The sequence below is a fragment of the Haliotis rufescens genome, unplaced genomic scaffold, assembly GCF_023055435.1.
Source record: "Haliotis rufescens isolate VD_foot unplaced genomic scaffold, xgHalRufe1.0.p SCAF_1, whole genome shotgun sequence".
NCBI classification, from domain to species: Eukaryota; Metazoa; Mollusca; class Gastropoda; order Lepetellida; family Haliotidae; genus Haliotis; species Haliotis rufescens.
In genome coordinates this window covers 70,035,623-70,107,711 of record NW_025963779.1, presented here as the reverse complement: position 1 = coordinate 70,107,711, position 72,089 = coordinate 70,035,623, and the positions used below count along the sequence as shown (strand labels likewise).

At 39.1% G+C, this 72,089-nt stretch overlaps 1 protein-coding gene across 3 annotated transcripts; it reads right to left on the bottom strand.

Annotated features, from left to right (window-relative positions):
* Positions 1-21,241: 21,241 nt before the first annotated feature.
* On the bottom strand, positions 21,242-64,120 carry LOC124134049 (semaphorin-1A-like). Of its 3 annotated transcripts, XM_046498667.2 has the most exons (19): positions 63,983-64,120; positions 53,250-53,371; positions 37,581-37,680; positions 37,228-37,273; positions 36,953-37,015; positions 34,052-34,162; positions 33,767-33,854; positions 31,799-31,909; positions 31,373-31,461; positions 31,010-31,151; positions 30,778-30,871; positions 30,404-30,551; positions 29,509-29,630; positions 28,817-28,896; positions 28,369-28,654; positions 27,927-27,982; positions 27,588-27,701; positions 27,020-27,085; positions 21,242-25,008 (listed from the first exon to the last, which is right to left on the bottom strand). In XM_046498667.2, the coding sequence occupies exons 2-19, from the start codon at positions 53,347-53,349 to the stop codon at positions 24,659-24,661; spliced, it is 2,166 nt and encodes a 721-aa protein (XP_046354623.1). In that variant the 5' UTR covers positions 53,350-53,371; positions 63,983-64,120; the 3' UTR covers positions 21,242-24,658. The 3 variants fall into 3 exon arrangements, with proteins under 3 accessions (XP_046354623.1, XP_046354625.1, XP_046354626.1); XM_046498669.2 differs by lacking the exons at positions 27,588-27,701; positions 63,983-64,120 and having other exon boundaries at positions 53,250-53,654; XM_046498670.2 differs by lacking the exons at positions 27,020-27,085; positions 27,588-27,701; positions 63,983-64,120 and having other exon boundaries at positions 53,250-53,654.
* Between the last annotated feature and the right edge of the window lie 7,969 nt (positions 64,121-72,089).

Sequence of the window (72,089 nt, the reverse complement as noted above, 5' to 3'; positions counted from 1 at the left end):
TGTGTTTGTGTGGCTGCTTGTACTAGTTCGGACTGATGCCGATTTATAGTGCTCGCCCACTGAGATACCATGCCGCAGTTTAACATGAATACCCCACTCAGACACAGTACACTGACTCCGAGCCGACCAGTCCTTGTTTTAGCCCCTTAATGCCGAGCGCCAGACAGGGTAACAACAAGTACCATCTTTTAACGACTTTTGGTATGACGCGGCCTGGGATTGAACCCCGGACCTTCCGCTCTCCGGGCGAACGCTCTACCACTAGACCACGGAGGCGGTTGTGTGGAAAGAGATTGTGTCATAGTGAAATATTTGTAATAGACTGAGATTGTGTTTACTCTCTCATGTTAATGGGATCCTGCTACATAAGGGTGAAGCTTCTCAAGGATTGGTTGGTGAATTTGCAGCCATATTAGTTCATACTTCACTATAATCACTAGTTTAATATCCTTAGAATCCTTAGGTTTTGAAATCAAGAAATATGGATATTGGCTAAATGAGGGAGATATGTATGATTATTCTTATTATGAAATCTTTATTCAAAATCGACCATATTTTAACTTGTTTAAATAAAAATTCAAAACCAAAAATGTGGAGTGAGAGTGAATATGGTTTTATGCCATTTTTAGCAATATTCCAGCTCGGCGTGGACACCTGAAATGGGCTTCATATTGTACCCATTTGGGGAATCGTACCTGGGTCTTTGGCATGACGGGCAAATGCTTTAACTACTACACTATCCAATCGCCCTTTAAATAACTATAGAACATGATATGATTTTTTCTGATTTAACACTTTTAAAAGCAATTTAGTAATGGTTAGGTGTATCAGAGACCCTATAACAGATTATATGGTCTCTGGGTGTATTGATGAACTTTAACCCCATGACATGCATTTTTATTCAAACTTAAAAACACTCCTGGTATCATGGCCTTTAAATATGAAGATGATATTTTCCGAATGTTGGAATAAATAATTCCAAATTCTCAAAACACTCACCAATATGAATAAGTAATAGACAATTTGATGGAGGTGTCGTTAATACCCAGCCTTGTCCTGGAAGCTGGAAGAGCACTTAGCCAGCAGTATACAGATGAAGGTGTTTCCATGGTAAGGCAAAAGTCTGTCTGGCATCCACAGAGGAGGACCCACACAATGACAGCTGTCTCTGCCTGTCTAGTCTACCCTAGACTTGCACATAGTCTCTAGGGTAGTAATTATTAGTTTAAATGATCATTTCTCTATTATGTAAATAATAAGAACAAGTTGTCCCTATAAGAGACTGGAGACTAGCCTAGAAGGATAGAATTATTTCACATCCATGGACTTCTTTCAGTACAGCCTTGGAGCAAGGCTAAGTCTACCCATGAAGTGGTGGCTCCATCCCTCAACACCCACGACCTCTTGACCAGTGTGTGGACCAGCCTGTCCAGTCAACATGACAGTTGTATCCTGTTTGTCCTTTCTAATGCCTTCTTCTGTTACAGTGATAGCCTGATCATAAGATCTTAGGACTACATGATGAGAATAGGAGCTTTACAAGATTACCTTGTATTCTATTCTATATTTGTTGAAATGATTTGGTCTGATTTTCCTCTTACGTACAGGAAGTGAGGCAGTATTTAAGTACTACCAGATCAGTTTGTCTCTAGACACACTTATTTACATGGTGATTTTCAGACTACATGCAAAGCCATAGTGACAAACATTCAATATTGCCTACAGGGGTTGAATGACAACATTTAATAACTGTCTGATATTTCAATTTTATCTTTTAGGCCAGAACAATTTAATTTCTTGTTTTATGCAAACACTTTTTTTTCCAAACATGCCTGAAGCTGGGAGAAAAAAAGGAAATTAAAATCAAAACCACTTTTTATAATAATTTCTTTTTTTTAATTTAGTACTGCATTGTGCCTAATACCCTATTTTCCTGAGTTCCCACACATTTGATAACATCAAAACAATAGGCTGATTTCCCTGAAGTTGCTGATATTTCATAATTCTTTTTTTATCCATGTGTTTCAAGATAACAGAGTTATTGATAAAAAGCCAGGTCTATCACATGTGTAGTAAGGATTCCACATGCTTGATGGTATTGTTGATGCACAGAGCATCACTGCATCACTGATGTAGTAAAGACATCACTGTTGATGAAATGTTTAATGATGTCACAACACATGTCATTTGATCCTGGACACCATTCTGTCCAACTGATGTTACTTAACTTGGGGCAATCTTTTTTAAAGCAGTGCAAGACTCAAACTCATGTTATCTCTATCTTCATTATCTTTTTTAAATTATTAATAATAATAATAATAATCATCAGAATATCCTACTCAATATGTGGATTATCTGTCTCTTGTCAAAAGATTGGGATTTTAATTTAAAATTTCTTAAAACTCTGATCTTGCACATTTATGGTTTATACTGGCTATCATAGCTGACCAGATGTCTACAAACTGTGTCCCTGACCACAGACACTATGGTGTTTCCTGTAAGACTTACTGGCTATCATAGCTGACCAGACGCCTACAAACTGTGTCCCTGACCACAGACACTATGGTGTTTCCTTTAAGACTTACTGGCTATCATAGCTGACCAGACGCCTACAAACTGTGTCCCTGTCCACAGAGACTATGGTGTTTCCTGTAAGACTTACTGGCTATCATAGCTGACAAGACGCCTACAAACTGTGTCCCTGACCACAGACCATATGGTGTTTCCTTTAAGACTTACTGGCTATCATAGCTGACTAGACGCCTACAAACTGTGTCCCTGACCACAGACACTATGGTGTTTTCCTTTAAGACTTACTGGCTATCATAGCTGACTAGACGCCGACAAACTGTGTCCCTGACCACAGACCATATGGTGTTTCCTTTAAGACTTACTGGCTATCATAGCTGACTAGACGCCTACAAACTGTGTCCCTGACCACAGACACTATGGTGTTTCCTTTAAGACTTACTGGCTATCATAGCTGACCAGACGCCTACAAACGGTTTCCCTGACCACAGACACTATGGTGTTTCCTGTAAGACTTACTGGCTATCATAGCTGACAAGACGCCTACAAACTGTGTCCCTGACCACAGACCATATGGTGTTTCCTTTAAGACTTACTGGCTATCATAGCTGACTAGACGCCTACAAACTGTGTCCCTGACCACAGACACTATGGTGTTTTCCTTTAAGACTTACTGGCTATCATAGCTGACCAGACGCCTACAAACTGTTTCCCTGACCACAGACCATATGGTGTTTTCCTTTAAGACTTACTGGCTATCATAGCTGACCAGACGCCTACAAACTGTTTCCCTGACCACAGACCATATGGTGTTTCCTGTAAGACTTACTGGCTATCATAGCTGACTAGATGCCGACAAACTGTGTCCCTGACCACAGACCATATGGTGTTTCCTTTAAGACTTACTGGCTATCATAGCTCACTAGACGCCTACAAACTGTTTCCCTGACCACAGACCATATGGTGTTTCCTTTAAGACTTACTGGCTATCATAGCTCACTAGACGCCTACAAACTGTTTCCCTGACCACAGACCATATGGTGTTTCCTTTAAGACTTACTGGCTATCATAGCTGACTAGACGCCTACAAACTGTTTCCCTGACCACAGACACTATGGTGTTTCATGTAAGACTTACTGGCTATCATAGCTGACCAGACGCCTACAAACTGTGTCCCTGACCACAGACCATATGGTGTTTCCTGTAAGACTTACTGGCTATCATAGCTGACCAGACGCCTACAAACTGTGTCCCTGACCACAGACACTATGGTGTTTCCTGTAAGACTTACTGGCTATCATAGCTGACTAGATGCCTACAAACTGTGTCCCTGACCACAGACACTATGGTGTTTTCCTTTAAGACTTACTGGCTATCATAGCTGACCAGACGCCTACAAACTGTGTCCCTGACCACAGACACTATGGTGTTTCCTTTAAGACTTACTGGCTATCATAGCTGACCAGACGCCTACAAACTGTGTCCCTGACCACAGACACTATGGTGTTTCCTTTAAGACTTACTGGCTATCATAGCTGACTAGATGCCTACAAACTGTTTCCCTGACCACAGACATATGGTGTTTCCTTTAAGACTTACTGGCTATCATAGCTGACCAGATGCCTACAAACTGTGTCCCTGACCACAGACCATATGGTGTTTCCTTTAAGACTTACTGGCTATCATAGCTGACTAGACACCTACAAACGGTTTCCCTGACCACAGACACTATGGTGTTTCCTGTAAGACTTACTGGCTATCATAGCTGACTAGACGCCGACAAACTGTGTCCCTGACCACAGACACTATGGTGTTTCCTGTAAGACTTACTGGCTATCATAGCTGACCAGATGCCTACAAACTGTGTCCCTGACCACAGACCATATGGTGTTTCCTTTAAGACTTACTGGCTATCATAGCTCACTAGACGCCTACAAACTGTTTCCCTGACCACAGACACTATGGTGTTTCCTGTAAGACTTACTGGCTATCATAGCTGACCAGACGCCTACAAACTGTTTCCGTAACCACAGACACTATAATGTGTCCAGATGGAGAATGACCAAATGCCTGATAGTTTGAGAACCTATAGTGCCCACTTATTTAATGCCGACTAATCCCCTCCAGAGCACCCAGAGGAGATATATAGCCATGTAATGACCACTAAGCCCGATGAGCATACATCTTGTGGTGACTGGCAGCTTGCAGTGTGTCCCTGGATCCATGATTCTATTACCAGGTAATGTGTTGAATGTCTGCAGGGAAATCACAGCTGACCACCTCTTGTCTCAGGAACAACCTCGCTCCTGGAGTTGATGGGAAGCTGGTGATCCGTGTCATTAAATTATCACAGTGTTGTTCCTTCGGAAATAAATGAGGGCTGGACACAGATTCCTCCACAGAAATGTGGTTATCTGTGGAAAAACAGGGCAGGAGGAATGTCACGAATCTTGTGGAAGTGGGAAAGAGCTGTCACAGCTGCTCACACAGACTATTTAATGTATATCCTCTGTTGGGGTAGCTGGGGGAATAATAGACTATCATCTAGTCTCTGAAATAAACATATCTTACAGAAAAAAAACAGTTGTTAAATTATCTTAATAAAAATATAATAAAAAGGAGCACAGAGGACTTGCCATTCATTATAGACTTGCATGGGCTGTATTGGATATATTTGTATCAGGGTCTGTATGACAGACTAGGGGAATAAGTAAATCAATCTTATATGTACAATAAGGCATAACTAGGGATGAATCAGATGTGGGAGTCAAACCCATGACAAGTGGATTCTGGCCCAAGTGAGACATGCAACTGTGCAGTGAATTGCTTAGTAACACCCCAAACCACATGGCCACCCTTACCTCTATACAAGTATATATCATGGGATTCTAACAACAGGCAGTCATGTAGGATAGATTTAGCAGTCCGATGTCATGGCATATAGATATTTTAGCATTGCTTAACAAAACTGTCTTTGATAATTCTGTGAATCTCTCACTTTGAATCATCTGCCTTTGCCCGATGCACTCATTCCTCATTAGAGTCGTCAGCTGTGGGCACACATTTCAATGACTGCCAATTAGATCGAGCATTCAATTTTTAAAGTTTTTTAGTCGAAAAATATTTTCATTTTTATACTCATGAGAATTTGGGAAAAATAGCAGTGTCTGGTCAAATTAGCCTAATTCTGGCCTTGGCAAGGGGACGGATCTTTTGAAGTAAACCTCATGACTAATAACCTGTTTCAAGAAAAAGACAGAAAGATGAAAGATACTTGATCACAATCACATTGCTTTCAATCCCGCCGATGGCCAACTCATCATATTAAAGGAATTGATCTGTGTCATGTTCGGGATGTTTGGACAACAATGACCCTGTACTTGGAAGCAGACCTCATTTCATTAGAAACCGCCCAGTCCTTGGTATGTTCACACTGAAATAGTATGCTGTGGGGTTTTGGCCTGACATCGATAGCATATTATAGGCGGATTGCTCCAAGGATATCACTTTGTGAGAGGCTAATATACTGCAATGACCAGTGATCCCTTGAGCAATGATTTTTGCGACTGGGTCATTTTCTGCAAATACTTGTTTGATGGAGTGCGTGCTTACTTCGGCTGACTGTTGACTTGGCAAATCTGGTGATGGGTGTTGGTGTTTGGGAAACTAGCATGCTAATTAGTCCCTGTCTCCTACCAGTTGGTCATCAGCCTATGACACAGCACGCAAATTGTTTACCAGTTTAATTGCAGATTATTCAGTTTGTCAGTGTCTGTACATATAGACAGTCTGTCTGCTCAAACTAAGGGGAGATCACTCACAGGGCAAGTGTTTAATTTCTCACGCCATGGTGTATATTTACTGTATCACTGGTGTAATGGGTGATGAATAACAATGAGATTTGCCTGGGAAACATTGTAGATGGCTTCCTGTTCTCCAGAACTTCATGGGTTTACTCGGAATACTGACTGCAGCCACCATAGTCAGGAAGTATATGGTAGAAATGAGAAAAAGGGGACGGTCACCTTAGAACGTGTAGGGCACAGGTCTGCAAAGAAACGGTACACGTTAAATTAACTGACTTGTTTGTTACTGTTAGGGCAAGTGAATAAGATTTGCTCAGCGCTGCTTTGAACAGTTTTTAAATTCTATGTGCTATGGCCCTTCTGGTATTTTTAGCTCACCTGACTGAACTTAGGTCAAGGGAATTTATCCCTTGTCCGTCCATCGTTCACTTTAGCCAAACATCTTTTGCACCAATTTTTCTTCAACTCAGCTAGGTAATTGTGCCATAATATCTAAAGTGTCATCCAAATATTACGGTGTCAGGTGAGCTACAAAGCCTTGATGGTTGGTTGCTCAATTAAATGGGTACAAGCACAAATGGCTGGAACAGGAGTGGTGATAGAGGTCTTCAATCAATAAGGACAAGCATAGAGGAAGGTTTCTCATAGAGTGAGTGAGTGAGTTGGGTTTAACGCCGCTTTTAACAGTATTCCAGTTATATCGCGGTGAGTCAGCTTAATGTGGGAGGGAAGCCCGAAGTGATGCAGGTCTCAGACGCTTACCACTTTGGTGAAACCCACGAGCACGGGTTTGGTGCTGACAAACCTAGAAACATAATTGGGGCGAACCGGGATTCGAACCCACAATCATAGGTTTCTGGCATGCCTAAGGGACGCAACTCTGCACAGCGAATCGCGGCGCCTTAGACGACTGGGCCACCCATGCCCCCTTCTCATAGAGGGATAGGGACCATATTATTTACTTTGCTCATACATGATAGGCCAAATATCAACACCAAATGAACAATTCAAGTAAAAGGCATAGTTTCCAAAACAAATAAACTCTAAAATGTTCTGTGTGTATTATCCACACAAAAGTATGGAACTAGTTACAATGCAGGATAAAAAATAATATATTTTAATTTTAGAAAGTATTTTTTTGTGTTTTGACATTGATGATGATGCATGTAAGGTTTACTTCCTCTCAGCTCGACGTCGTACAGGGCAACTAAGTACTTGCATTTGTCATTTCAGAACACAAAACATATTTGAAACGCCACAAAATTTTGTGAAGTAAAGTATATCGGCCAAATATACATAAAATAAAGTGAAGTCAGCTTGAACGACCAATCAGTTTCATGAGGACCTAGAGTCCAGCACCTCAGTCTGACACACTGTTCAAGTGTATTATGGTTAAACATATCACATGATAATTTATTCAGATTATTCTATACGGCATCACGGTGATGTTCATGATATATACTCCATGTATTCCAAGTCATCCTCGCTTATCCAGGGTATTATATTGCTATTATCATGGTTAAGTACCCTGTACAAAACTCACCACCAAAGCTTTGTTTCGAAAGGGACAATGTCTACAGCTCCCTTATCACAAACTTAGCACAGAATTTCTCTCTCATGCCCTTACCATATTTCCTCGAATAAATGCCCTGGTGTGTAATTCTTTCAGGCCCTAGTACTATTTCCCTCGCATTTATTTGCAAAGGTAATAATTGGTAGAATTCTGTGTATGAAAACTACATGACGCTAATTTGCTGCCAAGCGTTTAATCAAGGTAATATGGTTCTTTGATTGGATGGTGATGGTGCACATGTATTTCGAATCAGATGAAAACAAACTTATGGTGGTGAATGAGTCCAGGGTGGTGTTGTACAAAACAACCTAAGCGCTACGACTGTCGTAAGTCTATGTTAAGGTATGGGAGTTACGATCACCTTAGCGCTAAGTTCGCTTTGTACAACGGCACCCAGGATATATATCATAATATATTAGCATTTGGTGCTGAGAACTAATTGCCTTTATATCAGGCTATATACCACACTCACTTTACCCCTTAAATCTTTACTTTTAATACAAATATATCCCACCCACCGTTAATCATTTACTCCATTTCTACTCCATCCAACATGTCCTTGACTCCCCTTTCTCACGGAGACCTACCCCAACACAGTTTACATTGAAGGTTCTTCCTCAGGTTCACCAGACCGTCCTCCAGACTGTAACGAGGCCACCTCAGGTCTCCTTCCAGTACACAGCTCCAGCAACATCTACCCCACTGTTTACACTGCCTGAACATGGACCCTCAGCACAGGTTCAAATTGTATACGTGCTGAATACAAACTACAATTTTAAAGTCAAATTGCTGATGTAATCTCACCGAAGCAAGCCCTGTTAATCCCTGTGCTAACATGCCCTGGGGATACCGGAGCCATGCTCATTTTGAATTCCCCCCATGGATAAATGTATGTTCCTCGTGGGCTTTTTGTTGCTCACAACTCCAGTTTTCTAAAGTAAACTGAATCAGCTGAAGCAATTGGAAACACTTTTTTTGAGGAAATTGAATTTGCACCCCATGTCTTTTAACTGACCTCTGACCTGTCAAGGTCATGCTAATTGAACTGCATGGTATAAATAATTGATGGTGCCTGTATCTCCATGTCACTGACTCGAGGTTATCGTGGGATTATTGACGCTATGAAATAGCCTGTTACGTAACTGACTCATGGTTAAAAGGACATATAATTTGAAATTGTGTAAACTCCCTGTTTTATAATGATCGTTTTGATTATTCATATGAAGTGAGTTTTAACTCAGCTGACTGAAAGTCATATGAGCTCCTTTAGTGGTATGGTGTCCGTCATCTATATTTCTTGCCTGTTGTGAACTGACAGCTCTGAAGGTCTATCAATGTAGCTGAAACTTTGTGTTAATGACCCCAGCTATTGTGTCACTAAAACATTCTCACAGAATTCCAAGCCAATTTAAATCATGGGTGCCATGGCAGCCATATTGAAAATATCATTTTTGCCCAGTGTATTGTTTGTAATACCGGTATGTTTTTTGGCACATTTGATTTTGAATCAGTCTATGACCTCAGACATTTCCCCATGCTGGCTACCTTTGTTCATGTTGGGAGGTTATATTTCTTTTTTCATTTAAAGTAAAGAAATATGAAATTGTCCAGATTAATAAATTTACACATCAATGATCCAGAGTGACGTCCTTTGTATAGTTTTCTGAGTAAGAGTTTATATCTGTTTAACATGTAGTTGAAGGGGGCGGTCGGGTAGCCTAGTGGTAATTGCGTTCGGTTGTCACGTTGAAGACCTGGGTTTGATTCCCAACATGGGTACAATGTGTGAAGCCCATTTCTGGTGTCCCCAACCGTGATATTGCTGTAATATTGCTGGAATATTGCTAAGAGCGGTGTAGAACCATACTCACACACTACATAGAGTTGATGGGGAAATTGCTTTGTGATGTATAGTCCACATAAATGATACACAAAGTAATACTGGGATCTTTGAGACCTTTTGCGTCATTTCACCAAAATATGTTCCTGGATCTTCCTTATCCCTTCTTCGATTGGTTGGAAATTTGTTTCTTCAAGACTGAATTTTTGCTAACAAGGTGAACAGCGTACATGCAGAAAACCAATTAACTTGACAGTCTAAAACTAGGGTCATTGATTTATGTTTTTTACAGAAAGCCCTATTGATAATTCAAAGTGTAATTTAAATTATTTCACTTGCTCTTTTGGTTCAATACTTTAATTTCCAAATGTTCCGCAGTGACAAATTACGGCAACCCTGTTGCATTAATATACAGGAAATGATGTGTTAAAAATAAATAGCCGAATTGCAATTCCAACAGCTATGAAATGAATTGCTTGCTGTGAGATTACGAAGATGGGAAAGTGCGACCAGAGGAGAAATTTCACTGACAATTACCCATAATACATTTATAGGCACTGAAGAAATGACCAGTTGACACTATGTTTCAGAAATAATCTATTGATGGCTGCCTTGGGAGATATTTTCACCACCACTGATTATGGAAGACAGTAATATTAGGTTATGGTTTCCGCCAGGGGGATCTACAACAAACTCTCAGCTGTGCGTGTGATATGAAATCTTAACCACTAAAGTGCTGAAAGCTCCTATGTCCAATCATTGCTGGAATGTAAGAGATGACGTAACTTGTACAATGATCATGTAGCTTTGTGTTAACAATAATCCCGTGAGAAGTCTTCCACGAAATTATCCAATTTGTTCAGTTTGGTTCATTAGGTCAAATTGTTATGTTTATCTTGAGTTGCAGGGTGTTTTTTAGTCCTGCACCATGACCGTGGAATATATTTATTTTATGAAAAAACAAAATCTAGAAATGCATTCAAAAGCAAGTCTAGCCAGCTCAAGCTAGCTCTATTCCACATGAAATCAGCATAGGGATTTTTTATATTTTTTTTAGAGTAAGGATATTGTGTAATATAAGATTTCAGAGACTAAATGTTAGTCTAGGTGTTTTTTATCATGGATAAATGAGTAATAGGTTGCAGTGACGGAAACATGCTTTATGTTTGCATAGGGACATCTTTAGTTGAACTTTCAGTGCAATATGCCATTTTACCTGACAGTAGGGATCCATGCTGGATTGCTGGAATAGTGGAGATTGCTGAGCGATTGCTGAAAGATTGTTTTGATGTGGCTGACTGATAGGTGGCCGTGATGTTGGTGTTACGTGGATGAGTGATTACACTGATCTAAATAAGTGATTGCAGTATGTGGCTGAGTGATTGGTGTGACATGGCTGAGAGATTTGTGTGATGTGGCTGAGAGATTTGTGTGATGTGGCTGAGAGATTGGTGTGATGTGGCTGTGAGATTGGTGTGATGTGGCTGAGAGATTGGTGTGATGTGGCTGAGAGATTGGTGTGATGTGGCTGAGAGATTTGTGTGATGTGGCTGAGAGATTGGTGTGATGTGGCTGAGAGATTGGTGTGATGTGGCTGAGAGATTTGTGTGATGTGGCTGAGAGATTGGTGTGATGTGGCTGAGAGATTGGTGTGATGTGGCTGAGTGATTACTGTGACATGGCTGAGAGATTGCTGTGACATGGCTGAGAGATTGGTGTAACATGGCTGAGAGATTGCTGTGACAGGGCTGAGTGATTGGTGTGATGTGGCTGAGTGATTACTGTGACATGGCTGAGAGATTGCTGTGACATGACTGAGAGATTGGTGTAACATGGCTGAGAGATTGCTGTGACAGGGCTGAGAGATTGGTGTGATGTGGCTGAGTGATTGCTGTGACATGACTGAGAGATTGGTGTAACATGGCTGAGAGATTGCTGTGACAGGGCTGAGAGATTGGTGTGATGTGGCTGAGTGATTGCTGTGACATGGCTGAGAGATTGGTGTGATGTGGCTGAGAGATTGATGTGATGTAGCTGAGAGATTGGTGTAACATGGCTGAGAGATTGCTGTGACATGGCTGAGAGATTGCTGTGACATGGCTGAGAGATTGGTGTAACATGGCTGAGAGATTGCTGTGAGATTGGTGTGATGTAGCTGAGAGATTGGTGTAACATGGCTGAGAGATTGCTGTGACATGGCTGAGAGATTGGTGTGACATGGCTGAGAGATTGGTGTGACATGGCTGAGAGATTGCTGTAACATGGCTGAGAGATTGATGTGACATGGCTGAGAGATTGGTGTGACATGGCTGAGAGATTGCTGTGACATGGCTGAGAGATTGCTGTGACATGGCTGAGAGATTGCTGTAACATGGCTGAGAGATTGCTGTGACATGGCTGAGAGATTGCTGTGACATGGCTGAGAGATTGGTGTAACATGGCTGAGAGATTGCTGTGACATGGCTAAGAGATTTGTGTGATGTGGCTGAGAGATTGCTGTGACATGGCTGAGTGATTGGTGTGATGTGGCTGAGAGATTGGTGTGACATGGCTGAGAGATTGGTGTGATGTGGCTGAGAGATTTGTGTGATGTGGCTGAGAGATTGGTGTGATGTGGCTGAGTGATTGGTGTGATGTGGCTGAGTGATTGGTGTGATGTGGCTGAGAGATTGGTGTGATGTGGCTGAGAGATTGGTGTGATGTGGCTGAGTGATTGGTGTGATGTGGCTGAGTGATTGGTGTGACATTGCTGAGAGATTGGTGTGATGTGGCTGAGAGATTGGTGTGACATGGCTGAGAGATTGGTGTGACATGGCTGAGAGATTGCTGTGACATGGCTGAGAGATTGGTGTGATGTGGCTGAGAGATTGGTGTGATGTGGCTGAGAGATTGCAGTGATGTGGCTGAGAGATTGGTGTAACATGGCTGAGAGATTGCTGTGACATGGCTGAGAGATTGGTGTGATGTCGCTGAGAGAATTGGTGTGACATGGCTGAGAGATTGGTGTAACATGGCTGAGAGATTGGTGTGACATGGCTGAGAGATTGCTGTGATATGGCTGAGAGATTGCTGTGACAGGGCTGAGTGATTGGTGTAACATGGCTGAGAGATTGGTGTGATGTGGCTGAGAGATTGGTGTGACATGGCTGAGAGATTGGTGTGATATGGCTGAGAGATTGCTGTGACAGGGCTTAGTGATTGGTGTAACATGGCTGAGAGATTGGTGTGATGTGGCTGAGAGATTGGTGTGATGTGGCTGAGAGATTGATGTGATGTGGCTGAGAGATTGGTGTGACGTGGCTGAGAGATTGGTGTGATGTGGCTGAGAGATTGCAGTGATGTGGCTGAGTGATTGGTGTAACATGGCTGAGAGATTGGTGTGATGTGGCTGAGAGATTGGTGTGACATGGCTGAGAGATTGGTGTGATATGGCTGAGCGATTGGTTTGATATGGCTGAGAGATTGGTGTGATGTGGCTGAGAGATTGGTGTGATGTGGCTGAGAGATTGGTGTGACATGGCTGAGAGATTGGTGTGATATGGCTGAGAGATTGGTGTGATGTGGCTGAGAGATTGGTGTGATGTGGCTGAGAGATTGGTGTGATATGGCTGAGAGATTGGTGTGATGTGGCTGAGAGATTGGTGTGATATGGCTGAGAGAATTGGTGTGATATGGCTGAGAGATTGGTGTGATATGGCTGAGAGATTGGTGTGACATGGCTGAGAGAATTGGTGTGATATGGCTGAGAGATTGGTGTGATATGGCTGAGAGATTGGTGTGATGTGGCTGAGAGATTGGTGTGATGTGGCTGAGATATTGTTGTGATGTGGCTGAGAGATTGCAGTGATGTGGCTGAGAGATTGCTGTGACATGGCTGAGTGTTTGTGTGATGTGGCTGAGAGATTGGTGTGATGTGGCTGAGTGATTGCTGTAACATGGCTGAGTGATTGCTATGATATGGCTGAGAGATTGCTAGGATATGGCCGAGAGATTGCTGTGATATGGCTGAGAAAATTTTACAAATTTGCTACAAAATGAAAAACTGAACCAAGAGAAGTCATATAACAAATATACCTTATCATTAATAAAGGAAGTCATATTAAGGTTGTTTTATACTTGGGTTAGATTTTTGAGGACCATGAATGAGAACAGATCATCAGCAGACGTTAGCCACTAGTTATCTCAGTCAGTGTGTCATATGCAGCCAAACTGATTAGTATTAAATGGGGCCCATCAACAGCTTGGTGGCAAATTTACCCTTGTACTGTAAGTCGGATATAGCCACTGAGGGATAATGATCTGGGCAGTGGAATTAGGTAATTGACCTGTCGGCCAATTAGAGCGGTTCTAAGACGGTGTGGTGCTATTTGAAAGAGCTCGCAACATGGAAGACTTCTCCTTTCAAGTTGTGAAATGATGCATCAATAAATGTTGTATTGAAATGGGATGAACTTTGTAGGAAGTGATGAGCGAATGAATGTGATTAATAGCTGAGTCAGCTATTTATGGCTGTTTAAATTTTATCGATTCAGCAATATGTTTGCGACCTATAGCATTCATAATAAATTGTACTTGGTTCATGGACCATTATCGTGATATGAACAACAGATACACTGTTATGTAGTGAAAACATTTATCTGTTCTTGTATTAAGTCGAAAACATCTGTTAGCTAAAGCATTGGCTTGTTATGTGTAATGTGTTGGATTGTTGCTCATAATATCAATCACTGGTTGTCTGGTCCAGACTCAATTATTTACAGGCTGCCATCACATGGGTCTATTGCTGAGTGCAGCATAAAACAACTAATAAACACTTCATAGGGGACCTACAGCCAACCCTGATCATGAAGCAAGCATATATATAATTACAGTATTACGGAGACATTTGAGACAAGTTACATGTATTGCCCCTAGCATACATAAGGTTAACGCATCCTAATTAGCTTACCCCTCAGTGTTCAGAGGTATGCCTGCCCATTTGGTAGTGCCATGGCTGGGGGCTGGGGGAGATGAAGCTAACATGATTCTATCTGACGATTCTGCACATGAATAATTCATCTGTCCATCCCGCTGGCATCCTAACTCACGTTCGATTCAGAAAATGTTGCTTTGATCGCTCTCAATACTCCAGATTCACCAAGATTTCGGATGTAATTTTTCCGTTTTTTGAAAGTTGATGTTTTGGGTCAGTGGGAGTGTTTGATCCTGGTCTCTGTCCCCGAGTCAGCCTCTGGTGATAAGGTCATTGATGGCCACCATGTAAACAGAAAATAGCGAATCTGAAAACGGAAACAGGATTTCTGAACTTGAGGGAGGAAATGATCCCAAGAAGAATCTACTTAGTTTTTTTCATTGAAATCAGACTGGAGGAGGAAAGCTCCGTTTTATTACATTTAAGCAAGACCTGCCTTTGGCTTTCGAGCTAAGCAAGTGCGTGAATCGGACAACAGATGAAGCTGATTGAGATGTACATTGTAGAGTTTAAGTTCAGTAACATGATATTTCTTTATGTGTTCATAAGCAGTTCCCAGTTGTCTCAGGTGCCACAATTCATTGTGCAGAGTTGTATTGCATGCCAGATCCAATGATTATGGACCGCCTCCGTGGTCTAGTGGTAGAGCGTCCGCCCGGAGAGTGGAAGGTCCGGAGTTCGATCCCCGGCCGCGTCATACCAAAAGTCGTTAAAAGATGGTACTTGTTGTTACCCTGTCTGGCGCTCGGCATTAAGGGGCTAAAACAAGGACTGGTCGGCTCGAAGTCAGTATACTGTGTCTGGGTGGGGTATTCATGTTAAACTGCGGCATGGTATCTCAGTGTGCTAGCACTATAAATCGGCATCAGTCCGGACTAGTACAAGCAGCCACACAGACACACACGTGCATGCACGTCGCTATATAAGTGCAATAATCTTGGACGCGATGTTGAGCCCAATTTCACCTCACCTCACCTCAAATGATTATGGGTTCAAATCCTGGTTCACCCTGATTATGTTTCTAGGTTTGTCAGCACCATACCGGTGCTTGTGGGTTTACCAAAGTGGTAAACGTCTGGGACCTGCATCACACTAGGCTTTCCTCCCACATAAAGCTGACATGGTGTGATTTACCTGGGTAAAGACATATCTATATACATCTTTGACCTGGATTACTGTTCAAGGCAACGTTAAACCCAACGCACTCACTCACTCACTCCCTCATTAGCAGGTCCTTTTACAGGTCCACTATATTGTAGGTACTGAAGACAATCTGAACACATACCTGACTGTATGAAGACATAATTTATTTCTTTAAGTGGCATTTTACTTGATAAGACCTGTGAAGATCCGGGGTAGACTAGGTCTTCAGCAACCCATGCTACCGTAAAAGGCGACTATGCTTGTCGTAAGAGGTGACTAACGGGATTGGGTGATCATGCCCGCTGACTTGGTTGATGCATGTCATCGTATCCCAATTGCGTGGATCGATGATCATGATATCAATCACTGGATTGTCACTGGTCCAGACTCGATTATTTACAGACCCCCATCATGGTTGGAATATTGCTGAATGCGGCATTAAACAACAAACAAACAAAATTGGTAAACATACTACCATCTGTCCTGAAACGTTGCACTGAAAAAATAAGGAAATGAAATCCATAAGTGAACTCTGTCTTCAAGACATAAACTGTACATGCTACTTTCACACAATGTGTTTGGTACAACCTGACAGTCTAATGCATTACCCATTCCATGGAGAATATTTTGTTTAGGCCAATAATTCCTCACTCATTTTCAAAAGAACTACAACTGACAACCTTATCATTGAACAGGTCCTGCCGATACAGATTAATTATTGAGCAGGGACTGGTCTAAATCCCTATTGTCACACCATCTAGATTGTCTCTCTGGACTTAACTGACAGTGACATCTCACCAAAGAACCCTACAATACCAGTACTCTGAAACTGATAAGGTGTGACGTTTTTCTGGTGAAGCCAAATCTATTACCTGTCCTCACTTTGAACAGGTCCCAGATTAAAGTGATCACAACAGACAGGCTACACTCTGTGGACATTGCCTATGTAGCAGCCTAATTCCAGTCTTAGCCATCGTGTCACTGTATCCGTCTGTCCAGTGCAAACATATATATGTGTATAGTGCAAAGTATTCAGGTACAGATCCAACCTTGCTATCTTCAAAACCCTACAACCTATACTCAGCTTCCTAGATGGCTGTGTTGCGGTAACTCGAGGTGAGGAGATTATTGCATCAGTTGAGCGGCAATAGCACGAAGGTACTGTAATCAAGGGATCTGAGTGTGCGTTTCCCAGGAGCCAGGGAAGCTAGTGAGCAGGGAAGTGTCACTGACAGGCAGGCCTGGATCAAAGTGGCTGCTACAGACTGGTGGTGCTGGAGGGCAGAGGACACACTCCGCCACAGCACATCATCAGCTGTGCAGCCTTCTGCAACACTGGCTGTACTCAAGGGCCACAGCAATTGGTTTCCTTTGCCCGTGGGGTCTTCGTCTTTTTCTGTTGGGATCTAAGTAAGACTGTCTTGCCGGTGGTGGGATGGTGGACTTTTTCAGTCAGGATCTAAGCTGCCCCTTGATGAGGATCTTTGTCCTTTTTACTTAGGATATGAGTGAGACTGGTGTCCCTGGCCTAGGGGATCTTTGACTTTTTAAGTTAGGCTTTTTATGTTAGATTGGTGGTTGCTGGATTTTCCTGTTCCATTCGATCTTAATCATTATAAGTTAGATTCTAAGCAAGATTAGTGTTCCTTGCTTATGGGATCTTAATCGTTTTGATTCAGGATCTAAGCTAGACTAGTGTCATTTGTATATGGGATCTTAATCGTTTTAATTCAGGATCTAAGCTAGACTAGTGTCGTTTGTATATGGGATCTTAATCGTTTTAAGTCAGGGTCTAAGCTAGACTAGTATTGTTTGTATATGGGATCTTAATCGTTTTAATTCAGGATCTAAGCTAGACTAGTGTCGTTTGTATATGGGATCTTAATCGTTTTAAGTCAGGGTCTAAGCTAGACTAGTATTGTTTGTCTATGGGAACTTAATCATTTTAAGTTAAGATCTATGGGTGCCCAACTGAGAGCTGAGAATGTTTTGAATGTACAGTGAACCTTGGACTTGGGTTAGATGTACGAAGGTTTCCGACTGATAATGAGGTAGTAAGACCTGATGGGGGATTGGTGAAAAAGTAAGACATCATGGAATTTTCATGTGAACCAATAAAGGCTTTTAACCAGTCAAAAATCAACATTAGATGCGAATTAATTAATATTGTTCAAAAGTGAAACCTCAAGCAGGTCTTACTTATGACTTGTGAGAAATAAAAGCTCAAAGCAGGTCTTGCTTGTGAAAAATAAAACCTCAAAGCAGATCTTACTTTAGAGAAATAAAACCTTAAAGCTGATCTTACTTTAGAGAAATAAAACCTTAAAGCAGGTCTCACTTGAGAGAAATAAAACCTCAAAGCGCATCTTACTTGAGAGAAATAAAACCTCAAGGCGGATCTTACTATAGAGAAATAAAACCTCAAAGCGGATCTTACTTTAGAGAAATAAAACCTTAAAGCAGGTCTCACTTGAGAGAAATAAAACCTCAAAGCGGATCTTACTTGAGAGAAATAAAACCTCAAAGCGGATCTTACTTGTGAGAAATATAACCTCAAAGTGGGTCTTGCATGCGAAAAATAAAACCTCAAAGCGGATCTTCGGGGATGTCAGCAGGTTTTCCCGAAGAAAGAGGAAACGTCTAGCGGGGTCTGGGGCATGCCCCCTCAGAAATTTTTTAATACATTTGATTGCATTTTAAGCAATTTCATGCAGTTTGGACAACATTCACACCCAGAAATGTAATAAGTCAATGGCAAAAGTCAATAAGTCAAATACACAGAGATGCCGGATGCAGTAAAATTTCAAAGTTCAATCAGTATTTTTTAAAAATTGGGCATAGCTTCCGTGCACCCGGCTACCTGCCGGGTCTGGGAGCAATACTGCCATAAACTTCATCCCCCATCCCCCATCCCCCATCCCCCAGACACAAGGACAACTGTCACAAGCATGCAATGTCAGACCCTTTCCTCATGTTGACGCATACTGACAAAAAACTCACCTGGTACTTACTTGCCTTTTGTTGAAAAAAACCCCCCAAAAAACTCCATCGCAAACATAAGACATTAATACAACATGTATCCCTGTGTTATGGGTTTTCAGATGCTGAAGAAACATTCATAGTTCTTTTTCTAATCACATGAACAACTGTAAAAAGTCTCCTTCACTTATTGGCTAAAAGACAACTTTATTTTAAAAACAAGCCATCATCTGAGTATTTACAATTTCTGTGTGACGCCACACCCCATGTTATAGTGCAAGTATTCGTGATAGAAAACGTATGATGTCCGAAAACCTATGATGCTGCTGAAAGCTCTGATCAAAAACAGGACAATCCGCAACAGTTGTCCGGTTTTTGATAACATTTTTCAGAGTGTTTTCTTTGATTATATTTTTACGCAGAAGATGATTTTTTCCGAGGACTACTGTTTTAAAAACACAATTTTCCGTGTTTCCGCGGAGATTTCACATCCCTGGATCTTACTTGAGAGAAATAAAACCTTAAAGCAGGTCTTCTGAGAATTAAAACCTTAAAATGGATCTTACTTGAGAGAAATTTAACCTTAAAGCAGGTTTTACTTGTGAGAAATAAAACCTCAACATGGGTTTTGTGAGAAGCAAAGCCTCAAAACAGACCTTACTCGAAAGTAAAACCTCCCTATGTATATTTATAGTCCCACCCCGCCCCGGCTTTCAACTTGACTGATGCCAAGTACCTGCTGAAAGGAGAACACCCTATATAGAACAATAGGATGATGCCACTGGAGCTCTGAGTACGCTTGTCTAAAGTCATGCACTACATATGACCATACCGAAGTGAAACCTCATTAATCTGGAAGACTCCTTCCCAGTGAAATCAGCTGAATCAGTATAAACAACTCGAAAGAAGTTAGGAACACTTGATTCTTTCACATGAGTATAGTCAATCTGTCATGCCATGAGTAGCATATTTCCAGGTTTAACCATCACTGATTGTTGTAATTTTGGATTAGTTATGTTTAGACGATCTCATAAGTTGTTGCCCAGAAGATAGTTTTTCAGATTAACAGGGTCCAGACTAATGACATTTCACTGTAAATTGGTACTATTTGGATTATTTGATGACCTCCCTATGAGGCTGAGTGTATGCTATGGCTGAATGATCATGAACATGCTTTAAACTTCCATGTTCAGCTGAAGTGGTGCTTGAATATCTACCATCATAGGCTACACAAAATCTCTGTGTCTATGTGAGTGTGCATGTTGAATGTTAAATACTGCACTCAGCTGTATTCCAGCCCTATGATGGCGGCCTCTAAATAATCCAGTCCAGACAATCCAGTGATTGATATTGAGAACATCGATCTATACCAGTGGGGTACAATGATGCACCATCAACCAAGTCCTCGAGCCTGAACATCTGATGCACTACGTCGCCTCTTACTCCCAGCATCGATTGCTGGGGACCAATTCTAAAGCATAATCCTCACAGGGACATCCAAATTTGAGGTCAATCAAAACTTTCATACTCCCTAACCAACCCTGAGGTATTCTTGGCCAAATAGATACCCAGTAACCATGGAAATGACAACTGTACTGGGAATAGGGCATTTGACCAGGGTAAAATGACATCTTGGTGTTGTTTGACATGGGTGCATGACATCTCAGTTAGTTTGACCTGGGATGCATGACATTTCAATGTTGTTTGACCTGGGATGCATGACATTTCAATGTTGTTTGACCTGGGATGCATGACATTTCAATGTTGTTTGACCTGGGATGCATGACATTTCAGTGTTGTTTGACCTGGGATGCATGACATTTCAATGTTGTTTGACCTGGAATGCATGACATTTCAATGTTGTTTGACAAGGGATGCATGACATTTCAATGTTGTTTGACCTGGAATGCATGACATTTCAATGTTGTTTGACCTGGGATGCATGACATTTCAATGTTGTTTGACCTGGAATGCATGACATTTCAATGTTGTTTGACCTGGAATGCATGACATTTCAATGTTTTTTGACCTGAAAAGCATGACATCTTGGTTTTGTTTGACCAGGGATGCATGAAATCTCAGTGTTGTTTGACCCAGACAACTCATGCTATAGAAACCTAAAACTGCCCATCTTAAGTGAAGTTTTTATTGGGAGTTAACAACCAGACAAATATAAGAGATAAGGTCTTACATAGCTCATATATTCAGGTGATATCCACACAAAGAATCGACTTTACCACCCATCATGGGGAATCAAACCCAGTACTTAGGCCTAACAAAAAAACGCCACAGGGCTTCTCGGACACCGCCACTCTGATGAAGTGGACTTCCACTTACCGGTACCTCCTTACACGAGGATTAGGTGTTAACACAGATAACACAGATAACAAAAACGAACATTATATTAATTATTTTTTGTTTTATTTAGTTCGTTAGTGTCATTCCATTGCATTTTACTATGCACATGACACTGGACAAATATACATATATACACACACTGGCAGTGCAGCTATATCACATTACAGAATACACTTTATACATCAACACCAAGCTCAAGTACAAGTACAACCTCATTCACTGTTAAAGCTCCTTTAAAACTAAAAACACGAATTCTAGTCTCCTTATGGTCTATTTCTGTAAAATTATACAGTTTCTCTCAAAAAGCGGAAGTAAAGTCTAAAATCAAGTTAAAAGCGTCATGAAAATTCGAATTTTCTGTGTCTCTTGTTCTATCTATTCATTTTCTCATTAGTCGTCTTTCCATCATAATGTTATGGAATGGTTTGTCATAAATACTGTTGAGCACCTTCTACATTAGCGCAGCTCAAGTCAGCCTTACTCTCCCCCTTACACCCTATCACAATCCTACCATTTTAGTATCAAATTTCAAAATTAACATTTTCAGATATTTTTCAAATTTATATCATATATTGCGAACAATGAATTCTTAAGAAAAAATAATCTAAATTTAGAAGTCAACAATACTGCCAATCTCACAGTTACATTCAATAACTACAATTATCCAATTTAGCCAACCGAAGGTTCCCTTTCAAAGACAGATATTTACATTCCCCAATAGTGCATCCAAAAACTCCTAAAGTACAACCATGTCCTCTCCCTACGGAACCACCCCCACCGCCCCACCCCCAACCCCTGACCTACTGAGCTGCTCCAGCTGTTCTAACCTCACTGTCAACACTGCAATCTGCATTCAATACCATTATTAACAGACATGAAGCGGTAAAAAAATAATATTTGTTAGCATTTATACAAGACAACATGGCATAATGATGTTCTGTACACTATTTACAATGAAATAAAATGACACAATATTTCATGGAAGAAAAGATGGAAGATTAAATGTGACAACTATACAACTGATTCTTAAAATCTTTGGCAATCCATCACAGTTGCTGTAATATCATACAGAAGCATAGTAGGCTCCCTTTAACTTAGCCCATAACATCAGGCCTCAACCCTTGTGTGTACACAAGAATGAGGTATGATGTTTCAGGCTGTACATACATTTGTACACAAAACAACCACAGCATTGCCCTATAAATATTCTGATTAAAAACATAAAAATGTCGCCCAATTATTATGTAATTTTGATTATTCAGCTAAACTTCTGAGCTCTTCCCTTCTTTTATTATGTCTTGTCAAGCATGGTTTTCTTGGTTGAGAGATCTTGTAATAAACATACTTTGGTATGCTTCATTGATTTTTATATCAATTTTGAAGAAATTAAATTAATAATTCTAATTTTAGATCATAAAATTCTTTCACACCTCTTTCTTAACAAAAATATGAATATTCATGAATTAAATACATTAAAAAACACATTCTAATCCAGATCAGGAGAAATGATATCAGTATGCCTCGTTGTATAAAACGTGTATAATGCATTGACCCAGATATGAATATAACAGTATAATGATTCCATTCATTCTCTCACACTAGTGTCACTTGGGACTGACTACAATTTGCAGGTGGAAATGTGGGCAATCCTCTTTGAAAGCCAAATGTAAGTGCTCAGAGGCCTATTTGGTAAACTGTGACTCGCTTTGGGGAGCTACCCATAGTGTCAACATAGCCGTCAATATGGGAGCGTCGCTACGGTGACGCAATGTTTACCTTAGTCAGGTGCTCCCAGAACATGTGAGAAAACAAATGAAATATATACCTATACCTTGTGACCAAAAATTTGTTTGTTTTTAAAGATACTATTTAAAATAAATAAAACATTTTTTTTAAATAATATATTTTTTTTTAATAAAAATTGTTTTATATTAAAATTCGACAAATGGTCCCAAGGGGGTGTTGGAAAACATAAACTCCTAGAATATTATCAAGCAAAAAGATGACATCTGTGGAAGAATAATGCCTCTAAGGCTAACAACTATCACTGGCCTTGCTAAACTCACGATGTAGTCCTTTTATGTACAGTCAATACTTGTAGGTTGTAGGAACACTTACACTGAATATATAAGTATTGGTTTCATCAACATGATTCAAACAGTCTTTATCAAGCAACAATGCTAAAACATCATTGATAACAATTCAGGAACAAATGACTTATGTGATTAATTAATAAAATGTGATTTTGAAGAATGTAGATCCAAAAAAATATTTGAAGCTTGTTGTTGAACCAACTGTTATAAACATGTGATTGTATATTTTTTTTATATACATAGATAATTTGAGTACTGTACAGAACAGGTAACAACCATTGAGATTTAAGTGATATGCTCCAAGAGTTTGATGTCACATGATTATTCAAGATGGATAACTGCTAAATGCACCTCATTGTTGAAGTGTTCACTTTGAAAATGGCATGAGAAACATGTGCTGGAATCAGGGTTAATTAATTCCATGATACCAATAAGATGCAGGGATGACTACTACTACAAGCACTGTAATACTAAGACTTGTCTTATCGTTTCACAGAAAAACACTTAGCTCTGCATTCATAACTAAAGCTATATCCCTGCTTCTTGATGAAAATTTGGTAACTTGTGACCTTCCTTGCCATGGTAACCACTGGTTACCTTGACGACATCAGCACCGTATGACAATTTTGAGCACATAATTGAGTATCGTCCACAAATACTTTCGCATTGTATCAATTTAGATGCTTTAATTTGAATGTTTGTGAGATCACTATCTCCCTCAGTGCAAGCCGACATCTCATGGAACATTCGATGTTTGACTCACACAGAGAAGTTCTGTTTCTGATAACCACAGTGAACCAAATGTCTGATAACATGGTATCAATATAGCATGTCTTGACTTCTTTCTGATTTACACATAAATATATTTCAGAATATTGGTCCATTTTCCCATAATGTATTGCACAGTGCTTGGAATGTATGCAAACAGTTTGATTGCAGATACAACACAAGTCGCCATTCTGTCTCTTGGTTTCACCAGACACGAGTTAAAGTTTCAGCACAACACTGTAGGTGTTCCTGGAAGATAGCATGATTGCATAGCCAAAATACACAGTTACTAGACCAGCAATGAACTAAGCATAACGTTGGCTATTAGGAATACACCTGAAGGAAATTAAAAGTTTGTCCAGGACACAGGACCTGCCCATGAGGTTGCCATGGGGCTGTTAGCACTATTTCTTGATGGCCTGTAGCCCAGCTACCGCATCAGTAGAGGTCACCACGTCGCCTCATCAGGTGTGTGGGCATCTCAAACTTGCTGGTTGGTCAAAGTTTTCACTCAGAACCATATGCTTTTCTAGCTGACCTAGGCCAGCACAAGCCCAGCACCACAGAAAACATGAGTCAATGTTTGTTTCCCGCTTGCTATAAGTAAACCTTGTTGGATTTAGTCACTGGTTTGGTTTCCACACTTGTATTTAATTTCCCAGGTGTTTTAACGTTCACAACGTAACTAAAACTTTTGTTGTATGGATTTTCTGGTGTGAAATACGTATGGTCCCCTGAAGAAAGTCTGTTGGATCTCTTGCTCAGAGAGATGTTGCGCTCATGATATGGAGAGTCTATGTCACGTGATGCTCTGCACGAGCTTACTTTATAACCGATGAGGAATCCGACGAGCATTGAAAGGACGATGGAGACAACGATTGCGATAGCAAGGGTTTCCGCTGTATTAACTCCTGATGGATCTTGATGAGTGGCATCAATACGACCTCCTGGAAAAAGAAAAGAAGAACATTGTTGTCATATGTTACAGGACTGAGCCGACACTGAGTCTCCATCTGCAGAAAGAAAACATGGTTATTCAAGTCCATATCCAAGGCATCAGACAACCATGTACACTACTCTCCAAAACAAACCCCCCTTTCATCTTGATCTCAACTGGGACAGAACAATTCATGTCACTGTTCTAGTCATGGGGATGTTTGTACAGTACTGGTAAAAATGTGTCTGATATCGATAGGGCTGGTTAAAAAGATCATTAATTGGAATTATTGTCAATGTGAAGAACTATTAATTCTGATCAATATGAAAATGTTGTCATTAAAAATGACATAAACTATTGTGATGAAATAAAGTTTAGATTTACTGAGACAGATGTGTTACTGTCAATAATGTCAATTGTCGAAGACGGAAACTATTTTTGTTACATCTCAAATGTCCACAAAATTATGAATAAACATGTCATTGCTCACAAGTTCTGGAAATATGTTGGTTTCTTTTGGGACTTTCTCGCATATTTATTTAACGTTACTTATCGATAATTGATCGATATTAAGTTATTATTAATCTCAATAATCTATATCAATGGCCAGAACTAGATATAGAACACTGTGTTCCACTGATGTAATCTTGGGGATGTTTGTACAGTACTAGTCAAATTGTGTCGGATATAGAACACTATGTTCCACTGTATAGTGTGTACATATTTGTATATGGATATTTTGTACCTCTATGCTGCTGATAGCGGAGAGTGATTAAAGTTCAGTTCAGATCATAGGGATGTTTGTACAGTACTAGCCAAAACAAAGCTCCATGATTGAGATGAGTTCAGTGCTCAGTTGCAATTGAAGATTTGGTTCAACAGAGTGTACTCCTAAATGCAATATTTCTTGCTTGTGACTTGATTTTGATCCTGTCTGTATGATACACAGACTTGATAAACAGGTATACAATTTGTGAATGCATGAAGGAACTCATCTGTTTTGCCAGTTTTAGACATTGAGACATGTTTTGGATTATAAATCATCTGCCACACAAAGATGGAGTTCTCTATCTAACACAAATGCAAGTACCACATGCAATAGCTATCCAACATTCACTAGACTAATCTATAACATTCATGTTAGTTGTCCATGGCATGGTTAAGACAGACTGCATCGTCAAGTAGTCTTTTCACAATGGCACAATGTTAGTCAGCTACCAAGTTAAGAATGAAGACCAAACTGAACAAACCAAATAGGATACAAATAATATTATTAGCAGATTCTTTGAAAGAGAAATGAAGAAAGATGTAGAGAATGAAGAACTGTGCTTCACATCTTGGATTCTGGAGAGGAAGAGACAGCAGAGTCAAAAGCTCCTTGAGGAGAATAGAACCTATGTCTTATGTGTGATGAGTGATCACATTAACTACTGGGCTACCCAAAAACTGCTAGAGAAAAAGAAAGAGAACGTGTTGGTTTTTCACCTCTTTGAAAATCATTTCAGCTATCACAGCATGATGTGAGAGGAAAGCCCAAAGTGATGCAGGTCATTTACCATTGTGGAGAACCCATGAGGCCGGGTTTGGAGCTGACAAACCCAGAATCATAATCAAACCAAATCTGGGATTCGAACCCATGATTATAGGATGGCAGCTCGCCTAAGTGACACAACTGTGAGCATTGAAATTGTGGCACCTTAGACGACCGGAACATCCAGGCCCCTAGAGAAAGAACTAACTATGGTCAACTAAAGACAGACATGTAGGTAATACAAAGAGTTGAAAGATGTGAATCACCACAGCAATGCATATGCACACACACAAACATAGACAAGCACAAGAGTCTGGAGGCAGGACGAGCAGTCTATGCAAGGTAAACTAGCTACTTGAGGATGAATACCCCTAACCAAGCAGTGAGAGACTAGGTAAGCAAGCGGTTAGAAGCAAACTAAGCAAGCAGAACTACATGAGGATTGCCTCGCCATCGTGAAGAGCTATCAGACAGATGCAGTGTGCCTTACCGTCATATTTAGCTTCAGGGTAGGTTGTCTTGGGAGCGGGTTGTTTTGTAGAAGCCATATTGGGTCCTGATGAGACAAACACAGGGAGAATGAGATGACAGGTTAACCTGGGATATTTCTCACCTCTTGTTATGATGATATTTAGGATGAAATTTCAAATGACAATTAACAGAAGAAAATGAAAATTGAAATAACATTTAAAAAGCAACTGAGGCATGAAAACAGCAAACATCAAAAAGAAAGTTATAATCGAATACAAGTATTTTCTCCAGCGTGTTACAGTGGTGGCCTTAAGAAGGGGAGGCATGCGTGTGTTAGTGTAATAGATTGCAGCACACTTCAGGTCATAAAATTACATTCCATTATGTTACAGTATCTAAATTTCTATTTCAACACATGCTTTTACACTCTGAAATATGGACAAATCTCAAATTATTTGATTATATTGTAGGTTCATGCCACATTTTCTTTTGTAACTTTATGTTTGAGCAGCCAGTGATATTTATTTCTTATTTCATTTTTTTAAGCAATTGTTGATATGTTGTTGATGCCTTGGACATAAACTAACCAATATTGTCAATGACTTCTTCCACCCCAGGTTTAATGGGATCCGTGACCTGGGGACAAACACACTTTTGTGGCACAGTGGCCGTGGCCGGAGTTGTTGTAGTGCTGGTTGATTCTTATAAAATAAGACAAATCAAAACCGTAAAGCAAAGCAGAAAAAAGACATAGGTAAAGAAATGCTTCAAAATATTCATAAGAATTCTTACCAACTGGAACTTAATAAAATCATATTACTTCACATCGAACTATAACTCACATCAAACAAAAATGCTACATAATATTTACAACACCACAACAATAAATAAAGTAGACTACACAGTACGAACAGAACAAAACTCACCGTCAAGGATCTCCACGCCGCAGCCGGAAGATTTGCCAGTTGTGACACTCTGAAGTCTGAACAGCCAAATTGTGTCATTAACACCAATCATACAACAAATGTGAAGAAAAAATAATCAACATGAAAGATTTGACCATATGTACAGACCAAAACACACTTTGCACTACAATCATGGACTTAGGTAGTAACAAAGTAATATACAAACTTGAAACTGACTAAATATTTTGAAAAAAATGATATTAACATTACTGAGCTTTAAATATTTAACTTCTTCCAATACATGGCCAACTAGTGGTCTTAACACTATTGTTACTTCCATACTTCAACATACAACTCCACATTACAATAGTCTCAGCACTACAATCGCTTTGTAGAAGTGGGCTCAGAATAAAGATTATGGCATAGGTTCAAAATCTGCTGAATATGCATTTTGATGCCTTACCCTCTGTTGGTGTTGGAGCACCGGCCATCAACCCAGGAACAATAAGGGTCCTGAAGGCCGACACATGAGTGACACGTGCTTTTGTGGCTGCAGCGATGGAGAGGGATGCTGACCACATTGTCCTTGGAGACGACCACCAACTTTTCATTACCATCACGGCGGTACACCTTGAGGTTGACAATCGTTTCATTCTTCTTCAAGACCTGGATCTCCTCGATAACAACGGTGTGGATCTTGTCTTTCGGACCCTTTTGGGTATTTACAGCTTTAATGACTCTTCCATCATCTGTAATATCAAAATTAAATAAATTACACTGAAAAGGGGCATAAGTATTCTTGTTTTATATGTCAGTACAAACTATCATTAAGTTTATCATTGATGATAACTTATCGCAAAACAAATCGTAATAACATGATAATATTAAGGAGAAACCACTGCTCAACTTACCTGTTCCGATAAACATGATGTCATGGTATTTATCAACTCCACGGATTTGCCAGTCAATTGCGATCTGAGTGAAGCGGGACCTGTAAGAAAACATACATATAAAAACCATGCCACAACAAAAACGATTTTTTTTTAACCAAACATAAACATATGGATAATACAGAGTAAAGGTTAAGTCTAATTTGGTCTCCGCTAGCATATTATTTCCCAGACCACCCACTCTTTAACCAACCATCTTCAAGAAACCACCAAAATGTTGCATCCCATAAACAAAGATGGCTGCCCCAGGGGACATGTCAGTCTGAAATTCACCCCAAGATTCACAGATAAGTAAAGAAAACTGGGAGCTGCCAGGCGCCATGCACAGCCAGCCATTGTTTTCATACAAAATACTCATGGTCTATTGGTAATCGTTGAAGCAAGAGGGGGCATAGATGGTCTGGGACACAACTAGAGGCTATTTAGCCGCAGCACACTAAAGGTGGGGACAATCATGTTGTGACAGTGCTAGATTTCAAATTGTAACAAACTGCTCTGTATCAAAGAATTGGCTGGAAAGACGATCCATTGATAACTAGCTGGATTTTTCACTTGCACTGCGGGACAAAATTACTGGAATTGTGTCTATGCCTTTCTAGTTAGCTTCAAAGACTGGCTCTGTGGTGATAATAAACAGCATAAAGGGGACTTACGTGAAACTTGTCTGAATGAAGAGTGGAGCGCCACCTAGGGCAGGGACAGAACTGTCCATCAATGGGTGGGTCTTGATGAAGTTAAGGGTTGTATCCTCAAGCCTCTGACTACTATTGGAGCACTGGAAATAAAAGGTCTATTGTAACAACCAACCTAGAGTTGCATGGATAAACATACAGATCAGTATGTAGGCAAAACTATTTGTGGTAATATCATAATTCAAAATAGGTTCACTTGACAACTAGTTACAGAGTTGACAAAAACATAGGTGTGGCATGTACAATCATAGGTGGGTGATGTCACCAGAAACGTTTCATTTTGGCTTCATGGTATCATATTGGAATTATTTGAAATACAGTAAAATACGTATGTACTGAACACGCTTACAACAAACTGACCGATATAATGAACTTAATACTTAGTCCAGGCCATATGCTGTATATATGCTTATAACGAACTACGGTTATTACGAACTAATATTAGTGGTCCCTTTGAGTTCATTATAACTGTAGTTTAAATTAGAATAGACAGTGGATGGAATAGGTGACAGTGGATGGAACAAGATGACAGTGGATGGAATAGGTGACAGTGGATGGAACAAGATGACAGTGGATGGAACAAGGTGACAGTGGATGGAACAAGATGACAGTGGATGGAACAAGGTGACAGTGGATGGAACAAGATGACAGTGGATGGAACAAGGTGACAGTGGATGGAACAAGATGACAGTGGATGGAATAGGTGACAGTGGATGGAACAAGATGACAGTGGATGAAACAAGGTGACAGTGGATGGAACAAGATGACAGTGGATGGAACAAGGTGACAGTGGATGGAACAAGATGACAGTGGATGGAATAGGTGACAGTGGATGAAACAAGGTTAAGAGTCTTACCATCTGAGGATGGGGAGCAGGCGTCTCCTCCCTGGGCACGGCCAGCCAGTTGTGCCAGGCAGACTCCTGACCCTTGAACCGGCCTTCAAATGTCTGGACAATGTCAGTGTATCTAAATGCACAGATGGCAGATCCACGGATGGAGTTGCTGCAAGACACAGAGAGATGGTTATTGTGTGTATTCATTTGACAGGAAGTCTTCAATATCACAGACAATATAACAATGATGAACATGATAATAATATGGACTATTTGAATGACTAATATTGCTCCCTCTTTTCTCTTTCTTTCATCATAAGGAGTTATTCTATGTTAATAATACTAAAGCTGCTGATGACAATGACAATAATATGTTGACTAGCTAGGAAACTTACTGTGGTGTGTTGAAGACAGCATAAACCATGTCATATCTACTACCGGAGGAAATCACTGGTCTGAAGTTTCCCTCTCCAAAATCGGATGTTGATTCTAAAAGAACAATTATGAAATACTGTATTAGCAATGGACAAGGTTTCTGAAACATACAATCATATATTCTATCATCTGTTAAAACAATCCCATTTCAGTGTTAAAAGAAACAATGACAAATGACAATTGAAAACTCACGTATTTCATTAAAATAGAATGGGAAATCCCCTGGGATGGAGCAGTTGAGTCGGGCTTTGAAGAAGGACGTCCAAGTGTTGTACAGCAACATCTGGCCTCCCTCGTCACTCTTACAGATGCGAGCGACCCGAGAAAACACAGCCTGAAGGAAACAACAAAGAGATAAATATAAATATATTTTTTTACGTTTCATTTGTATGTATGTTAAAGTGTGCTTATAATGACAGAAAGGTTCATATATATACTTTAGTTACACATAAAATTTGTATATATTGTTTCAGTGGAACTTGTTTCTGTTTTGTAGCCTTTTAAAACAAAATTATCAATCTCAATTATCATTTTTTTTTCAATTATTTTTCTCACCTTGCCACAGTTGATATGTTCAACAGCAGTCTCACGGAAGAAGAAATATATCTTGTCTTGTTTCTCAAAGGAACTTACAAAATTGGGCTCTGGAAACAGAGATAATATACATCATTTTTTAACTGAACATAAATCCTGTTCACTGTTGGTGTCAAGCCAGAATATGTTGTAACTCCTGCACTGGCGCTATCTTATCACCTGATCAACATAACCCTTTCACTCCTCATAAGATAGAAGCAATGAAATGATCAGACTTGAGATATTTCTCAACACGTTCTTATTTCATTTCTAACCATTCTAGTGGTTACATTGCCATGATAAATAAAGTAAATTACCCCATTAACAGATTTGACAGTGTAATTATTTATCATTATCTGATGTACAGATGAGGTAATGGTGATAGCAGGCAAATTGTACCCAACCTACCATTGAGCCACTTAGAGTCGTACTGCTCTGTTCGGATCATCTTGTTGGTCTCCAGGATCAAAGGATCACGTGAGGAGAAGTCAGACACTGTAGCTGAGTACAGCTTGCCACCTGGAATAAATAAAGGAAAATTAAATCTTTCATGTTACAGTCCTCATTGAATTATTGATCAAGAGCAGAATACTCCTGTAAAAGAATGTAAAATGATAAGGTCAATATTATTTAATCTGTTTCCTGGCTAACACTGTCTGATGTATCGAGGTTTCATTGTAGAAAATGCTACTGTCAGCTGCAAATTGTGGTCTGAATATATATTTAGAGGTTTATTGACTGAAAGGAAATATTTTTGCTGAATTTGTATTTTTCAAAAATTATCCAACACTGTAAGTGCAGCAAGCAGACGTCCAAATCTTGACTAATTCTGGCCCATTTTCTCCAAGCATGACCCCTGGGACAGAGTGCAGCGACAGGACACAGTTAAATGCTTCCTCACAAAGACTTTATCACTGGCGTTTAATTATTTTCCATGTCTCTCGAGACGCGAGCTAGTTAAGTTCAGGAAGTCACCAAACCTGATCTGTCATAAAGTTACACTTCGACACACCAATGTGGAGCAGAGTAGAAATACATGTAATAGAGGACAAGAAAGTAGTTCCTCACTTGGCCACCTAGTGGCAGCAGCACTGACATCTTAATAGCTGCCATATTGGATGGCATGTTTTTTCTAGGTCAGTTTTGAGTTTTGGCAAGGCCTGGAAGAACATGTATGGCGATTTATGGTTTATTTGTTCTAAATGTTGATAGCTGTGGTTGAGAGCAACATGGGTGTTGGCTGTCTGCGGTTGCAGAACCCATATCTTGATGTTTTATCTCTTTACCATGTTTATCTCATCCTCTTTGACACCACTGAAAGTATCCTTGAGCATTTATAGATACAATGTTATCCCTCACTCCACAATAAATCACATGTAGAACCTTTCCTGACTGACTTCCAAACCTCACTCAAATCTCCATAAAACTAACATATATATTCAATAGGTCAACGTAGTCTAAACCATTCACAAAAGTCACCCTTATGTACATGATGAATTGAACTTGTAATCTTCAGGGGGAGATAATGTACTTTTCTGCAACCCATCAGGCCATAATCAAGATCTCTGTTGACAGGCACATAATTCATATCTGGCTCCAATCATCAGTTTTCCTTCCCCACACCCAAGGGGGAAGGATGGGGCAAGATGTCCTCCCCCTCCCCCTACCCCATGAACCCTCAGTGATGGTTCGCCATGCAGACAGAAGCTATTATTCCAACTATCCACACAACGGTTCCCTCTAAGCTCCACACACTGCACCAGAGGGAATCGGATGTGTGTGATTCCTACCACATCATTAGCAGAATTCCTGGAACTCTACTGCTGTGCCTTTGTGTGAAAGCAGTTTATTATTCCCGAGTGTCGCCAATGGCAAGCAAATTGATCACTTTCACTGTCTTAACAATTCCGTGATTCACATCTTAACATTCAAGCTGAGGGCTTTCAAATTTTCATCATTCACAGATTTTCTTGAAATTACTTGGAATAATTATGGACTAAATTAGAATTTTGTAAAGCGACTCAATATAATATTTCAACTATCTCCCAATGTTGATAATTTAGTGGACCATAATTGCCACTTGCTGATGAGGGTCGCTTCAAGCATGTCCTATTTCCAATGATGCTTTTGGAACTGACCCTGTTGTGCTTAATGAGCGGTCAGCTGCCCTCAAAGGTAATCTCCCGGTCAAACTGGTCTGACCACACCAGGATATTACCAAACACAGGCTCGGCCATCAATCATGGAACACTGATTTATGTGGACAAAATTGTCACAAATTAAATAATCAATCAAAATTGTGCATCATAAATATTCCTCAGATTTCAGAGAAATATTTCACTAATTTAAAATCTATGCCATGCTAAATGTACTTGCCTGCATAAATGGCTGTGCTGTTTTGTTCAGGATCATAAGGGCACTGGGCTACACCATCTCGCTCCTCAATTCGTTCATATCCACTGAGCTGTAGGATAATAACAAGCATATGTTAGACGCATGACTCACAAAATAATTGACCATTTTCATATGGTTATCATGACTGAGCAATCTTAAGATATTACTTTGAGTATTCATTTGAAAGATAATTTTACAATTATTATGACTGTTCAATCTTGTGTCTTGAAATCGTAAAAAACATAACTTTTTCATGAAGACACTTACCCCATTCTGCTTGTATGTTCGACATTTGGGACGGAAGGCATTTGTTCCACAGGTGTATAACCTGTTGTTATCTTTCTTCACAATGACACGAATGTAATTCTGACATTGTTCCTGAAAAATAAATCATTTATATTTAAAATATTCAGTGCAGCCTAAAAAATATTTATGTGATGTACAACATACAAAATTTTACAAAGTATCAGACATTTTCATTTTATGTTTGGGGTGAGTACATAATAAGCATATTTTTATAGTTGACATGTATTAAAATGTATATGCCTGATTCATTTTGTATTACAAGAAAGGCAGGACCTCAGCAGCTGACAATGGTGCTGCGCCCACACTGAGGTCAGCCACCCATGCCACCTCTACATCTACATGGACCTTGGGCTTTCCTGGACTCAGTCAACACAAACGCTCCATGTTCTGTTTGTTTCTGCCTATGTACAGTCCATGTTTATTTTTGTCTATATACGTGAAAAGCAAACAAACCGAGCAGGGAATTAACAAGTCCGTATTTGAACTTTTCCATTGCGTGTTTGACTCAACTCTAATTTGATGCAAAGTAAATACTGTGTGACCTCATTGATATAAGCATATGCCTCACATTTTGACATGTTTTTATGCTTAATCTAAGACTCCCTTTAAGTAAATTCTTATTTTGAACAAATAATTTGATGCAAGGTAAATACTGTGTGACCTCATTGATGTAAGCATATGCCTAACATATTGATGTTTTTTAATGCTTAACATACATGTAAATCAAAGACTCCCTTCAAGTAAATTCTTAATTTAAGGAAATCTCAGGCAGATGTGCACAATTACATTTTACAAAATTAAAATACACTTTATGTTATCTTCATACTCATATCGTCTCCTTCAGAGCATCAAAACTTAAACATGATAAGGACAGTTGATATATCTGTCTGGTAAGGGACAAGTGGTCCAAAATACGTGATTTTATGTTTTTATGACAATAAATATTCCAGCATGATGTGTTTGTGATACGAAATCCCGTAACAGATTGAAAGGTCACAGCGCTTATCCGGAGTTGAGAAGGACGAGGGCTACTCTCTATTTTCGAAGTCACAAACGTGCTGGAGACCACGGAGCCGCAGTACACAGAGGACAAACGCAACAGGTAGCTGTGAATTGTGGCATAGATTGTGTCAAGAGGAGATAGAGGGAGAACCATGTACAGGTGTGGCGACCAGGTAGATACCTCGTTATCTCACTTGGTCTCTGTGTCAACACTGACGTGACTTAACTCATCAACAAGCAACACTGACAAATCTATTGCCACGAAATCACCTAATTCTTCCATGACATGTTCAATTGTTACCGACGTCAAACTGTCGCCAACATCACATGATGTATTTTCAAAACTGTCAGTTGATAATTACTCTGTTAACCAACACAGCACTCAGCATGATTTTGGACAGATTTCATAGTTTAATTTCAAAACCTATCCAGGATGTTGCTTCATACTTTGTTATTCCATTGTATCTATTCCATACAGTGACATTCATGTAAAGATGGGAGTGGAATATCTTTTCACTTTGATAGGAGCATGTCATAATAGAATTCCTTCTGCCTGACATGCTTGTTTACCAAGGCATCGGATACCAGCTTAGATACTGTATGTTTGACAACTAGTTTATGGGTAACACATATTCTTTTATCAATCTTGTCACTAAGATCTAAATTGCTTTTCCCTTCAACAAACCTAAAGAAAACTGGACTCCTTTCAATAACAATACAAACCACCTTTCAAATCTAATTTCAAGTTTTCTTAACAGTAAAATTCATGGGCCTAGTTAGAATTTCAAATTAGGAAAGGAGCATTTAGAATATAGTGAAAACACTTTTGCTGATATCATTCCTAGCATACTGTACACTACAGTGAGTCTCCGACTGATTTATGCATGAGTTTGTGACACAGAAGACAGCATGATCCACGAAGCCGATCAGTTCCCTTTGACCTGTGACCTTGACCTGAGTATTGTGTGGCAAACAATTCTTGATGCACAATGGTAAGTATTTGCTCTACAAGATCTCATCCACTCATACAAGCATGCACAGCTCAGTCTCATTTCCGTGTATCTAATTGAATTGTTTACTTTATCAATTGTGTTCTCCAATCCTTCCTGTCCAGCCAACCATCTTTATTATCAGCCATCGGTGACAATGGAAGCAAGTTTAGTTTTGTCAGCTTCTTTATTATAAGACATCCCATTCATTGATGCAGCCATACACAATCCCTTTGTCAAATAGATTTCCTCACTAATCAGAATCTTATACAGTGTGCAGTAGCAAGTCAAACACTTGTTCAACTTGAAACAGATCTAGCTCCCAGCTAATTCAGGCTGCATCATTTGTGAGTCTTCATCGGGAGTGTGAAGGGTTCGGAAATTGATTTACCGCCCAGTCGGGTTAGGTCTGTCTCATCTTCAGGTATCTTGATGACTTCGCCAAATACAGAACCTTTGATTACTTTTTTACACTTTCCATAGTCCTTCCTTTCGTTAGAGTTCCAGGTTAATCAACATCCTGGCTGACTCACATCACCTGGGCATATGTTCCTCAGCCAACCGACTGTAGTTCAGTGGGTGAGTTGGGTTATACCCCACTTTTAGCAACATTCCAGCAATTTCATTCTGGGGGAATCAAACTCAGACCGTTGTGAAGGCTTTGACCACTAGGCTACCCCACCACCCCATACTACCAGTGAACCAGGGAAACTAAATGGTGGAAATAGAAAATTAACCTTCACAATACTTTCTCTGTATGCCAACTGTGTCAGTGATTGAGGAGATTTTTTCCCTACATAATAGATCTATCAAAGAGGGCATTGAAGCTCCTCAGTTTTGATGTCTCAAAATAAAAATTGATAGTACTTACCGGCGTCTTCTGTTTCTTTGTACATAATTCAATGTCTGATGCCTGAGGTTCCCAGTCTATTCTCTGAAATCATGAAACAAATAATTTAGAATAGAAACACATACTTTTCAAGTATGGAGAAACACCTACGCCATCATGAGTGTAGAAACAGAACTCTCAGGGAGCTTCAAAACAATGTTGTTTGCCCATGGTCATAATTAAACAAGTTCCAAAGCTTGATGGAAGGAAATATTCACATCACTTAGGGCGTAGAGAAATATGCATCAAAAACTTACCGAGAATTCCTTTAGGTCAGCGAGACTGACATTATGTACAGCGTTTCTGTAACACAAAATGTCATCATTATTGTTGGGTCAGGCTGATCTTGTAAAACAAATACGAAGACATGAAAACACTTTTCGCATCTGTGAGGCAGCATTTAATTACATATAACAGTGGCAACACCAAATTCCAAAGATCTTATACCTTACAATTTTCCTTATCAAAATACAGAAGCAAATTACCTATGTACTTCAACAAATGATCAAGATGACACAAATGCTAATAATTAAGTTTTAAACTTAATTACAAGATGTGCTTTGTTAATATCACTTTGTTTAATTTTGATTTATTTTACAAATATACTTACTTTGCTCCCAACAACATGGATGAGGCATCAGACATCAGGAGTCTAAAGTGGTCAATTTCATCAATTCGTCCAGCAAATTTCTCCAAGCTTGCATCATTTTCTAGAAATGATAAAAAAAATAATGTCAACGATTGTGTGTTTAAATTGTGTTTCACTCTGAAACAATACCATCAGATCATGTTTACATAGGTGTCAAAGCCTGATTTTCACATTGTCTGGACAATGAGGCATCTAAGTGTTTTGCTAATACATTTACTAGCATGTAATTGAATGTCAACATAAGTATAGTGTTGCCCTTTCAACTAGTACTATTTATTCACCACTCTGTACTACATGCCAGCAGACTAGTTAGATGTGTTACTACGTGGCTCTCTGTGCATACATTCCCTACATTGCTGAAGTGTTTTTTTTCTGATTTACAGATGAAAGGGAAATTCGTGTCTCTCTCAGAAGTTGATTTGAAACTGGTTTGGTTTGTTTGTAAAATCTTCTAGTTGCTGCAACATTATCAGCTGTAGGGTATAACCTATGGGAAAAACATCACGCATCTAATGGCTGAATATTCATGATAAGCACAGTTTTATAACCTTTGAAACATAAACCCAGTATGGTGCAAAAGATAATGTCTTAATTCTGAAACACTTTTTAAAATATAACTTCAGTTGACCACATGTGGGTATTTGTTTGAAAGAACAAAATGTCCTGATTCATTTAAATTACCATATAATGAGTTTAATTTACAAAATTTAGTTGTTAGACAGAGATATGTGTGAATTATCAGTCAAAAGGTTAATGCTAGAACCCCTGGGCAGACAAACACTATATCATGTGTTGTGTGCGTTCTCCACTGCCATCAGAAGTTCACTCTCTCACATGACTGAGCATTGTACTGTATTAGGAGCAGGACATCAACTCACAGTAAAACAGTCCTCCATTGTTCCATTGAAAAAAATAAACCTCATCATGTACATTATCAATAAATGTACCCTACTTCCATGCAAAGCAGTGTTGAACACAAACATATGTCTCAGGAAGCATTCTCGGCATTATCTGTGCACAGGTTAAGATGGGGACACCTCTCAGATGTGTAATTACAGAAATAAAGATGGCAATCGTGGCTGAAGAAAAGACCATTGTTGGGCAAGTAGACATGACAATACCTAAAGACGGTCCTCATGGCAGACAGATGGTTGTTGTCAAAACAAGTTCCTTGATGGCCCACCTCAAGTTTATGCACTTTAGTTTAGTTAATGATAGTCTTGTTTCTACTTCATCTCATGCTTGACCTTAACTGTGAATCATAAACAAGTTACAGCGCCCCAGTATACAGTATTTATCATAAGGACGCTTTCACTTTCAGTTTGTTCACAACATAGGGTCAACAAAGATAAATCCATACTGTCTATATTTTATCAACTCATCTAAGAAAAATGGTTAATATGAGACACTGCTTCAGACCATGTGACCAGAAATCAATGTCCATGGCAGGTTTATCTTTGTGTTGACAGGAACAATGGGAGACCAGATTACCTAGCATGACCCTTCAGCCATTTGCGTGACCCTCCAGCCAATGGAGGACTATGGAGGACCGAGGAGGACCGAGGAGGACGTTACTGGCCAGGGGGCGGGACAGGCCTGAGGACCAGGCAGGGAAGATGGACGATCACAGTCTCCTTGATCTTGGCCCCCTCGTATCCCTTGACAACCTATCCTTGTTTCTTGTCATCTCTGTAATCCACTCATTGCTCAAGTCAAGTCTGGTTATTGCTTCAGATAGGCAAAGGATTGACATCAAATCAAATCCTACCATTTCTTACATAGGGTTGGACTAGGAGGCTTAGTGCTTAGAAACAAAATTAGCCTGTTCTTTCAAAATGGATCAACACCTATACTTTGATTTATTTGTGTATTAGCCCAACTATAGACTGTGCTGGTTAGTCTCAATTTCAGACTTCTCAAACGTCACTTTCAAGAGAAACTGAACATCATTAGCTCCCATATGCTCCTGGCTCCATGTTTCTACTTAATCCCAAGTTGTTCTGCTTTCAACGAAGATAAATCTGTTGTTTCGCTGCCTCCCGTTTTACTCTGAGCATGTTGAAATTCCATTACTTCATCACCTGACGGTAATTGAGTTCTGACTACCATTTCAACCCACGTAATTTGAGATGAATATGTGTGCAGGTACAAGCCTTAACTGCCATGATGCACTAATGCGAGAATATTGTTTCGTTTATTTGACATTATTTAACCATTGCAACTACAACAACAAAAGATTCTATGCTGCCTGATTGGTATAATGACCGCCTATAAATACCCAGACAAGCTAATGTATGTTGGTCATGCTACTCCAACGTTTTTGAACGCGTGATATTGATGGCGTGTCATAGTGTTATAACATGTTAAAACCACAGCGCCATCTACCGAGGTTCGCGCCACCTGGCAGGAAGTGGTGGAGATGGCACACTCCACAAATATGTCCCAGAAACCCTTTGAGCCCCTGAATACATTGCTTTCAACTTCACAAATATTGATATGCACATACTGCAAACAAAACACGCTTCATTAGCCGACAAGTAAGAACACAATATGGCTTTAAGTGCTGATAAAACAAATCTTTAGCCAAACACATCTTCTCTTCAAAGCTTTTTGTCTTTTATGTTTTTTCATCATCACTTAAACCTCACTCCACACGAAATAATCAATTCATGTATGATATCATAATGATAAAATGATGAAAAATTCATATTACAAAACATCAATGATAAGCCGCCTTTCAAACATATCACTGAACCCATTTCAAAGATTTTATAAGCTTTCTGCCTTGAAATGCAACCTACTTAAGATGGCCGACTTCAGCAAGAACTATCTAAGATAGCCTTATCTGCATGTTGCATGTTCCTGAGGTCTGAGAGCAGCATCAAGTGAATCTGTCTCTGCTCTTTGCCCCTGAGCTGAAATCTGTCTATTCCTCCCAAGGCTGAAGCCTACCATATGTATCGGTTCGAGTTTCACTATTGTGTAACAGAGACAGCAGCTTGGACAATAGTAAAGCTGAAAATAGCTGGATTTTCTTAGAAGGGCAACCAGCTGTTGTGATGCCTCCCCTTTGTTATGGGAGCAAATATCTAGAAAGTGGAGCAAAGATGGGCATGTTTCGGAGGCCTTCACAGCGTAATCAATGTTTAAAAAGTCTTCAGCTTCCCTTGATAACATCGAGCCACTTTTAAGTTTACAAGTCCGTATCATTTCAGGGGGAATGAACAATGATGAAAAATTAAGTTGTGAATAATTAACTATCCCTTAGGCATTAAACAACTCATTTCCAAGTCCTCATAATAAGAATGAGGTCATAAATACCCAGATGAAGATATATTAAAGTGTATAAAATTGTAAAAAGATAAAAATTACCAGTGAGTGAGTATTGTTTAATGTTGTACTAGCAATATTCCAGAAATATTACCGGGGACACCAGAAATGGGCTTCACATATTTTACCCATGTGGGAAATCGAACCCCCGGGCTTCGGCGTGATGAGTGAAGTAGGCATCCACTATCCAAATAACAATATGATGAACTTGGTTACAGTACTGATTGATATATCATATCCATCATGTTTGCTTGACTGAGGTTTATAACAAAATATTTTTCCATACAAGACCCCCTTCGCCTTCTTCTTGGCCCCTTTCCCCCTCCCCCCAACCCCTCGTGCCACCTCGTGCCACCATCTGCCTATCTACCCATGCTGTCCACCACGTGCAGTATGGAGCTACATGGCAACCTATAGTTTATAAACAACCCTCACCTCCATGGCTCTAACATACTGAACTAACTGGGAGTACTCTCAACATCACACAACACATGTTCATCCCAATCTTATCCCTTAGAGGAATACGATACCCAATCTGGGAAGGTAAGATTAGTGCTATTGCACTCCCAACAATGTAACACTGTCTCGCATTGCGTAAATTGCCAATTTGCGTAAAATTAAAACCCTGATAAAACTGTAAATGGGTTGGGAAGCTATTAAAGAAACGGGCAAATTTTCCTAACTGATAACCTCTCAAGAGTATTTGCGTAAGCTGAAGCACGCGACTGCACGTGTGTCAGGTTTGGGGTGCCTCTCGAGGCTTCACGTAGTGACGAAGATAAGAAATACACCAAAGGCTGTACTGTAGCACGTTAGCTGTCCCTGACCGATTCTTGTTAAATGTTACACTTACTGAATTACGGTGTTTATATTACGGAGGAGAATCGGGAGTACAACTCCCAGCACTTGAGACTCGGCCAGAATGCCTGCAAATGCCAACACATGCTCACCATACCGTATGGCCTACAAATCTTTATTGTCTTTGGATCAAATGTAAGCAATAGTAATTTCTCTCGGCAACAGCTTGCCAAGATCTATTTTATAGCAATTTGACAGCTTATAAAGTTTCAAACAACCTTGTACAACATCATGAAGACTCTCACGAAACCGAAGCCATTATTGCTGGACTAATATTCACACAATCATTACATTCCCAACAAGATGATGAATACCCGCTAATTTCCAGTGTCTACTGGATGGTCTCCCATGACTGCCTCTGTTATTACGCTCCCCTATCTAGTATCTGGCTCACATTTTCTGGAAAGTTGTGTAGTCGGACTTACCCTGGAGTTTATGAAGCAGGACCAACTTCAGCCACACTTGATGAACAAATACAACAGTGTCATACATGTCAACTATCTCTACCACCACATCCTCTCATAGGAAAACCTCCGGCTTCTGCTTAATAAATACTAAGGACATATTTCCCTTCCATGTCTGTTTATCTATCAATGTATCGATGTGTTCACAAATATAATTGATGGCAATATTTTACAGTTTGTTATACCCAATGAATGCCATTAAAACTTTCTGATTTCATTAACTCAACATTATAATATTTTTATCAATTTAGATCAAATCAAAGTTTTAATGAGATTATTATTTTCTAGTAAACTGCAATATAAGATGTGAACTTCTGATCCAATCATGACATTTATTCTGTGACATCAATCATTCATAATTTGAGTTTCCAATATCCCATGAAATCCACAAGAAGTAATACTATTGCTGTAGATATAAACCACGGTGAAATGTGACATGAAATTGACAATTTGTCATGATCTTCATGATCATAGCCTCTGGTGATCCGGGTAGCATGTGACTCACCTGTGTGACTCACTCCACAAACACATCACCCACTTTATCAAACTAGCCTCAAGCTGAAGAAGTAGCAAAACACAGGCCCGATTTGTTGCCATAAATGTTTAACTTTTACTGCCTCATTGACGATCTACATTAATCGTGAGCTATACATAACTTCAGCTCTAAAAAAAGATGTTGTACAAAGATGTGTGTAATGTCATCAAGATATGCAAATAAAACGTACGGTGTAGAAAGAATTACGTAGGAGAACCTATGAATGTTGATTATCTAGCCTCTGTTAGTATCAGACTGTGTATTTTAAAATGTCCCAGATAACTTGAATAAATATTGGCTATTGTGGTTCTTGGAAAAGGAGATTCTATAGATAGATTTTCTGAACTATTAAATTAGTCTCATGATATTTACACATTGTACACTGACAGAGCTAAATGTACTACTTGCATGTGACATGTCCAACTAATTACATTGATCTCTTTAACCAACCATAAGGAGAGCATATGAACAACCATATTTGATATGACTTTTTTTTAGTCCATGTGATGTGTTTCCAAAGTATTTTCCGAATTATTATTCTTTCAGATCGTCTGGTTTGTTCAATGTTTATAGTATTGAAAGTCAAAAACCATTTCAGTGTTCACAGTCGGCCATCTTGACTTTAGAAGCAAAGATGGCCCCTGTGACACCGAGAAAAACCAACAGCTCCGAGAGCTCCATGTTTAATTTGTGCACGTCATGTTTAAACGTCTCCTATCACGTCCTACGGCTGTGGAGTCGTCTAGGTGGCGAAACCCACAGTGTGCATGTGAAGGGAAGTAAATGTGGTAGGAGAGTTGTTGGCGGGAAGTGAGGGACGGAACAACCACTACACTTGATTGCCGAGAACAGGAAGAACCAGCTCAAAAACTGATCAACTGCACCACGGGCATATTAACATGCCAATGAATCCTGTTATTCCAATTTTTTTACCTGTGATCTACTGAATGTTCTTTTTTTACTCATGAAAATAGATGCTTAAAGAGAGAATTCTTTCACTTTCACACTGTTGCATTAAAAATACTTCCTATGAAATTAATGATATTTCAGGCAATGGTATTTCTGAAGATTTAGTTAATCTACTCAACAAACTGGTGGAAGAGATTGTTCATTTCTTGATGCTGAGTAGCTTGACCATTCTGGTCAACCTTGACAACATAAGTCTCCAGAAGCCATGCTGGTGGATTTCATTGAATTGACACATTCATCTCCAGTCTCAACACCTTACTTTCCTAGCAGAAACTATTCAGCGCATACCAAGGTGTTTTCATAAGTTTGGAAATCACCTTTGTTAACCTTTCAACCTCGAAATGATATTCTGAATTCTTGGGTGGATGATTCGGCAGTTTCTTTCAGTGTTCCTTCAAGCGTAAGAACATTGTATTGAGTTTGTGGTGGCGACTTACAGGGTCTTGGGATCTCATTCGCGGAAACAGCATGCAGCAAGCCACCCTGGGCCACGGACAGGACCATATATTCAAGCTGACAAGTCCTATTAGGTTGCCAATAACACACAATACTATAGCCCATCAACAGCCCATACAGCAGTCCACCAACCAGACCCCGTTCCGCTCCACCTGCGTTCAACAGGGTAGTTTGACATGGGGACATAGGCACTGCAAGGGTAGACTCACTCTGTTTTGTCGCCTAGAATCCTCAAGGTTACCACCACAAAGCCACATTGCGGGGCCCAACAGGATGTTACCCAACTGCCATTCTGTGACAATGCTTTACTGGGAACTGCATGTATAGATAGGGTGGTTTATTAAAAGCAATTAAACCATTTCCATCATGATAAGAGTCTGTTGTATAATCATAAGAAATCTTTGCTAAAAGCTGAGTCCATTGTATCATTCCTACTATATCATAAGCACCTGATTATGAATCACTATCATTTAGGAAAACTCTCGAATAAACATAAAAATATCTAACACTTAGTGTCTGAAATGAATATATTTTAAGATTTTTGAGTTAGATTGTAATCTAATATATACAAAAGAGCCTAGAGAAGATCTAGACTTGCCAAAGTAGACTTGGGACTTTTCAGATATTTTTTTTCCAAGGTCAGCATGAGAGACCATATTCAACTTTCAAAGTCCCAGATGTGACGTATCCCTACTACTAAGCAGTTTACTGTGGATGTAATCCCATTCATGCCATCCCATTTTGAAGCATGGATGCAACTGAAGCTGCTCCCTAATCTACAGGTAGTCGCTGTTCTCATGCTGCTGGCCTGTGGACATGTTTTCTCCAAATCAGACTAATTGCGTCCCAAGGCCTAAGGCTATGGCGTAGGTTGCGGCTTTGTAAGTCGTGAATCAGCAGCTTTCATCCCACAGGTGCATGGGGGATGCCTTACAATAAAGGCTCCTCAATACCACTGACCCATTTCGTCAATTCAGATACAGCCCTGGGACCTTCAAGGCAGAGAATGGGAATCCATCTTGAATAGCCATACATAAAACCCACCTTTCCATACAAAAGCTGGATCGGGTTTCGGCCCAACCCTATTTCAAGCAAGATCATCTTAAAGGCAGAAAACCCCTTGGAAAATAAACATGATCATTTGTAAGTACGACTAGGTATTGAGGCGGGCTTTCTTTACCTTTCGCAACGGCATACCTATACAGTAAACACTGCTGTTTACTCAAACATCTACCACAAGACTGGCTGATTGAACGCAGCAGCTCTTGTAATTCCAGGGTTTTGACACTAGAACGATGAACCAGCTTAAATAATCACTTGAATAATGATCCAGATTTAGTGACAAAGCTGACAGCCACACAATCCATCAATTAACACAATGACTGATTTTATTTCACTTAAGTATTTATTTTGAAGACTGACCTTTAATTGACCTTTGTCCTAAATGTCATGAATATGTGACACTGGGCAAAGCCATAGGGCCAAAAATTAATTCAAAGTGTGAGGGAAAAACATGGACACATACCCTGGGAAGAATGTTAAGTAGTCTTTGCAGTGAAATCATTAAACACCGAGATGGGAGAATTGGAGATCACATTAGCTATTACTGATTAATGTTTATCAGTCTAAATTTTCAACTCAACTAAAAAACAAACTACCTTCCAACAGTAATGAGCGATTCTTTATATGATCAATGATAACATTGTTCTACAATACATGGCCTCACTGATACCTTACTCTAATTGGTCTATTTTTTTCAATTTCAGGCATCAAATCTTTGTCTATTAGATGCAGTTTCCACATTGTTGCTTCCAACTTTCTGTTCCTTCAGTGTAAAGCCAGATTACACCATCCACTCTCATCTCTTCTAGTGGTCATTTGGGACCACGCAAAAACTCCCCCCAGGGGCCCTATCTCCAACATCAAAAGACTAGTGTGTCTACAACTGTGTAACTCTTTTGTTTTGGAGTCATAAACAGATCACAGTCCTGCAGAGTTGACTGTATAAGGTTTAACACACTCCCACACTCACAAGAACACAAAGAAGGGTTACAAAGTGAGAATCTCAATGCAAGGGTAAACCAACATATCAATTAATTATAATCAAATGAAATCGTGATTCATTACAAATTTATGACCATGGTCACCTTTGATCTTTAGAAGCACTGTGTGACCATCAATTACCGCAGGAAGCTTTTCATATCTGTCATTCAAGAATGGTGTGTCTTTCACAACAAGTGTCAAAATTGTATATAATTCTCAACTATGACCAATGTACTGCCTGATATGATTATATACCAAATGTTTAAACTAATCTATACTTAATGACACCAACAGTTGGGATAGGGTGATGGTACCACTTTTCCACGATGTTGAACATAGCATGGACAACAGGATGTTACTATATCGCGATGATGCTTCTCGCTAGTATAGAACAATGACATCATCAACAGCTGGGAAATAGGTGTCATGCGGAGCATGAGATGAATGAAAATCAACGGTCTGGACCACCTCTCATGGTTACTATTTTCAAATATAATTATTTAACAAGTGCAATTGATACTTGGCCATTTAAACACATGTCAAATTGCTGTTTTTTCCCATGCTCCTAGACAACCTCGCAAGCTTAATTGCTTCTTGTGCTGATCGTCATATATGCTTTTGATCATCATATATGCTTTTGATCGTCATATCTGCTTTTAACTCATTGAATATTGTCTCCCGATGACCAATACAAATAAGAGACTTGGATTAATTTGAAACATACAACTCTATTGTTGATAACAAATTAAAATTGTAGGGACAAATTTTGTCCTATATTATTTCACCAGCATACTCTGAGGACAAGCTTCAGAGGAAGGATTGCCATGTCACTGTACTTGATGAATCGCAATAGAATCCTGGATGGCATCCAAGACTGCGGTCTGCTTCATCTTAGCCATCATCTAAGCCATCACAACAAAATGTTGATACACCACTAACATGACACATTTACATACATCAACACATAAGTATTCCGTGTTCTAGCTGACCAATATTCATGAGTATCTGGCAAACGTGAATGTGTAGCGAGTCACGTCAGTTTTTTTAGCCAAAAGCCTAACCCTTTGGCAGATGTCCATGAGACTACATCCCACACGTAACAAGCTTCATCAGTCAGAGACGGGATCGGCAAATTGCCGTATCCCCCACCCCATCACCACAGGAAGTAGTCGGCTTTAACAGTGGATTTAATTAATACCTCTGCGCGCTAAGCCTTAGATACTTAAACTCCCCTCATCCCTCGATTCAGGAAAACAGGTTGAAGATGAGACTTCAAGTGGCTTCCCACTCAAAAGAAATAGATTTTCAAGGCTGTGATTCCCTATATGTACGATGAAGTTTACACACACAACTGACATATATACGGCAACTGTGAATAAAGAAAATAACCTTTCATTCAAGGTATGTAATTAATCGCATGAACAATATACTACAGATCCATTCATGTTCAACCTGAACCACTTCAATATACCACCCGACCATACATGTCTAAACTAAGATGTCTGAGTAATATATAACAAGACAAGCCTTCCTCACTTCAACTTATCCCTCTCAACTTTTGATTTACTACAATATCTGAGCTAGCTCAGTGACAGGCCCCAACCACTTGTTCTATATTCATCCATCTTTTCTGTCCATCCCGGTCTCTACATTCGCCAGTCCAGTCAATATCACTCGGCAGACGTATCTTGATTTCAGAAAGCTCTGCTGACCAATGGCCTAAGGCAGATCAATTAGACAATCAGATTGTCTCTGGTCAGTAAATGGTCAATATGTCCTCTAGCTGTTTGATTGACCATTGATCTCCCCACGTGTATCCAAGTGTCCACAGTTTGTGGTATAATCATGACAGGAAGGCTGGTTCACGTTACAATTGTCTCCTCATAATGCTGTAAATAGGGCTGCAGGTTATGAACACATCCTTTGAAATGTCATCTCATAGTGTTCTTGCTTACGAACAACTTAATAACCTAATCTTCAACCAAAAGCTAATTGGAATACATGCTATTGGCATATTGTTGAAAGAGAACACTTACGCGGAAAGACATCATTTACGGATATACCAAATACTCACACCTGGTGCAAATGCATAAATATACTACTCAAAAGAAGTTCAGAATTACCCAGGTTTTCTGAAATATTATTTCATATTATTTTTACAAGATTAAGTATTGTAATATGAAAGAATCAGGTGGTTCTTAACTTCTTATGAGCAGAAAATGTCAGGCTCAACAAACTTAACTATGGCAAGACCAAACTTATTAATCTCATGGTGCAAGCAAGACTAGGTTGATTTTTGAATGTAGGTTTCAGGCACTTTACTGCCTTGAACTATGGACAACTTGATATATTTTCAAAAGTCCCCAGAACTCTGAGTTAACGAGGTTTTTTCTAAAATTCCCAGTGATGTGAGCTTGACTCCCCCTCAATCAGTGGACAGTTATTGTGTAAGTGTGTCTGCGGGTTGTTGATACTTCCGACTAATTATCCTGGCACAGCTGAGTTGCCTAACACCGCCACAAACACTGATGCATCATTTACAGCCTGCAGATGTTCCACTCAGAAATAGATTCAAGCCAGTATTTGCGACCACAGCTGTCTGCACATCTTCCTTAAATCTTCACTTCCCCCCTACACAAGACAATCTCGCACATAAAACAACAAGATGTGTGCTCTGTACAATTGTGAAACTGGCGTTATGGAATGCGCTGAAACTAGCATCTCACTCTCTCTGCACCAACTATTAGACCATGAAAAGCCATGATGAGGGCAGGAAATAATTTAATTACGACCCTTACCATGCATACTGATGACAATATTACACTTTGGAGGGATCACTATTCAATACAGAAATACACATCAGGCACATTAATCCCAAAAATATCTGATTTGAATGTACAGCACATCCCATGCTTGTGTACAGGGTCTTTCAGTGTCTTTTCGGCGAATAGAACAAATGTCAACGAACTCCCCCTCTCTAATCTGGTGGTATCTATTTTTAATACTGTCAGGTCTCAGGCGACTTAATAGATTTTTCTGCTTGTGATCAGAGACTGATCCGTCTTTCATGCATAACTGATGACATAGCTAGGTGTGAAAGAATTGATTTATGACTTTAACATATGGGTGATTCTCAATAAGAAAGGCCTTATCACACTTATGCTCCTGAAAGTAATACAGCAACCAGATTGATAAATGTTCTGATTATATAAATATTGAACTCTGAATATTTTGATTTTGTGAAGTGTGTGTATAGAGCAGCTCCCAGATCTAAATGGGATCTTAAATGAGGCTGAGGTTGGAGGAAATGTACATTTCCTTTAAGGAAATTCACAAATGATTTGAAGTCTGATTGACTGAGTACAGCTTCACCACGGAAAACATCTCTCGAGATCCCATCTTTCCTTATTAAAAGGAATCGAGATCTTCTTTCGAATAATGGTCACTTTTTATCATAGATCGTTATTGTTGGGTTTAAACCCAAGTAGTAAGAACCGAAACCTACAATCATTTGGAGGTTTGCAATTAATCAATTTCTATGGGAAAATGTCTGAACTGTTGAAGTGGTAGTTCTTCGGGGCGTAATATTTCCTGGCTCAACTTCTGAATCAATGGCCATTAGAGTCTGAGAATCTTTCATTGAGGAGCTGCAGGAACGGTTTCTGTAGCTTGGCACCGATCCTGGGGTCCATCCTTTCCCCGCCTAGTTGTGTAAATCAATACACTGATGCAATAAAAACTCCATATGGGATGGAAGGTTGGGGTCATTTTATCACAATAACAAATACAGGGGGTAAATCTTGGTGAGTCATCGGAGTGAATATTGTACGCTCGTTGTTACCAATGTAACAACCTATGCTGGTAACGATGCCAGAGTGTAAAAGATATGTTCAATTGGTAAATCAATAGGCAAGTAACTGGAATCATCTCAATATGTTCACTGCGGCAATATCTGTACAAATAAATGCCATAACATTCGACACATAAATTCAATACTTTATTTGAGGTCTGTATTTTTTCTCAGCCAATTAACCTACCTTTCGCTACAACCGGGTTAGTTTCAAATGTCCAGTAGGGTTAAAGGTCAGTTAGTGACCTTTGGCCTTGCAGGGTGACAGGGGGTAGGGACATGTGACAGCACAGTGTTTCCCTGGACGCCATGTTTACCTAGCCCTCTTGCCCACCTCAGCTCTACCTCACGTACAAACAACACTCTCTTAGCCTTCTCAAGAGACAAACTCCTCTCACTTTATCACTTCTGTCTCATAATTGCTAAATTCTAAGACAAAATATAGCATCCTTGTAAACATTATACCGTTTGAAGACAACAAAAAGTGCAAATTGTCATAATCCTTAACTTCTGAAAGATGCAAAGCTGTTAGTGATCAAGGAGAATTTGAATAGTCTTAAGTACTGTTTTTAACTATTTGCAGCTTTTTCGAAGGAACAGATTTCCTGCAATACCAATGTGGATATTCTTCTTGAGCCCCATAAGCACATAATTTGTTTATGAAATGAACCATACCTCGCCTTTCAAGACGAAGAAAACGCATCTTTTCCTTAATTACAACCATAGGACTAGGCATGCACCTCCGCCACACGGCAGAGATAAACTGGTTTTGATTTACCTTGAACACAGTTAAACTGAAACAATCAGCTGCAGACGCAGGAGGCCAAGACATGATTACATGTGTTTAGATCAAAGCTGTTTATCTTCTGAAGTCAGTCTGTGATGCACAGACGACCTTTCAACACTGGACCCAAGTGAACTCTCACCTCAAATGGGGCATGGCGGGCCAATGTGAAACAAATGTGCAGATCTGTATTTCAATTAAGCTTTTCAACTACATGGTGTTCAAGCAGTCCTGGATATACACAGTACTAAATAAAAAGGTCAACATTTACAAATTACATATTGCTCTGTAGATGTATGTGTCTTATGTCCGAAATGAGATGAGTTGAGACACATTCATTTTCGTTTGACAATACTGCTTATGACATCCTCAAAAATATATTGAATTTGGCACTATTTCAACTAATGTTAAACTTGCAGCATCAACATTATAAAGACATGATTTGCAAGGCTTTAACGTCACAAATGAACAAAATCAATGAAGATTGGACAACTTTTTCTGTGTCCGTCATCCATGGGCAAATATTCGAGTTGACAAACTGACAAGACAAACATGCATGCTCAGAAGGCAGTGTGAGTCCACACAAGCTCAGTGCACAGATATTTAAGCGACGGTTACGGGAACAGATCAACGACTGGACATCCCCCAAACTCCCGCCAAATCTATTGTCCCCACACTGGCCACTGGGGTATTTGTGCAAGGCTAGTTGAAACTTTGTTGACCTTTTCATAGAGTCATGCGGCTGCCCTTCTGCTCCCTGTTGATGTTCAGTGAGTCATCAGAATCTGATATCCATACACACTTGTTGAAAATTTTAATGAGAAAATTGTGAAGTCTGATGGTATAGGTTTCCCTGATCGTGTTTGTGTGTGATAACAAGTTGTATCGCTTGCCATGACAAGTTGGCACTACCAGGATGCATAGCAGGACTTAACCTATCCCAAAGGGTATCAGGTCAATGTAGTATACAACTTCTGTCGAGACACACTTTTTCACATTATTGTGTTGTACCGCATTCAAAATTTCGGCCAAATAATGACAACCATACAAAGACAAATATTTTACGTCCAAAAATTTGGAACAAAGAATTGAATACTAACATTTATTGCAGACACTTATCCCTAGTCATTTATTTTACAAACGCTTCATTTGGAATAAAAGCAAAAGTTGGAAAATGGCCAACCCATAAAGTATTTGGCGCATAGCATTTCAACTCAATTGGTCAGAAGTGATTTTCACTTCATAATTTTTACAATTACAGAGCATTGAATGATTGGCAGGGGCTGTGGGTGTAAAGCGTGTTTTCATCAGTGAGTGGAGGTTGTGCCTTATCTTGACTGGACAGTAACTGTTCGGCTTGAGTGATCAGGCTAGGTTATGTAATAATCTATTGAAGGCCTGTTACTGACACTGAGGTGTGAAACAACAGCTTGGGGGTCGCCTGGCTAAGCTGACACTAGCCTTCAGCCGGCAGGGCCCCTGGCTTGGAGATTAATTCCCTGGATGCCAAAATATTCCTGTGTTGCTAATATTCCAAATCTTTCTATATTCAATTTAGCAATTTACTTAAACAAATCTTTATCACATCTGAAATTCTATCACCCATTTTGAGATTGTTTTAATTTGATTATTTCAAAAATGAATTCTTGGGCTATCAATGGACAAAAATATCATCTTTCTGCTGTTTGTGTAGGGAATCTTATGAAAGGAGAATTTCACATGTCAGCTTGAAGCGGACAATTTAGAATGTCCTTGAGCTAAAAAAAACACAGCACATGTCTAGGGAGACACATGTGCGTAGAGGGAAAATAGAATTAATTCCGCTTGGGTGAGGTATTATAGGTATCTGTGGCAGTCTACACAATACGTGGCCTATATTGTTGCTGGGATCAGTAGAGGCCTCGTCAGACAATAATACTCCACATGACAATGATGCACAGAGAGACACAACAGTATACGTTTACACTTGTGTCTATGATGGGTGTATATTGCAGATCTTTGTAATAATGTCAAATATTTATTACGCTGAGTATTGGCAATAAATAGGATAATCAACAACGCAGTGTGCCACAGGTAATAGCTGCAATTCGATACACATTCATCTTTGTGTATCACAAATGATCATAGTTATCATACCTGTATGGACAGGTGTTGGTTGTGATGAAAACAAACATGATCAAAATTACTTCAAATTGATTTTAAACAATTCTTGCTGATAATTTGCAGTTTGTTTTAAGTGATCATGATAAAATAAATGAGAAAATAGGCCATAAAATAGCTGTCACATCCGCGAACAATAACATGTGGCATACTGTGTTTAGAGAATTGTGTCAGCTCTCACCTTCAATCTTCACAACAGAGTTTGGTTGCCAATCTGGCCAACTGGCCACAAGGGTCAGCTCTGCCGATATCACCAGAAGAACACGTAATAATATCTCCATAGCGTAGGTCCTTCAGCTAGTCCTGGGGTAAGACAGAGGCAATCAGTGAGCTAGGTTAACACACTACAATAGAGACTGTTATGGTTGTTCATGCATTGCTAGACCATCAACACAGCTGTCACGCAATCAAACACTCTCCTCCTCATGTGCTGTGCTAAGTTCTGATAGTATATCCAATCCCAAATGGTTCACTTTGTGCAATAATATTGCAGGAGTTTACAATGTAAGTGTATTTTCGAGAAATCCACACATGCTCTCACAACCAACTCCTGTTACAAGCTCTGCTTAGAGTCAACTGAGCCTAAACACTACAGCCTCCCCACTGGATAACACTACTGGGTGCTGATTGGCTGACTGGGCTCATGAATATGCATTGTTATTCAGGGGCAGCCAGGCATGAATAAACAGGCAGGTAAGGCTGGGGATTAAGACCAGTGGCTGGGGGTTGAATAAACAATGCTCACAGACTGACCAGTCAAGATCTGGCCAGCCCAGTGGTCACTGTATGGTTGATAAGCTGCTCACTCAAGCAGATGTCAGTTTACAACCATTCTGCCTGCCTTAGTCTCAGTTAGCAAGCCTCAGGAGATAGCTGTCTTTGAACAACCAGAGACTACAGTGTAATTTCCTAACACCACACTGAGTAACGATTATTGCCCAAACCAGAACTTTTATACACTGATAATAATTTGTATTTATTTAATTCAACATTTTTTATGACATTTCTGAATGGTAAATACTGCTATGTGGTCAGGACAGACAAACAGAAATGACATAAGCTAGTATATCTTGTAAATCTATGTCACATAGCATACAATTTCGTCAACAGATTCCAGTTTGTTTTTACACACCTGTAGGAAACCCCCTGGGTCGTATGTTATGTTTATAGACCCCTGGGGTCAACCACTTGTTGAGGAAGCCAAGCTATGACTCAGACATTTATTAGCTGGTTTATCACAGCAATGTAACAATCTCCTATTTTCACTGAACTGTGACGCAGCTAAAAGTCCAAAATCTAACAATCGATGACTTTCCATGCGTGAAATCTGTCATTTCTCCTGAATCAAAATGATTCATGTGTTTTCCCCTGTGTCATAACAGGAAGAAAATCTTATCGCTTGTAAAAATCTTTCTTGGGCATTTACAATGATTTCTAGGATGTTTATCATCAATTCCACATTTGGCTTGATTCAATTGTTCAAACACGGACAAGTTATTGTTAAATTTTATAAATAATTCAACATTTCACTTCTTTGTTTTATCACTATTGTTGTATGATGCATTGTGTATTTATTGACATAAATAACACACAGAGTACACTTGCTCCACACCAGACAGTCATTTGAATAATGAAACCTATTATTACTGAATCAGACAATCAAGGAAATTAAATTATAAAATCAATTTTTAGTCCCAAACAGACCCATGTGCTCAGATGATGCAGCCTGAACCAATTACATGCTAGACAATTGTACGGTGAGATCATGAATGATTGAAGTTAGCTCAGTCAGTTGTGTAACGGTGTGACGCCATGGGGGACTCTTACGTAACCTGCCAATACACGGCTGCCATAGCCAGCTTTCAATCCTTCAACACTGAAGCCACACACTGGTAGTTACAGATCTATACTGTCTGGGGTCGGGCTCATGTGGACTGGACAGACCATACAGATCCTGCTGCTATTGTTACACTACTAATGTTCACTGCACATACCTCAACTACTACTACTACTACTACTACTACTACTACTACTACTACTACTACTACTACTACTACTACTACTACTACTACTACTACTACTGCATCACTTCACCAGGAAAACATCTATGGACACTACTGGTATAACAAATACTACTGCCACACTTCTTGCTAGGCATGTGGTATACATCTTGTATACCATACGCTGTTTTAGGATGCTACGTCTACAGCAACAGCAGTGCATCCCTCCCGTCTCACTGTCGACAGTGTGCACAGCTTACAAAGGACAGGCGTCCATCACTCTCACATTGCTCATACAGTACATTCTTAAAGGAGGCAGCTCTTGTTTACCCAACAGATTTAAATAGAGATTTATAAGACAATATACATTTGCAATTTGATAGTCAAAACAAATCATTCCATTAACTTTAAGGTATTTTCCACTTAAAAAATCTTCTAAAATGACTAAACTTTGATTTATAAACAATCCAAAAATTGATGTAAATCTTTTCAGTCTGAAACAGCTCATTCCACGGTCTATTTACCCTCTAACATGGTAATGTTTATGTACTAACAACACCAAATAGCTGTCATCAATTTCGTTTTGATTAGTAATTAAACCTTTTTGAGTTTGTAAAGGAACGACCCCAGCCAAGAGGTCACTTTCTTGTGCGCATTCATATTTCTAACATTAATCTCCCAAGTTTGACACCTACACGACCAATGTCTATTGGCTATTGTTGATAGTATTGTTGATTGTATTATGAACCTGTTAAGCAAACAATAATATCCTAGTATTGTTCTGCCCTCTTGGGGGTGCCTACCCGCTGGGCTACTAACGAGCTCAGCTCAGGTGAGAAGAGAGAGAGACGAAAGTGACACTAAATATGATAGCAAAATATAAAAAAACATGAAAAATGTCCAGACAGATGGAGCCAATATAACGTTGGCATTTAATTCAATGAAAATTCACTTCATATTAAAAAAACAAACAAAAAACACACACCCTCCCAACACCTTTTGGTAAATACTGCAAATTGTACTAATCCATTTATCCTGGTGTCACCTGTGAAGGATGCCTTTTCTTTTTTGTTATCTCCGAAAAGGTTAAGTTTGAAAAAACACCTATCCTACGGAGGTAGGGTTGACATTTAAAGAAACATCCTTTTTCCCTTGTTGCTGTTTTTGTCCTGATCGTACTGACACCTGAGTACCTGAGTTGGAGTACTTCTGAAAGTGATACAGATGTTTATCCGTTTGTTTGTTTTCTGTTATTTTGGCCATTTTGAAAGAAATGACCAGCCATAAATATTAACACATTAATATTACTTTACATCTGCAATCTAGATAACAAGTAAATTGCATTTCAATCTTTTCCCATTAACCGAACCACATAAAGCACATTAAAATATTTTTAAAATTTCTACATATTGTTAATTTTTAAAAGAACATATTCTTAAATGTTAACGCAGCATTAAAGTAAGTTGCCTAGAAATCCCCTTCTAACAAATTACATAATGCATATAAAGAGCCAGCAGGCAAAATTGGATCTGAGGTAATAGGTTCAATAGGGTTGATCCCAATCAGACACAAAGAGTTAGGTGCAATGTTGAAATAAACATGGATTAGTCTTTGGTATTTAAAAATCGAGATTGATTGTAATGGAATTAAACACAGGGCTATACCAAGGCTTCACCTGCATGGGATCAAGGTTACTCACTTCCTACGTGTTGATTGTAACACCTGTGTGTGATGTAATGAAAGGAGGCAGAATGTTCACTCTAATTCAATAGCCTCTAGTCAAATTTGATGGGACTAAAGCACACTGAACATCCAGAAATTAGTCAAGTTTTAACATAGGAATGTAGTGAACCATGTAAAATATGCTTACGAGGCCATGGTTGATCAATAGTACTTAAACATAATGTAATTGTTAAGTCAAACTTATGTTCATTGGTAGTTGTACATCAAAGGAAGTCATTGACGCATGGAGATAAATTGCTACTTTTAGTTAAGGTCGGTATGTTTACATCTGTTTTGACCACACTGAACAAATACAGATCTCTATTGTATGAGATTGTCTTTAGATTAAGGATCAAAGATGCATAGCACTCATTTTCCTTAAAAGATACATGAACCTCCTTAATGAGGACGAAAATGTTCACAGTGACATCATCTGGATTGGCAAGTGTCCACATGTAGGAATCATTTATACATAGCAATGTTCTCTTAGTTCTGTACAGACAATGCAACCAGAAATTGTCTGGCATGTGGTGTCTCTGGATTAACAGGGTGTCACTGTACATGAAATGTTTGTTGTTTGATGTGCATTCAGCAATATTCCAGCTATTATGACAGAGGCCTGTGAATAATCAAGTCTGGACCCGACAATCTAGTGATTGATATTGTGAGCAACGTTCCGCACTGTCAGGGTACGATGACACGCCACCAACCAAGTCACCGAGCCTGACCATCTGATCCATTGATTCGCCTCTTACAACCAGTATAGGCTGCAAGGGACCTATTCGGAGCACCTTAAGAATACAGTACCACAACTTCTGATGAGGACGATCCCTAACCCCTAACCCCAACCCTAACCCCAACCCTATCCCCAACCCTAGTGCATGAAACATTGGTGGTACTGTATTCTAACGATAGGCCACCTATTGTAACCCAGAATCCAGGTACTACTGTATATAAAACACATTAGATTAGTATTCACTTATGAACAGTTCAACATACATATTTCACATTTTGCAAATTGATTTTAACAAAAACTCATATGATCAATTACATGCGGATTGTATCTCAAATGAACAAAATCAGTCGATCAGACTTCTACTTCAAATGATGTCAAGTGATATCTATTATCATCATCTACTGCCACTTCTTGTTTATGAAGAGGGCATACAATACAACACACACGTTCTTCCTCCCAGTATTTCACTCAATTACGTCCTGATAAATGAACTCTTTCATTTCTGCACTGTGTACCCCCCAACCCTCACGTACATATTGTTAATCCATAGTGTCACTTGTAATGAAGGAAAGACAATTGTTGATAAGTCCATCAGGATGACAATAGTTTATCAGTGTCCGCCAATCTTGATAAAGTCGTCACCTTGCGACTGTCGATAAATTAAGGTATGATATGATGAACAAGCGCACTACACTGGGAATGGTATACGTGCAGTATTCACCATGACATAAACATGCAGTGACGTCAATTGCAATACCTATCAGTAACCTGGATTAGCTCATACGGCGTGCCCTCATTTCAACCCAAAACGCATTATACACATACCACTGTTCTAACAGCATGTACAGTGCATAGCTATATCATAAAAAATCCCCTTTCAAAAATTTCCATTAAATAATCACCATGCAACTCTAGTTGACTGAAACAAATTTCATCCCAAGTAGGAAGTATAGCCTGTCATGTCATAAATCATATATCAATTCAAATACATAATGCAACAGAGTTGCTGGTTAAACAGTACACATACTCCCAATTATATTGTTCTCCTTGAAGCTCCATCCCTTCATCCTTAATGTGGTATAATTGGCATATAGTTATGTGCACCTGCACTATGGTGTGTGCCAGATGAAATACTCTGAAACATCACTTGGTTCATAAGCTGACATCATGCATGTAAGTAATAGGTACACTTAGTATGAATTACCCATTTGTCCATACAGTGTATGGCTTTGCCACATGTGGTTTATACACTGTAGTGACTCTAAGGCCACAGTGTTGCAAGTTATATTGGAGATAACTGGTAAACAACAAGATGTAGGTGGTATATATCTCGTATGCACCTGATGGCACGTTCCTGTTTGCACTTATCAAGTCTATAGCTATTGATATTTTATTGACACTGATATTGATTTTGTATTATTGAAATTGTGACCTGAATACTTACATAAAGGCTGAGACTGTCATTGTGATGAAGCCAGTTTCAAATCTATTGACATATTTAAGGTCATAATTTTGAATGTAATTAAATTTAAACCGCATTTCGAAATAGTTTAATAAAAATATTTGGAATGAGTTTCTTTAATAACATTCTTTAAACAATAACGATGAGAATTTATGGATGTCAATTTTTTTATTATGTGGAACACAACGTTTCAGAGTATATGCTTACTCCATCATCATTTCACCCAATGAAGGAGTGAGCATATACGCTGAAATGTTGTGTTCCTCATGATAAAGAAGTTGACATCCATAAATTCTCTTCCTTATGTGTATCACTTCTAAATGCCTTTCAAAGACTTGATTCTTAAACAATATTATCAATATATCGGTTACAATTATATCTTTTCATATATATTCTTTGTTTTTTGTTACGAAGTTGTGTTTGCAACCTTGATATATATATGTTCATCGCAAACAATGTCGTACATAGATGTATATATACAGTGTTTATATACACAGCTGCTGATAGAGATCTCATTACAAGCTCCCAGGACATTCTTCCTGGTCATACAGTTAAGCAAGGTTCTGTTTAAGCCCATCAATATGTTTCAAACATGCATATTTTCTATATCTTTCAGACAAACTAGATCAGTTTATGTGTTTTATATCACGACAGACATATGGATGATAACAATGAATAGAACGTGACACATTACAGGTTAACAAAAGCAAAGTTCAGATAAGGTGCTTTTTTTTACCTTAATAGCTATTTATATATACAGCTTTGGATATAATTTGTCACAAGTATTCAAAACATACTGTTTACATAGTCAAAATTTAAATTCACTTTTTAAAATTTGATAAAAATATATCCTTACCCATGAAATGCCTCTAGATGAAAGATTGCATGTTAATATGACTAATGAGCCTGATTAATTTCATGTTTAATCTAGTCAACAAATTCCATTCAGAACAAAGGTTAACAACTGTTAACCGTGTTGCTATATCAGTGACTTCATCACCCAGTCTCCATCCATCCCAGTCAAACTAATGCTTTTCCTCAGGTACGCATTTAGCACCTGAGTGGTATATATATCCTATATATCTTTATCTACAGTTTTACCAATCACCTCCACAATGCTACACTCCTCTGATGGCCCTATCAGCTGATGTATCAATGCAATGGCCTCTCTAATACTGAAGATAACCAGAGAACATGCCCTGTGGCAGGTATCCTGCCTGTGGGGCAGCACAGCATCTATTATTCACTGTTAATTCTATCAATGCTTTATCTATATCCACCTGACTGACCGAGAGACTGCTTCGACACATGTTGGTGTCTATTACAGGTGCAGAAAGGAAGATTAGGGATCTATGAGGTGCATCAAAGGGGATAGGGATCTAAGGAAATCCCCCAAAAGGGGCCCTGGTCCCTTGGGACCTTCGTCTGTCTACTTCAGACAGTGGTGGTAGATAACTAGTTGTGTTGGTAAGATGTTCTTGTAAATTCCTCACCTAATGTTACATCATACAGAGAATGGTGATGGGCGATAACTTATGTAAAACAAGTCTGTTTGTCCACACTGAAGAGGACCTTCTTTATTCAATGAACCACAGGTTCTTGACCAGTTAATGACATTTGAATGTATGGAGTACAAAAATATCCAGTACATTTCACAGGAGTGTGTTGTGTCAATAAATAAGATATTCCTCCAAATAACTTAAGGAACGCCCGATTGCATGACAGATTAATTATAGTAATATGAAAGGATTGGGTGTTCCTTAACTTCTTTAGAGTAATATGTTTGGCTGTTTTTTTATACTTTTTGTAAGTAGCTACAATCGAAGTGTTTGACATGCCTTTCTGGTGACAGGCAGATAACTTGTGAAGTGCATTACTGGGATATCTATACGGCTGTTTGACAGCTTGGCCTCACAATGTTTTGGGCAACAATCCTTTTATATCCCGATAATGTTTGTCCCTAATTATCTATCTTCAACACAGGTATGATATTTGAACCTGTCAACACTTTGTCGAACATCCCTGCAAACCGAGCATATCTAGTACCCCTTTTGCCAGCAGTGTGACATAAACTTTCTGTATTTGAAAGGCATATAGAAGTGTTACACATAAGGATGTTTGTTTGTTTAACGCCGCACTCCAGCTATATGACGGCGGTCTGCAAATAATTGTGTCTGGACAGTGATTAATATCATGAGCATCAATCCACTCAATTGGGATCAATGACATGCATCAACCAAGTCAGCGAGCCTGACCACCCCATCCTATTTGTCACCTCTTACATCAAGCATAGTCGCCTTTTACGGCAGATACACATAAGGAAGAAAATTTATGGATGTCAACTTCTTTATTATAAAGGGGTAAGCATATACTCTGAAACTTTGTGTTCCTCATAATAAAGTTGACATCCCTAAATTCTCTTCCATAGACTTTATGATTGAGATATAAGTTTACACCACAAGGAGACATTTTGGAGAGACTTAAACTCTTTTTTTTCTTAATTCCTAGTCTGTTTTTGATTACATCATTCATTACATATTACAATTACACAAGACCAAACAACATGTCAAGAAAGATTCTCCCCCTTAGGTAAATAGACTCACCTTCTCCGAACAGAAACAACGAAGATAGACTGTAACCTAAGATTTCTATTACGACATTTGACACAATGCATGCCACTTCCTTCTTTCAAAAGATATAGTTGTTTTTCGCCTTCCTTTTTAACTTTCAATTTCCTCGAAAGATTGGATTTAAATAGGACATGACGGACATGGTGCATGTGACGAAACGAAACAAACAGGGTTCCCGGACTTCAGGCATCATTTTCTGGTTTCAGTATATATATCTGGTTCTGATATTTCAAAGGTTTTTACTCATCAGATAAGGTTTCAACTACTGATATGAATAAACAATCCCAAAGCTAAATCTTCAGGTCTTTTCTGATTTCATAAATACTCTTGTCTAAAATGTCATTTTTGACATACGATGCTATGACTCTAAGCAACCTGTGCACTGTTTTTAAATTCACTAATCCCCAAGATTTTCCAGGAGAGCAGGATGTAAAAAGGTCTAGTGGCCATTTGTGACGCTGAAACCTGATCTTGATATTAGATTTGTTGACACACATCTTTCAACCGAAACAGGATTTGATTATTTATAGCTGCATGATATCCTGAATCAGAAAGGGGAATAAAATTACAAAGGATATGACATTTTTTAAAAAGAAAGAACAATGCGTTTTGCAGTTTTTATTTCATCTAAGCTATTATCTATGTGTCAGCAACATGTACAGTCTGATTCCCCAAAGTGGTACTCGATCGTGTTGGATGACTAGAGGCTTACTGTGTTGGTGTTCTCAGATCCTCACATAAAGACGTGTTGTATCCGAGAACAACATCTGATTTCAATGAAATTGCAGACATCAAAGAGAAATGGTACAGTTTATAGATGCATTTTAATGATTAATATCAAATTGATAATAAAAAGTTGGTTGTTTGCCATATTACCTTTGCAATCAAGTAACTGAGTTTTGGTTTGGTTTTGAGACAGAGTATTCAAGTGCATTTTGTCTCCCCTCCAGGGCCCTACATTCCTAGGGAGAACAGGTTGCCAGGACCCCATGCTTGCTGTAGGGGGTGACTAGTACGGTGCATGGGACTGTGTGTCATCGTGACATGGATAATTGCTCATACTGTCAACCACTGGTTTGCCTGGTCCAGACTTGATTGTTTACAGAACACTGTTCTACAGCTGGGATACGTCCGACACTCACTCACTCACTCACTCACTCACTCACTCACTCACACACATAATACCTCATTGAGAATTCGAAAAAAATGTTCATTTGTTGCATTAATGCAAAAAACATACCTGTCAACTCCATAACGCAAAATTACAGAATGAAATTTTAGAAGCTAAATAAATTATTTATGAAATATCAAAATAATAAACATGCATTGGCTTACATACACCATATTGTACATTGAAAATATATTCAATATTTTCCCATATTAGTTTAAACTGCACACTCTCAGTTAAATGCTTACTAATTTACAACTAATTAAAATCTATTTGATAATGACATTCAAAATGACCTCTAGATTTCCTAAAACCTACAACCTCAAACAAACTCATTTCCTTGCATTCCCTCGTTGCCTTGCTCAAACCATGCATAATCATCCAGGAACGTGAGGTATAGTAGGTATGACTTGTCAATCATGTATATGTACATAGGTAACACTCTCACCTGGGCAGGTGAGTCATACTCTTATCTCTCCAACCCCCTGGCCAATCTACATGTCTCCAACTGGAGCCCCTACTCTAGTCGAAGCTAGGTCTCCCACTCTCTATAGTAAACATTAACACTGATTAAAAGACTGCAGTGCTGAATTAATGGAAAGCTAAGTGGGACAGGGTAGATGAGGGGTGCACAATTTCAGGTCGGACATGTTTACTGAAGGCACAGTGGTTGGTTGGACAGGGGAATGACAGGGGGATATGAGGAGGGTAGGGGGGGGGGGGGGGGGGCATGGTAGCGTGGTTGACCTGGCTTACCGGTCACACATCCGAGTAAATGAAGGCCATGTGTAGTTGTGCAGGTAAAAATGCTAACAAAACCTGAGCATCTGGCGCAAAATGTAGTCAATATTGAGTAGATATAAAAACATATCAAATGTCAGGTAAATGGAAAATTACAGGTAAGTTAAAATAGGATTTTCCTAATATGAACATCAGAGCACCTGAGAATGTTACTGTCAGGTGATATTATGCAATTGGAAATGCATTATGTATGCACTTTGTATATCATTACACACCTGTCAGCTTGGAAGCTCGTTACTTGCAGATATTCTCCACAGGTGAGCAAGCTTCTCAGGTAGCTATAGCTAGCTTTGACCTATATAACCACTATGTAGTTTAGTAAAAGTTTAGCTTAAACAAATTGTACTCCAAAACAAAGTAACTACAAAGCAATACAAAAATAAATCTGCACATACCTTGATTATTATAAAATAATTAAATCCAGGGAAGCATTGCAGGACTGTGTACAGAAGCTGGTTCTGGGATGACAGTGTAGTAACAGTGGTTGTAAACTTCCAACCAATCAGAACACACCAGCCTTTGTCATCGTAGCCTTTGATTGGTTTCTTGGTGAGTAAACAAATTTGGCGGCTTCAGTGTTTGGCAAGCTGCCCAATACTTGTGTCCAGGTCTCGACTTGCCACTCAACTCCCAAACAAGGGGAGACACTGGGGATTCACGATACCTTATAATACGACCCCAGATCACCTGAGCTGGCTGTTCAGACTTGCTCCTATCTCAAAGCGTCGGTCACTATTCACAGCTTTATTGCTGTATATGAAGTATACTACAAGGATTCACTTTGATGAAATATGTAGTGAAATATGACCATTGCATTTATTTGCAAAATATTTTGAATGCTAATATTTTCATATCTTTCAGCTTAATAGAAACCTGCATTGAATATGATTTCCCAAAATACTGAAATATATATGATGAAATATGTAGTGAAATATGACCAATGCACATATTTGCAATACAATTTTGAAAGCTAATATTTTCTTATTTTTCTGTGAGGATCCGGGGCAGAATAGGTCTCCAGCAACCCATGCTTACCATAAAAGGCGACTATGCTTGTCGTAAGAGACTACTAAAGGGATCAGGTGGTCAGGCTCGCTGACTTGGTTGATACATATCATTGTATCCCAATTGCGTGGATCAAGGCTAATGATATCAATTACTTGATTGTCTGGTCCAAACTCGATTATTTACAGACCGCAGTCATATAGCTGGAATATTGCCGAGTGCGGTGTTAAACAACAAAGAACAAACAAACATAATTTTCAGCTAAACAGAAACCTGCACTGAATAACATTTCCAATATATTACCTCCCCTGCAGCAATAACAAGTTTAATTATCAACCTGCACAACACCAAAATATGTGTTGAAACAAAAACTAAATGAAATATTGAGGAGTGTTTACCATAATAAATCATACTAACTGAAAATATGACATGCATTGAATAAACACATATATATGTCCTAAGTAGCATAGGCATGTGATTACATAAGCTTTTCTCATGGTAAGCTTTTGTACAACAAAATGACCTGATTTTTATATAACTTCAATTGATTTGATTGAAATAAATCACATGATCAAATGACAGACTTGCATTCTAACAATAGTATCCGCAAGCGACAAAATCCGTACAAAATCCCATTAGCATCAAAAATTACCCCTAAGAAAATCTAGCTAAAGCCCATTAAGTGATGATGTAGCAAATGAATAAATGGAGCCTATTTGACTTGTTCATCCCCCAATTCCATTAATCAAATAGCTCCCTACTAGCAATCGTAACCTTTAAGTAACTTATCAAAGATAACACTGCACTGAGAGCAACGGTAAGCTAGTTTGCTGCAAAAGGCATTGCCTGTGATCCAATTGTATGCTAACAGACTTGGCCCAATTGCAGAGCTGTTTTGTAAGTGGGGGCACTCAACCATGACCACTACCTTGTAAGATACAAGATCGGCTGTTTGCCAAGAGAAGTCATGCATAAAGTGAAGGCACTACAGTAAAGAACGCAATAAACATGTGCGACATTGTCACCACACGTAGCCAGGCTCTTAGAAATATTCTATTGGTATGAGAAACGATACATGGAATCTTTACTAAAGCATTTTGTACATTACATGGTGTGTATGATACTACACCATGGCTCTTTGTATGGAAGGTGTTGAATTAAGACCTATTTATCCGACCTGTTTCTTATGAGGCATAACATAAATCTGAATTCTGCCAACAACATTTATATTAAGAAACTTAAGAGAATAGTTGCTTGGATACTCAAACAGTTTGATATTCATTTTTCATGCTGAACATATCTGATTACATCTGACAAAGCATTGTCATTTCTACAAAACTGAATCAAATGATTCAACATGATTTTTAATTGTGTTTTTTTCTCATATCCCCCAGTGTTTCCATGACAACAGGGAGAGCATGAGACATTGTTTTGAACAGCTGGGTTTGGAAAATAAAAGTGAAAATGCTCTTTGAAATACAATCTGACATGTTTCTTATTAGTCATTTGAGAAGAAGAAAACGCGAGACAAGTGAAGGATCAAACAACATGATTTTCTGTCTCACAGAGCAGCTGGATTGTCTTCAATAAAAGAAAACAACAGATAATCAAAGTGCTGGAAGGTTTTATGGTTACTTACAAATTGGCCATTGCTTAGAAGCTTGTTACATATATGACCTACACTTGGCCATCTCCTGCTGAGATCAGTGGTGAAAACCACTTCACTATTTATTGTTTCTGATTGGAAGTCAGGCTGCGGATTCACTGAGAACACCTGGTGTCATCACACTGCACTGGCACTGGCTGGTAGGACAGCTCACCATGAGTGTACAAACACATGGACTGTCAGTTCTATTTGTCAACAATCTTTTCTTGCATTCTGTATTTCAGCAACTATCTTTCTGTCTTTCAGCAACCATCATTTCTGTATTTCAGCAACTACCTTGTACTTTGGTATTTCAGCAACTACTTTTCATTTCTGTATTTCAGCAACTACTTTTCATTTCAGTATTTCAGCAACTACCTTGCATTTCTGTATTTCAGCAACTACTTTTCATTTCAGTATTTCAGCAACTACCTTGCATTTCAGTATTTCAGCAACTACCTTGCATTTCTATATTTCAGCAACTGCTTTCCATGTTTGTATTTCAGCAACTTCTTTGCATTTCAGTATTTCAGCAACTACCTTGCATTTCTGTATTTCAGCAACTGCTTTCCATGTTTGTATTTCAGCAACTTCTTTGCATTTCAGTATTTCAGCAACTACCTTATATTTTTGTATTTCAGCAACTACCTTGCATTTCTGTATTTCAGCAACTGCTTTCCATGTTTGTATTTCATTCAAAATCTTGCATTTCATACAGTATTTTGCATGTCAATATTTCAAACATATTAAAACTACCAAACGTGAACAAGGCATTTCTAATCCTGTTCACCAGTTCCTCTGTTACCCAACTAGTCAGCTCTTGCCTTGCATACATAGCAGTCAGTAATAAACTAAATTACCAGATATCCTTTTTTCTTAAACATATGATAACCTGATCAGCCTTAAAGTAATGACATCAACTGCCTATTTAATTGATTCCCTCTAGAATGTCACATCACAACTTGTGTTTTGTACACCTACATTGTAAATGCCATGCTGTATGATACTGTAACAGTACGAGCTGTATCGCTCCCTGTCCAGGTCTTTACGTAATGGAGTTTCCGGGCAAGCGTATGCTTGTCATGATCCTTCCTCTTCATGTGGAGATTTACAAACAGTCTCAAGTTTTAACGAGGCGATTGCTCTCAATCCATAATATTAAAGTGTGACTTGGAATTAATCAGACTTTGAGGTCTGTAAGAAAACTCACTTTTAAAGTGTAACTCTTCAAACGAAACATATTCCTTTGAGTACAAGGTGTATGTTGTGAGAAACCAACACTAGTCATACATGAAGCTTTTATCAGCTAAAGAAGAAACTGAAGAAAAACCTCATTGAATCATACCTTCCTCCCAATCTTACAGTGAAACAAAGAATATATCTGAGTGAGTGAGTGAGTGAGTGAGTGAGTGAGTGAGTGAGTGAGTGAGTGAGTGAGTGAATGAGTGAGGTTTTGCACTGCTTTGAACAGTATTTCAGTTACATCACATACATGTCAACTTGATGTGGGAGGAAATCCTGAAGTGATGCAGGTCTTACACATTAACCATCTTGGTGAAACCCACAAGCACAGGTATGGTGCTGACAAACCTAGAAACATGATCAAGACGAATTTGGGATTCAAACCCAAGAAACATAGGCTTCTGGTACACCTAAGGGACCATTTCCTCATAGACAAATGCAGTGCCTTGATGACTGGGACACCCTTGTCCTAGGATTACACAGATCTGTCCCCACCAGTAGCACTGGGTAGTCAAGGTGACAGGCTCACAATACAGTTAGTCTCAAAAACATTACCAAGGACAAAGGACAGCTAATGCACTGCAGCACACCAAACTAATCAATTCTGTATGCAGCAATCTGATACATATAATAATTAGTTGTAATGGCAATATGATGACACTTTGATCCAGTAATGCACATTCAAGCTGCGGGCACTTACTACCTTTAAGTGATGGCATATGCCCATGCCTAGATCTGTTTGCATGTAAGAAGATGCCAAATGAATTATAGACCCTACACAGGGATACCTGGAATAACAGTTAATTACTTGATTGATTACATGAAAGGTTATGTCGTATTGAGTGGACGGCCAGGAGGTCATATTAACCTTTAAGATGTCATACTACATAATTTCTGACCCAGAAATAATATTTCATCAGGCGTAATGAATTGATGAAATGAGCCAGTAAATATGCCATTGGACAGCCTCTAGAATATATTATCGTGATGTGGCCAATATTTACATAATGAACACTACCACCACCACTGTCAAGGATGGGACTAATATAGTTTTGGGGGTTGGGCGTTGGGGGTTGGGGGTTGGCGAGGGGAGATTATTTCAGCTTGGGATTTCTGTCAGAAACAGGATAATTGTACTTCTCTTTCAAGCAAGTCAAGCAATTTTTTTATCTGAAAGGGAGAACCAAATAATTAATTTTGACAACACCTTTCTTTTTCGAGATGTCTGGCAAGCATCCCCCTGCCCTGAATATCCAGTGGTCAGTTCCTAAGAGCTGATCAAAATTAAACTTGAAACAATGGAATTATGAAAACTTGAGGCAACTACTGTAAGTAGTGGAGAGGAACATATGATCCCAATTAGCATCCTATGACGTGTCTGAAGGCCTGAGCAACTGGAAACTTGGAAGTGTTACCTATAATATATATCTACACTAATAAACTATCAATGAATCATACTCCATGCATCCCCAGCTGAATAGCCTTGATGTAGATATAAGAACAATATTTCAAAATTATGGAAGACAAGTGTCTTTCCAGACGGACATTCATTATACACAGTGTGTGGTGCCAAATCTATTTCACCATCATCAATAACACAAAGCCTATCACCGGAACAAAGATAAATTTCTGAGGCTTGGGGGACTACAGTTATCTTGTGGCCAGCTGCTGACATATGTCTTAATTATCTCCAGCTCATTATTGTCCTAACGGACACCATTGTTTGGATCAGTGGAATGGTAGACAAAATAGATTGCTAGACAAGATACAAATCATCTTAAGCTTGTGCAACTTTTATGTATTGTATTCCCAGTTTCCATCATCATCATCATAATCATCATCATCATCACCTCCATCATAATCATCACTACCACCACCATTAACACGGCCATCATCACCACCATCAACGCGGCCATCATCACTGCCATCATCAACACTGCCATAATAATCATCACCACCATCAACATCACCACCATGATCATAATCATCACAATCACCATCATCATCATTATCATCATCAACATCATCCTAATTATCTGCAATATAATAACCATCTACAACAACAATCATCATTATCTGTGATTTGGTTCATGATCATCTTCTAAAATATGATGTTATCACCACTATCATAATATTTTGCTTAGTAATAAAGGGAATATTTTGCTAAGTAATAAAGGGAATATTTTGCTCAGTAATAAAAGGAATATATTGCTCAGTAATAAAGGGAATATTTTGCTCAGTAATGAGAGAATATTTTGCTCCATATTAATGATGTCACCATCACTATCTGCATCATCATCATAACCTTTGCTTAACAATAAAGACACCATAATCTTCACAACAATAAGCATCATGATCATCTCGATGACTGCATTCAGTATTGGCAGCTACACCAGACAGTAATACATGTCGGTATCCTCAGAAGAAGCAGGCTGTCTTCTCTCCAATCTTGTGTTACCGGTACTCGATGTACCCCCATGTCATGTCTAGACCAAACACCATCAACAGTATCAGGCAGACAATAAATGGAGCTTGGAGACTTTGATACATGGTGCTACATTGACCCGAACTTTGAAACACTGAGAGTTCCATTACACAGACACAATTAACACATGAACCATTGAGACTAGCATTTCATCAGCACAAATAACACATAGATCAGCTAAACATATTTTTCACCAACTCCCTCAAGACGGAAATCTATACTTCATAGGTACAAGCAAAATACAGCAAGACCTTGTGAACTCCTTTCCCTTCATACAAAAAGCTCTATATTCCCAGATGAATTCTTATCCCAGCTCCTGAGGTGTAACTGTAAAGTGTATAATGACTTGAAAATAATATAGTAACATTGTTCTAATTGGCATCGTAAGAAATTAACATAATTCAAAAATGAAAAAAGTTAATTGTTAAAGTTAAACAAAGGAATCAAATGTGAAGTAGACCTGGGTGCTGTTGTACAAAACAACCTTAGCACTGTGACTGTTGTAAGTTCATGTTAAGGTATGGTAGGTACGATCACCTTAGCGCTAAGATCGCTTTGTACAAAGGCACCCTGTAGATTTACCCTCAGTTATCCATTCATATCATTTTCATCACTTTGTCTTTATGCCCAATGGAATCCTTTTCAACAGATAGTTTAGGCTGATCATTCTCTGGCACTGACGTTATATTTGTACACAGCATTGTTATCAAAAGCCTGGAGTGAGTGAGTATGGTTTTACGCCGCTTGTGAAACATCAATTCCATAAAATACATGAGAGCAGAATCAAGAATAAACATTTCTGTGTACCACAATTTACTGATTATAAGGCAAATATGATCTCAAACCCATTCATGCCAATCTAATAAGTAAAATTATTATTGCCTACTGTCGTACTGACTAAAGGCTAAATCTAACTGTCGACTCCCACTCTTATCATTGCTATGGTTTTCATGAAATACAGAAAACCTGACAATTTAATGATCACCAAGACTTTTCACTGCAGGAACAAACTAAGAGATACTAAGAGAATTTTATTTCATACACAACAGACAGACAGAGATGGATTCCTACTTGTAACATTGTTGAACATTGTTCTTTACATCACACATCCACAGGGATGTATATGCAGGTATATCCACCGATATATTACTGTTATCACATCTTCTAGCTTGCTGCTGCAGCTGCTGCCGGTGGAGCAGCGAGAAGAAATGTATAATCAATGATCCATGTGCATGACACCACGACAGCCATCTCCTACAGGAGACACTGATGCCAATTCCAGTGGCAAAGCTAACTGTCTCAGATGAAATAAATAAAGTAAAACATATGAACACGCAGAATTGCTGCTTTGATAGATAAATATATTGCATGAGAAACTGATGTCCAGTAGCAGCAGGAATGACAGTCTAAACACTTGACAAGTTCCAATAGCCTGACTTCAGATTATAAATATACACTGATTCATTTCCTCTGTGCGTGACTGCTAAGGATTAATATGCAGGCATTTCACAAAGGTAATACAGATGACAAAACTAGCATATAAGTCTAACTTCAGCCTCATCTGAAGAACATCATACAAGTCCAGAACATCAACCCTCATTGAGTGAGAGAGTGAATATTGTTTTACGCCCCTTTTAGCAATATTCCAGCAATAACAATGGGCTTCACACATTGTACCCATGTGTGGAATTGAACCTCGGTCTTCGGTGTGATGAGCAAACGCTTTAACCACTAGGCTACCCCATAGCCCCTGGCCTCATCAGGCCATACAAGTCCAAAACATCACCCCGAAACTCCTACTTATCTTGTGTTCCTAGGAGGGAAATGACTACTAATACTGCGATGCTGACTAGGGTTAATAAGAAGGGATGCTACAATAAGGATTTAGCCACTGAAACTCCGGGTTTGTTTTGGTTTTGAATTGATGTAATAAATGTCCATTAACAATCGATAATATTTTCCTCAAACTGTTTATTCTTCCCTGTGATGCGGAACATGAGAAGTCACGTATACCGGTAAAACAAAAAGTGAAAATCTGGAAAGAAAATTATTGGTGCACATTATGTTTTTCATACCAGTCTCCAAATCAGGCGTTTTGTTTATAAAAATAGCTTCTTGAACATAT

What these genes read in the sequence shown, in the direction of transcription:
- LOC124134049 (XM_046498667.2), bottom strand. Translation starts at nt 53,349, where the DNA reads ATGGAGATATTATTACGTGTTCTTCTGGTGATATCGGCAGAGCTGACC. An exon ending in GCTGTCTTCAACACACCACA is followed by an intron (nt 30,552 to 30,777) that starts GTAAGTTTCCTA and finishes TGTGTCTTGCAG; the next exon opens with CAACTCCATCCGTGGATCTG. An exon ending in AGAAGTCATTGACAATATTG is followed by an intron (nt 27,086 to 27,587) that starts GTTAGTTTATGT and finishes TTGTCTCATCAG; the next exon opens with GACCCAATATGGCTTCTACA.